Source organism: Triticum aestivum, chromosome 7B, assembly GCF_018294505.1.
Source record: "Triticum aestivum cultivar Chinese Spring chromosome 7B, IWGSC CS RefSeq v2.1, whole genome shotgun sequence".
Lineage (NCBI taxonomy): Eukaryota > Viridiplantae > Streptophyta > Magnoliopsida > Poales > Poaceae > Triticum > Triticum aestivum.
This window is the reverse complement of record NC_057813.1, coordinates 629,916,208-629,988,296: the sequence shown is the minus strand read 5'-3', so window position 1 is coordinate 629,988,296 and position 72,089 is coordinate 629,916,208. Positions and strand designations below refer to the sequence as shown.

General features: G+C 46.1%; 1 protein-coding gene across 2 annotated transcripts; it reads left to right on the top strand.

Annotated features, from left to right (window-relative positions):
• The first annotated feature begins 22,004 nt into the window (after nt 1–22,004).
• On the top strand, nt 22,005–27,881 carry LOC123160932 (protein NRT1/ PTR FAMILY 5.1). 2 transcript variants are annotated; one of them, XM_044578786.1, is made up of 4 exons: nt 22,025–22,240; nt 22,339–22,556; nt 26,234–26,881; nt 26,924–27,881. In XM_044578786.1, exons 1-4 carry the CDS (start codon nt 22,132–22,134, stop codon nt 27,701–27,703), a joined length of 1,755 nt encoding a protein of 584 aa, XP_044434721.1. In that variant the 5' UTR covers nt 22,025–22,131; the 3' UTR covers nt 27,704–27,881. The 2 variants fall into 2 exon arrangements, with proteins under 2 accessions (XP_044434720.1, XP_044434721.1); XM_044578785.1 differs by having other exon boundaries at nt 22,005–22,240; nt 26,234–27,881.
• The last annotated feature ends 44,208 nt before the right edge of the window (nt 27,882–72,089 follow it).

The window sequence follows — 72,089 nt, the reverse complement described above, 5'->3', positions numbered from 1 at the left end:
GATTGCCTGGTTTCTGAAAATACTAAATCGTTTCTTAGTTCAACACAGTATGCGGAAACACTCCGACTTCTTAGTTTGGAGGTGGAAGCCGAAGGTCGGCGATGACGAAATTTTTCATATATTCAGTAGGAGATAAGTTCGGTCATTAAGTACATTGGTACATAGAATCGAACGACTACTCTTTTTCTACGCCATCTAATAAGCTGTCTAGTTTACAGTCTTGTTTGCGGGTATTTCGCCGCTATCATCACTTGGTCATATACCAAGTTGACTGGAATTTCCTTCCCATCAGGTCCTCGAGGTCCGACACGGGCCATATGATTCGGATCAAAGCCGGTGTAGCGTGTTTACACCATGGCCCATGCCTCTCGAGCATCTTCATGTGACAGCCTGGTTTTTGCCTTCTCTCTTTTTCCGGACTTTCAATTGCATTTGCTTTGGATTTGGAGTTTTGAATCAATTCAGTTGGACTTGAACACTTGGGCCTACCCTTGACTTTCACCCAAGTGACCCATCCACCTCTAACTCACCTTTTCTTCTCTGAAAAACTCTAGCAAAAGCCCAAGGAATATTTATCATAAATGAAAAATATTCATTTTCTTCCCTGAAAATCACTTCAGAGAAGTATGCTCCAAAGCAACCCCTAGATTTATTGCTCCAAAAATACTGAATAAATTCACAAATATTCTTTGAACCCTAGGGTACCTTTCTGAGCAAAAATATTGCATAACTTTTTGTAATATTTTCGCTACAGAAAATCATTTCTCTTCTGGACAGAATGATCACTTTGTACAGCAAGTATATTTTTGCTTGATCTTTTGGGGCTGATCTTTTCTGAGCTTGATTACCCTCCTAAGAGATTGCTAAACCCTTAATTCTCATTAGATTTTTCCCAGTGAAGCTCACAAGTTTCTGTCCAGAAACTTTCCAGGAAGATAGCCACTCCCACAGTGCACCTGTGATCCAGCTAACATTGCAAAACGACCAAAACCACTAAGGACTAACTGCCAAACATGGTGTTTGCACTAGCTCAGCCTGATGCCAAAGTTCACGCGGTGACCATGTTCGTTCAAGGGGGTTGGCATGCGTCCAACACGCTCTGCATTGCGCCAACTCCTCTGTTTCGCGCGTGCTCACTGCCCAAGCTGCAAAAGCTTGCCAAATCGTGCCACCATCTTTGTTTGAACCTCCATAACTGCACCCTGGCGCTCGCTGATGCCGGAGCTCGCCGCAGCGAGCATGGGCATGGAGTGGCCAAGGCAACAGTGCGTCTGTGCCCCTGTGCTCGTCGTGTAATACGCTCATGTGCTCATCGCAGCTCGTCTACAGCCTCCGTGTGATCTCCGGCATCTTTCCCCCCTCTCACTAATGCCATTCGTCATCGGGCGATGCTCCAGAGAGCTCCGGTGAGCTCCCGATCCCCGCCTCGGCCTCGCCCTATAAATAGAGCTCCCCGAGCTTGTTTCCCTCCTCACACACACTCAGCACATCTCCACACTCCCGTAGGAAGCCGCAGCCTGGCCGGGCAGGCCTCTGGCTGCCGTCCCCGCCCCGAGCTTGCCGGTGATCCCCGTCCTCTGCCCCTTATTGCTCCAGAGCCGCTCGAGCTCAACTGACCCCTCAGGTGTGTTCGTGGTCATCCACTGGTGCATGTTGGTGTTGTTGGAGCTGCTGGTCTGGCCCTGCATCGCCGGAACCACCATGTCCGTCGAGCTTCGCCGGTTGCCGGCGCTGGAGAGCTCCATTCTGACCCCGTCCGGCCACCCCTAGCCATGCTAAGGATACGGGCAGGTGCGCCTCGATCTCCTCTACAATCCTATCCATCTAGATCTCGTCGCCAAGCACTCCTCGCCGGAGAAAGCACCATCGCCGCACCGCCCGCCTCTGGTTCTCTCTTTCTCCCCCTCCGACCTGACAGTCGGGGCCCGCTGTTAGCCACTCAGGCCGCGCCCGAAGCGGTATGAGTGGTGGCGCCCTGGCGTTTTATGCCTTCGAGTCACCCCCTCTGGTTTTTCTTTTTATTCAAATTTAGTTCAAAATTTGACTAGAACTTTGACCTGCTGTAACTTTTATTCTACAAGTCCAAATGAGTTGATTCTTTTTGCATTCTATTCTTACTGGAAAATCCTAGAAGCACATACAAGATAGGATTTTTCCTTGCTTCCTAGAATTTTTGGTAATTTTCAGAAATGTTCTTGATATTTTCTTTTTGTCATTTGATTTATTTTTAGAAGGTGAAGCTTGTCTTGAAGGCATCCAAGAGGAGTGTGTAGCTCCTCTGCACTAAGACAAGCCACAACAACATTTTAATGGTGTCTTTGCAATATCCATGATTTTCTACTTGGATTTATATGATATTCATTGCATATAGTATTAAAATAAATAATGCTTGTGTTATTTAGTTGGTCATGATCAAAATGCTTAGTTAACAGAAATGAATGCTTGAACTAGTGAGGTATAGCTAGAGTAGTTGATCTAAATAATTTTGTCATGGCTATGTTGATATGATACTGGTAATATTTCTCATATATGCACAATGAGTTTTATTTGGTAAATGCCAACTAAAAGTGATGAGCAAAGGTAACCAGTAAGAAAGGACCAGAAATGTTGAAAGTTGAGTTGTGCAAGTAGAACTTTGAATAAGGTTGATGTGTTATTTTCAAGTGGTATATGATGCATGATATATGGTTGCATGAGCATGGTATATAGTGACTCGAGCATTTTTATTTTCAAGTTAAACCTGATGATAATTGAACTTGAACTTAAAGTTGGTTGGGTCATGGTGCCACTGAATCGGGCTGACAAGTGCAACCACATTTGCCTTAGTATGGGGAGGCCATTAGTCTTTCCGTTGTCATGCCTCTTGTCGATACCTCCAAAGAGGGAAGGTTATGGGCGTGCGGTACCCTGGCCCGGTAAGCAGACATAAGAGGTGGTAGTGTTGCCTTTGGTAGGCTCGATCACCCAGGACCAATCCCAATGGGGAGGTGGTCGGAGTGGCCATAAGAGTGTCATGGCAATGGGAGGGTTCTGTCGGAATGTCGTTGGTCCACCCAAATGGGAGTGCGAGGCCATGGGTTCTGTGGTGTGGGTAAAGTGCGCTACCTCTATAGAGTGCATTAATCTATCGATAACCGCACCCGCAGTTAAGGGCCCAGTTCGTAAGTAAGTCACACCATGGATCAACTTTCATAAATAAATCTTGCAGACTAAGTTATTTGCATTGCACTGGTAGAATCATGATGGAGTCAGTGTGACTGACTATTATGGTATTACTTGTGATCCGGGAGCGATCACCGTTTGGTTACAAGGTAACCTGTTGGACGGTTCTATTTGTGATCCGTCATGATCACTGTTTGGTTACGAGGTAACCTGTTGGACCAAGTGTGATTCTGTTCGTGATCCGTCGTGATCACTGTTCGGTTGCGAGGCAACCTGTTGGTAAGAGAGTCCGAGTGACTCGATGCACAAGTTTGGTTTAACTGCATGAGTAGCATGTCGATATTTGCATTCAACTTGATTAAATGTCATGATATTGTCTGTCATTATGGTTCTGTTTGCTGTGAGCTTGCAAGTACATTCAATGTACTCACCTGTCGTGTTATGCCAGATTTCAGGAAAGACTAACTAGATCGGAGTGCTGTCGTTTCTAGACCGTGTCCACATCAGTGTCCCTGTGCTATGGAGTCCCGCTACGTTGTTGTTCCGCTACCATTTAGATGTCGTGTTTGAGGCTTCTTTATGTTCACTAAATAATGTACATATTGTTCAGCCGCACCGAGTGTGTCGCTTGGCCTCGCTACTTGATGTAATGTAACACTATGCTTCCTCTAGTCTTAGTAAAGCGGTGATTTTTGTACCAAGATGTTGTGTGTTGCCAGAAGACATGGTCTCTGGGTTGGCAATGCAAGGTAAACTGGTCGCTCTGAGATGGGGTGCCACACTTCATGACAGGCAGATGTCTTCCATAGATCGAAGCGACGCCGAGCACCCTTGAATAGATCTGCCAACCCCTCCATAGTTTCTAGGGGGCATTGGATGGCCATAAGGCTTTTGCCATATTCTTCATGGCCTTCTGGGCACACTCGTGCAACTTTGACAGTTCTTTTAGAACGTCTCTTTGCAGCCTGGTCACATCCTCATTGTGGCGGCCGATCAGCATACCTATATGAGCCGAATTGTCAATATTCAGCATTATTTGATTATATCAATATTCAGCTAGTTCAGAAAATGGTCATACCGAAAATGCTTCTCTTCAATTTTTTATTTTCCTTTTGCGCCTCATCGTGTTGAGCCTTCAAGCTCTTTATCTCTTTGGCTTTTTTCTTTATTTCTTCCTCTAAATTTTTATCTTTGCCAAAATACATTGGGGCACCCTTAATCTCTTCAAGCTCGGCAACAGCTGAATTCCGCTATGTCCGGCTTGTCACAAGCTCCTGGGACAATGGGGTGTTCTTCTCTTTAAGAACCTGCAGTAATCAAACGATCCTTAAATCGGTTTTTTCTACTGCTTCAAGTCTCGGGGGCTACTACTATCTATTTACTAAAATTTCTTACCTGTATATCCCTTAAGAACAGGCGGGAACTCCTGTGAGTTCATCACGGGCAGCTTGGATATAGGCACTTACGATGCTAAGGGCGGTGAATTTCGGCTCCATTAGGGGCAGGGGCACGCAAGGCCTCTTTTAAATGACGATGATTCATCACACTCTCTACCTTGGATTTAGTCACATACATCTCATCCGATTCTTCATGAGTGAATGAGTCTGTGCCGTATCAACATGCACTCCTGTCTTGGTTGTTGTCGCCGGCGCCGCATTGGCTGCAGCTTGGCTAGCTGGGATTTTGTCCACGATCCATCGGATACCCCTCCTACAGTGATAGAGGGAGGATAAAAATGATAATTCGGCTTTACGCCTAAAAATTGGGATAAGGTTTATACCTCTTGGATGATGGAGCAGGTACGATGGCACCCCCGATTTCTTTTCGCTTTGCACGACCACCCCTCGAGGGTGCGGTCTTTCTCTTTGTAGCCCGGACTTGAGTGCGGCTTGCTGAGCGTCGATCCTATGGAATGCGGCCCGGTATGGGGGGTAAGATGTGAGCGGAAATATATTTCTCTCTGGAGGAATGTGATTTCTGAATATTCACCTTAACGAAAGGATAGAGGTCGGGGTAATCGGCCATAATAGCCACATCCGAGCCATCAAGGCTCGCCTGGTAATAGACTTCGTCTTCAAACTCCACAAATATGTCCGGGTCCTCATGGAATCCGGGGTCTTCATTACGAACATGATCTTCTGATTGAGGGGCGGGGCAGTTAACGTTCTCGATCATTTGCCTCCATGACTATCTCGAAAACAACCAGAGTCTTTGGTCAATGCAGCTTAAAGATGGAAACGTATCGGATGGCTAAAAAAGAACTTACCCACTCTATGGGGTTGTACATGGAGTAGCCTTCACGACAATTCAGGCAGATGAAGTCTTCTTGTTCCCCCTTATAAAGGTCAATCGGCATGGTAGCCAATGCGGTTTGGTCAGCCGGACCCTTTCGCCTATAGTGAGACGCGTCGTTTTCTCCATTATAGTCCCATAAGGGAGTCACCCTGGACTGAAGTGGCCGGATGCATCATTGTATCGTAATTGCCATGACTTCAATAATGGAGAGCCTGGAATGGGCCAGTACCCTAATCTTGCTCACTAATTGCTTTGCTTCCACACTATCCTCTTGTTTTGGGGACTTGGGGCGCCAGCTGTATAACTTCTTTAAGGGCGCGCTGGAGAATTCAGGCAATCCTTGCCGAACAGGGTCTGGAAGGGGAAAATCTTCAATATAGAACCATTCTGAAGACCATTCAGTGGACTCTTTCTTTAGAGTCCCGAATGGGTATCCGGATCCAGCTATGCGCCATACTTCGGCGCCGCCCACTTCAAATATTGACCCTCCGCCCTGGTGGCGGGGGACGAGGTAGAAGAACTTTTGCCATAGTTCGAAATGAGCCTCGCAGCCAAAAAACAATTCGCAACTGGCAAAAAATCCAGAAATATGTAATGTGGAACCTGGTGTGAGGTTGTGTAGTTGGATCCCATAGTACTCCAATAAGTCCCTGAGGAAGGGGTGGATCGGGAATCCCACGCCCCTCATGAGGAATGAGATAAAACATATCCTCTCCCCTTGACTGGGGTTATGGAAATTCTCCGCCAATGCATCAACGCCCATAGAAGTTAATCCTGCCCGAACGGAGAGATATCTGCGGGGGGGAGATATCCTTGCGTCTGGAGCCGATTGAGCTGGAGGTGGGATCTTGAGCAGCTTTGCCAATCCCCCTCTTGAGGGCCGTGGGGACGCGAGGAAGAGCTGGGAATGCTAGCCATGGTTAGAATTTTCTTTTCCGTGGTCGTTTTTGTTGCTCTCGGGGTGATGTGGTGGCGTTTTGAGGATCTTGCTCCCTTATATAGGCGCTACCTATGCCTACTGATAATATTAAAAGGGTAACGGACTGTTTGCATTTACCCAGACGTGCGGAAATCGAAGCGACGACATGAAGGGATCATCAAGACCGGACATGGGGATCGAGGCCGAACTGTCGTTCAATCCGGCGTTATGAAGAACCCGCCTTGCAAAGCCGAAGACTTATAACCGCACACTACATCATCATTGAAGGCAAGTTCGAGGGCTACTAAGGGAGTCCTGGATTTGGAGGTCCTCAAGTATCTGACCTAAGAGTATGGTCCATGTGAAGATCAAGCTGAAGATTGTCTGCTGTGTCCGGATAGGACTTCACCTTACGTGGCTAGCAAGAATAGAGTCTGAGGGTCTCCTTCCTCGATGAAACCGACCTTGTATCAACCCTCCAGCATGTATATAAGATGGAGGGGTTAGTCCATATGGATAATAATCATCATCACAAGAATACCCATAGGCTAGACATCTAGGGTTTAGCCAATACGATCACGAGGTAGATCATCTCTTGTAACCTCTATACTCGACGAATAATCAAGCAGGACTAGGGTTTTACCTCCCTTAAGAGGGCCCAAACTTGGGTAAACATTATGTCCCTTGTCCTCCTATAACCATCGATCCTAAGACGCACAGCTTGGGCCCCCCTACCCGAGATCTGCCAGTTTTAACACCGACAGCCACCCCGAGGTAGGCCCCGGCAGCCCGTGTCCACCACTGGTGCGCGCTGCTGACAGCGGTGCCGCTCCTCGGGTTGGTCGTTGATACGTCCATTTTGCATCATGCTTTTATATCGATATTTATTGCATTATGGGCTGTTGTTACATATTATAGCACAATACTTATGCCTTTTCTTTCTTATTTTACAAGGTTTACATGAAGAGGGAGAATGCCGACACCTGGAATTCTTGGCTGGAAAAGGAGCAAATATTAGAGACCTATTCAGCACAACTCCAAAAGTCCTAAAACTTCACGGAGAGTCATTTTGGAACTATTAAAAAATATTGGGCAAAGAAAGCACCGGAGGGGGGCCACCAGCCATCCACAAGGGTGGAGGGAACGCCCTACCCCCCTGGGCGCGCCCTCTTGCCTTGTGGGCTCCCTATCAGGCCTCCGGTGCCCATCTTCTGCTATATGGTGTGTTCCGACCTAGAAAAAATTAGAATGAAGTTTTTGGGACGAAGCGCTGCCGTCTCAAGGAGGAACCTGGGCAGAACCAATCCAGGGCTCCGACGGAGCTGTTCTGCCACGGAAACTTCCCTCCGGGAGGGGGAAATCGAAGCCATCGTCATCACCAACGATCCTCTCATCGAGATGGGGTCAATCTACATCAACATCTTCACCAGCACCATCTCCTCCCAAACCCTAGTTCATCTCTTGTATCTGATCTCTATCTCAAAACCTCAGATTGGTACCTGTGGGTTGCTAGTAGTGTTGATTACTCCTTGTAGTTGATGCTAGTTGGTTTATTCGATGGAAGATCATATGTTCAGATCCTTAATGATAGTTAATACTCCTCTGATTATGAACATGAATATTATTTGTGAGTAGTTACATTTGTTCTTGAGGACATGGGAGGAGTCTTGTTATAAGTAATCATGTGGATTTGATATTCGTTCGATATTTTGATGAGATGTATGTTGTCTCTCCTCTAGTGGTGTTATGTGAACATCGACTACATGACACTTCACCATTGTTTGGGCCTAGGGGAAGGCATTAGGAAGTAATAAGTTGATGATGGGTTGATAGAGTGACAAAAGCTTAAACCCTAGTTTATGCGTTGCTTCGTAAGGGGCTGATTTGCATCCATATGTTTCATGCTATGGTTAGATTTATCTTAATTTTTCTTTCATAGTTCTGGATGCTTGCGGGAGGGGTTAATCATAAGTGGGAGGCCTGTCCAAGGAAGGACAACACCCAAGCACTGGTCCACCCACATAGCAAATTATCAAAGTAACGAACGTGAATCATATGAGCATGATGAAAACTAGCTTGACAGTAATTCCCATGTGTCCTCGGGAGCGCTATGCCTTATATAAGAGTTCGTCCAGGCTTGTCCTTTGATACAAAAAGGATTGGGCCACCTTGCTGCACCTTAGTTACTTTCATTACTTGTTACCTGTTATGAATTATCTTATCACACAACTATCTGTTACCGATAATTTCAGTGCTTGCAGAGAATACCTTGCTGAAAACTGCTTGTCATTTCCTTCAACTCCTCATTGGGTTCGACACTCTTACTTATCAAAAGGGCTACAATTGATCCCCTATACTTGTGGGTCATCAAGACTCTTTTCTGGCGCCGTTGCCGGGGATTGAAGCGCCTTTGGTAAGTGGAATTTGGTAAGGAAACGTTTATATAGTGTGCTGAAATTTATTGTCACTTGTTACTATGGAAAATAATCCTTTGAGGGGTTTGTTCGGGGTATCTTCACCCCGACAGGAAGAGCAAAGAGTTGCCCCTCAACCTACTGAACCTACTGAAAATATTTATTATGAAATTCCTTTGGTTATGATAGAGAAACTGCTAGCTAATCCTTATGCAGGAGATGGAACATTACATCCTGATATGCACCTAATCTATGTGGATGAAGTTTGTGGATTATTTAAGCTTGCATGATTTCCCGACAATGAAGTCAAGAAGAAGTTATTCCCTTTATATTTGAAGGGAAAGGCATTGACATGGTATAGGCTATGTGATGATATTGGATCATGGAACCGCAACCGATTGAAATTGGAATTTCATCAGAAGTTTTATCCTATGCATCTCGTTCATCGTGATCGGAATTATATATATAATTTTTTTCCTTGTGAGGGAGAAAGTATCGCTCAAGCTTGGGGGTGGGCTTAAGTCAATGTTTAATTCATGCCCCAATCATGAGCTCTCAAGAGAAATTATTATTCAGAATTTTTATGCTCGACTTTCTCGTAATGATCAATCCATGCTCGATACTTCTTGTATTGGTTCTTTTATCAAGAAGACTATTGAATTCAAACGGGATTTATTGGAAAGAATTAAACACAACTCTTAAGATTGGGAACTCTACAAAGGAAAGGAGTCGGGTATAAACCTTAAGTTTTATTGTGTTAAATCTTTTATGGATACCGATGCCTATCATGATTTTAGCACTAAATATGGACTTGACTCTGAGATAGTAGCTTCTTTTTGTGAATCATTTTCTACTCATGTTGACCTCCTAAGTATAAGTGGTTTAAATATGATACTCCCATTGAAGTGAAAGTAGTAGAACCTATGAAAGTTGAAGAAGAAACTCTTACTTATACTATTGATCCTATTGTTCCTACCGCTTATAATTAGAAACCACCTTTTCCTGTTAGGATAAAGAAAACATGCTAAAGCTTCAACAGTGGTTCGTAAGAGTTATACTATAACACCTACACCCCCTGAACAAATTAAAGTTGAACCTAGTATTGCTATGGTTAAATATCTCTTGGTCGATAACATTGATGGACATGTTATTTATTTCTGTGATGAAGCTGCTAGAATGCTAAACCCGATATTAAAGGTAAACATAGACCTGTTGTTGGCATGTCTGTTGTTTCTGTTAAAATAGGAGATCATTGTTATCATGGCTTATGTGATGTGGGTGCTAGTGTGAGTGCAATTCCTTTTACCTTATATCATGAAATTATGAATGATATTTCACCTACTGATATAGAAGATATTAATGTTACTATTAAGCTTGCCAATAGAGGTACTATATCACCAATTGGGATAGTTAGAGATGTTGAAGTCTTGTGTGGGAAAATAAAATACCCTTCTAATTTTCTTGTTCTTGGTTCCCCACAAGATGATTTTTGTCCCATTATATTTGGTAGACCTTTCTTGAACACTGTTAATGCTAAGATAGACTGTGCAAAAGATATTGTTACTGTCGGTTTAGGGGATATATCTCATGATTTTAATTTTTCTAAATTTTGTAGACAACCCCTTGATAAAGAACTGCCTATAAGGATGAAATTATTGGTCTTGCTTCTATTGTCGTGCCTCCTACTGATACTTTAGAAAAATATTTGCTAGACCATGAAAATGATATGTTTATGAATGAAAGAAAGGAATTAGCTCAAATATTCTTTAATTAAGGGCCTATTTTGAAACATAATTTGCCTGTTGAAATCCTTGGGGATCCTCCTCCACCCAAGGGTGATCCCATCTTTGAGCTTAAACAATTACCTAATACTTTGAAATATGCTTATCTTGATGAAAAGAAGATATATCATGTTATTATTAGTGCTAACCTTTCAGAGCATGAAGAAAAGAAATTATTAAAAACTCTGAAGAAGCATCGTGCCGCTATTGGATATACTCTTAATGATCTTAAGGGAATTAATCCCCCTCTATGTTAGCACAAAATTAATACGGAGCCTGACGCTAAACCAATTGTTGATCATCAATGACGGTTAAATCCTAGGATGAAGAAGTGGTAAGAAATGAAATACTAAAGCTTTCGGAGGCAGGTATAATTTATCCTATTGCTGATAGTAGATGGGTAAATCCCGTTCATTGTGTCCCTAAGAAGGGAGGTATTACTGTTGTTCCTAATGATAAGAATGAATTGATTCCACAAAGAGTTGTTACAGGTTATAGAATGGTAATTGATTTTCGCAAATTAAACGAAGCTACTAGAAAAGATCATTACCCTCTACCTTTTATTGACCAGATGCTAGAAAGAATGCCCAAACATGCACATTTTTTCTTTCTAGATGGTTAGAATGGTTTTTCTCCAATACCTATTTCAAAAGAGGATCAAGAAAAAACCACTTTTACTTGCCCTTTCGGTACTTTTGCTTATAGACGTATGCCTTTTGGATTATGTAATGCACATGCTACCTTTCAAAGGTGTATGACTGCTATATTCTCTGACTTTTGTGAAAATATTGTTAAGGTTTTCATGGATGATTTCTCCATTTACGGAACTTCTTTTGATGATTGCTTGAGCAACCTTGATTGAGTTTTGCAGAGATGTGAAGAAACTATTCTTGTCTTGAATTGGGAGAAGTGCCACTTTATGGTTAATGATGGTATTGTCTTGGGGCATAAAATTTCTGAAAGAGGTATTAAAGTTGATAAAGCTAAAGTAGACGCTATTGAAAATATGCCATGTCCTAAAGATATCAAAGGTATAAGAAGTTTCCTTGGTCATGCTGGTTTCTATAGGAGTTTTATTAAAGACTACTCTTAAATTTCTAGGCCTCTCACTAATCTCTTGCAAAAAGATGTTCCTTTGGTTTTTGATGACGATTGTGTAGAAGCATTTGAAATACTTAAGAAAGCCTTGATTTCTGCACCTATTGTTCAACCACCTGATTGGAATTTACCCTCTGAAATTATGTGTGATGCTAGTGATTAAGATGTTGGTGCTGTTCTAGGACAAAGAGTTGATAAGAAATTGAATGTCATTCATTATGCTAGTAAAACTCTAGATAGTGCCCAGAGAAATTAGGCTACTACTGAAAAGGAATTTTTAGCAGTTGTTTTTGCTTGTTATAAGTTCAGATCATATATTGTTGATTCCAAAGTAACTGTTCACACTGATCATGCTGCTATTAAATATCTTATGGAAAAGAAAGATGCTAAACCAAGACTTATTAGATGGGTTCTCTTGCTCCAAGAATTCGATTTCCATATTATTGTTAGAAAGGGAGCTAAGAACCCCATTGCAGACAACTTGTCTAGGTTAGAAAATGTTCTTGATGACCCACTGCCTATTCATGATAGCTTTCCTGATGAGCAATTAGCTATCATAAATTCTTATCGTAATACTCCATGGTATTCTGATTATGCTAATTACATTGTTGCTAAATTTATACCACTTAGTTTCACATACCAGCAAAAGAAAAAGTTTTTCTATGATTCAAGACATTACATTTGGGATGACCCACACATTTATAAAGAAGGAGTAGATGGTGTTATTAGACGTTGTGTACCTGAGCATGAACAGGAACATAACCTACGCAAGTGCCACTCCGAGGCTTATGGAGGACACCATGCTGGAGATAGAACTGCACACAAGGTATTGCAATCTGGTTTTTATTGGCCTACTCTCTTCAAGGATGCTCGTAAGTTTGTCTTGTCTTGTGATGAATGTCAAAGAATTGGTAATATTAGTCGACGTCAGGAAATGCCTATGAACTATTCACTTGTTATTGAACCATTTGATGTTTGGGGCTTTGATTATATGGGACATTTTCCTTCCTCTAATGGGTATACACATATTTTAGTTGTTGTTGATTACGTTACTAAGTGGGTAGAAGCTATTCCAACTAGTAGTGCTGATCATAATACATCTATTAAAATGCGTAAAGAAGTTATTTTTCCGAGGTTTGGAGTCCCTAGATATTTAATGACCGATGGTGGTTCACATTTTATTCATGGCGCTTTCCGTAAAATTCTTGCTAAATACGATTTAAACCATAAAATCGCATCTCCATATAATCCTTAGTCTGGTGGTCAAGTAGAATTGATCAATAGAGAGATTAAATTGATTTTGTAGAAGATTGTTAATAGATCTAGAAAGAATTTGTCTAAGAAACTTGATGATGCATTATGGGCTTATAGAACTGCTTATAAAAACCCTATGGGCAGGTCTCCATATAAAATGGTTTATGGAAAGGCTTGTCACTTACCTCTTGAACTAGAACATAAAGCTTATTGGGCAATCAAAGAGCTCAACTATGAATTCAAACTTGCCGGTGAGAAGAGGTTATTTGACATAAGCTCGCTTAATGAATGGAGAACCCAAGCCTATGAGAATGCCAAGTTGTTTAAAGAAAAAGTTAAAAGATGGCATGAAAAAAGGATACAAAAGTGTGAGTTTAATGTAGGTGATCATGTTTTGCTATACAACTCTTGTTTAAGATTTTTTGCAGGAAAGCTTCTCTCTAAATGGGAAGGTCCTTACATTATCGAGGAGGTCTATCGTTCCGGTGCCATCAAAATCAACAACGTTGAAGGCACAAACCCGAAGGTGGTAAACGGTCAAATAATCAAACATTATATCTCAGGTACCCAATAAATGTTGATACCAATATAATTAATACCATAACACCAGAGGAGTACATAAGGGATACTTTCTAGAATGTTTCAGACTCCAAAAAGGAATAGGTATGTGGTACGGTAAGTAAACCAACTCCAAAACTATTCTAATGGAAAATTTTCTCCGTTTTGGAATAATTAAAAAATTAGGAAAATTAAAAGTAGTCCGGAAAAGAGACGAGGAGACCACAAGGGTGGAGGGCGCGCCCTACCCCCCTGGGTGCACCCCCTGCCTTTTGGCCACCTCGTGTGCCTTCCAAACTCCCTTTTCTTGCACAATACTTCTTTTGGTCGGTAAAAAATCATTATTTAATCTCCCTAAGGTTTTGACCACCGTACCACGACAAAATCCTCTATTCTTGTTTCAAGTTGTTTTTCTGACAGATCTAGATCGCCATGACGTCTCCAAGTACCTCCAAGGACAAGTTCTTTGACAAGGTCATCAACCCCTACCTCGCGGAGGTGTTGCGACACCCTTAAACCATTGAGATGCGTGAGGGGGTGCTTCACATCCACGATGTTGAGGGGCCGAAGAAGACCGGAAGCATGGAGACAAGACTCGAAGCAATGGAGCAGCAAGTTTTCAAGTGTCAAGGGATGGTGGAACATGGACTCAACGCTAATCACTTGATGATCACGGAGTTCACCAACAATCACAAGCTGGATGCCAAGAACATTGGGGCGGCCATCTTCAAGATTCATGAGAAAATCGAGCATCTCCAAGTCCAGATCTATGACCTGCAAAGCCAAAACTATGAGTATGAATACAAATTTAAGAGGATGAGTTTGGCTGCAGATTTGAGGATCCCGTAGACTCGATCATCTTTCTATGATGGTGAGCCTATGCCTTGGAAGATTGATGACAAGCCTACAACATCAACAACTCTATCATCACTACCTCTGAAGAAAGAGACATAAATACATGGGTATGGGCACTCCCCTTGGCAACTACCAAGCTCGGGGGAGGTGCCCCGGTATCATATCACCATCACACCTTTAATTTTATCGTTTTTCTTAGTTTGTTCCTTTTGGTTATATCTTGATCTAGTAGAATAATGTTTTAGTATGATCTAGCTTTGAGTTTTGTTTTGATCTCTATCTATTTAATCAAGTCCGTGAGTTATATAATAAAGAGTAGTTTTGAGTTGAGGGCTTTGCTTTCTTGCTATGATCTTGAGGGAACAAAAATAAGAGAAAGAATAAAAAGAAATACAAAAGATCATATATTATCTTATGGAGAGTAAGACATCACACATAAAGAGTATGATGAATAAAAAAATTTGAGAGTTGACAAACATAGTTTTGGTCATTGTTGCAATTAATAGGAAGTAATAAAGAAAGAGAGGTTTTACATATAAATATACTATCTTGGACATCTTTTATAATTGTGAGCACTCATCAAAATATGACATGCTAAAAAGTTGATGTTGGACAAGGAAGACAACATAATGGGTTATGTTTTCTTATATCCAAATAGAAATTATTATATTGTCATGGATCCTCCAGCATGTTGAGCTTGCTTTTCCCTCTTATGCTAGCCAAATCTTTTGCACCAAGTAGAGATACTACTTGTGCATCCAAACATCCCTTAACCCAGTTTTGCCATGAGAGTCGGCCATACCTACCTATGGATTGAGTAAGATCCTTCAAGTAAGTTGTCATTGGTGCAAGCAATAAAATTTGCTCTCGAAATATGTATGATTATTAGTGTGAAGAAAATAACCTTTATACAAACTTGTGATATGGAAGAAATAAAAGCGACAGACTGCATAATAAAGTTCTTTATCACAAGCGGCAATATAAAGTGACTCTTTTTTGCATTAAGATTTTGTGCATCCAACTATAAAAGCGCATGCCAACCTCTGCTTCCCTTCTACCCTTATACAAGAGTCATGGTGATCTTCATCTTTCCTTTTTACACTTTTTTCCCTTTTGTCAAGCACTATGTGTTGGAGAAAGATCCAGATATATATATATCCACTCGGATGTAGGTTATCATAAAATATTATTGTTAACATTACCCTTGAGGTAAAAGGTTGGGAGGCAAAACTATAAGACCCTATTTTTCTCTGTGTCCGACTAAAGCTTTGAACCCATAAGTATCGCATGAGTGTCAGCAATTATGAAAGACTAAATGATAGTTGAGTATGTGGACTTGCTGAAAAGCTCTTGAATTGACACTTTTCAATGTTATGATAAATTGCAATTGCTTCAATGACTGAGATCATAGTTTGTTAGTTTTCAATGAAGTTTTTGATTCATACTTTACCTTGTGAACGAATTATTACTTTAGCATAAGAAACTATATTAAATTTTATGTTGTTATTCTAAAGATGATCATGATGCCCTCATGTTCATATTTTATTTTATCGGCGCCTCTATCTCTCAACATGTCGACATATTTTTCGATTTCAACTTTCGCTCGAGGACAAGCGAGGTCCAAGCTTAGGGGAGTTGATACGTCCATTTTGCATCATGCTTTTATATCGATATTTATTGCATTATCAGCTGTTGTTACACATTATAGCACAATACTTATGCATTTGCTCTCTTATTTTACAAGGTTTACATGAAGAGGGAGAATGTCGGCAGTTGGAATTCTAGGCTGGAAAAGGAGCAAATATTAGAGACATATTCTGCACAACTCCAAAAGTCCCGAAACTCCATGGAGAGTCATTTTGGTAATAATAATAAATATTGGGCGAAGAAAGCACCAGAGGGGGCCACCAGCCATCCACAAGGGTGGAGGGCGCGCCCTACCCCCTAGGTGCGCCCTCCTGCCTTGTGGGCCCCCTGTTAGGCCTCCGGTGCCCATCTTCTGCTATACGGTGTGTTTTGACCTGGAAAAAATAAGAAGGAAGCTTTTCGGATGAAGCCCCGCCGGCTCAAGGCAGAACCTGGGCAGAACCAGTCTAGGACTCCGGCGGAGCTGTTCTGCTGGGGAAACTTCACTCTGGGAGGGGGAAATCAAAGCCATCGTCATCACCAACGATCCTCTCATCGAGAGGGGGTCAATCTACATCAACATCTTCGCCAGCACCATCTCCTCTCAAACCCTAGTTCATCTCTTGTATCCGATCTCTGTCCCAAAACCTCAGATTGGTACCCGTGGGTTGCTAGTACTCCTTGTAGTTGATGCTAGTTGGTTTATTCGGTGGAAGATCATATGTTCAGATCATTAATGATAATTAAGACTCCTCTTATTATGAACATGAATATGCTTTGTGAGTAGTTACGTTTGTTCCTAAGGACATGGGAGGAGTCTTGTTATAAGCAATCATGTGAATTTGGTATTCGTTCGATATTTTGATGAGATGTATGTTTTCTCCTCTAGTGGTGTTATGTGAATGTCGACTGCATGACACTTCACCAGTGTTTGGGCCTAAGGGAAGGCATTGAGAAGTAATAAGTAGATGATGGGTTGCTAGAGTGACAGAAGCTTAAACCCTAGTTTATGTGTTGCTTCGTAAGGGGTTGATTTGGATCCATATGTTTCATGCTATGGTTAGATTTATCTTAATTCTTCTTTCGTAGTTGCGGATGCTTGCGAGAGGGGTTAATCATAAGTGGGAGGCTTGTCCAAGGAAGGACAACACCCAAGCATCGGTCCACCCACACATATCAAATTATCAAAGTAACAAACGCGAATCATATGATTATGATGAAAACTGAAGGAAATATGCCCTATAGGCAATAATAAAGTTATTATTTATTTCCTTATTTCATGCTAAATGTTTATTGTTCATGCTAGAATTGTATTAACCGGAAACTTAGTGCATGTGTGAATACATAGACAAAACATATTGTCCCTAGTATGCCTCTACTTGACTAGCTCATTAATCAAAGATGGTTATGTTTCCTAACCATAGACATGTGTTGTCATTTGATGAATGGGATCACATCATTAGGAGAATGATGTGATGGACATGACCCATCCGTTAGCTTAGCATTATGATTGTTACAGTTTCATTGCTACTGCTTTCTTCGTGACTTATACATGTTCCTCAGACTATGAGATTATGCAACTCCCGAATACCGAGGAACACCTTGTGTGCTATCAAACATCACAACATAAATGGGTGATTATAAAGATGGTCTACAGGTGTCTTCGAAGGTGTTTGTTGGGTTGGCATAGATCGAGATTAGGATTTGTCACTCCGTGTTTCGGAGAGGTATCTTTGGGCCCTCTCGGTAATGCTCATCACTATAAGCCTTGCAAGCAATGTGACTAATGAGTTAGTTGCATGGTGAAGTATTATGGAACGAGTAAAGAGACTTGCCGGTAACAATATTGAACTAGGTATGACGATACCGACGACCAAATCTCGGGCAAGTAACATGCCGATGACAAAGGGAACAATGTATGTTGTTATGCGGTTTGACCAATAAAGATCTTCGTAGAATATGTAGGAGCCAATATGAGCATCCAGGTTCCGCTATTGGTTATTGACCGGAGATGTGTCTCGGTCATGTCTACATAGTTCTCGAACCCTTAGGGTCCGCACGCTTAACGGTCGATGACGATATGTATTATGGGTTATGTGTTTTTGATGACCGAAGTTTGTTCGGATTCCCGGATAAGATCATGGACATGACGAGGAGTCTTGAAATGGTCGAGACATAAAGATTGATATATTGGACGGCTATATTCGGACACCAGAAGTGTCCTGGAAAACTTTCGGATAAAACTGGAGCGCCGGAGGGTTACCGGAACCCCCCCCCCCCGGGGGGAACTAATGGGCCACATGGGCCTTGGTGGAGAGGGAGAAGGGCAGGCCGTGCGCCCCTCCCCCTTAGGTCTGAATTGGACTAGGGAAGGGGGGCGGCGCCCCCTTTTCCTTCTCCCTCTCCCTCACCTTCCTTCCCCCTCTCTCCCTCTTGGTGGAACCCTACTAGGACTAGTAGTCCTAGTAGGACTCCCCTTGTGGGGCACGCCCTAGGAGGGTCGGCCGGCCTCCCCCTTGCTCCTTTATATACGGGGGTAGGGGGGCACCCTAGGACACACAAGTTTCTCTCCCAACCGTGTGCGGTGCCCCCCTCCACAGTTACACACCTCGATCATACCATCATAGTGCTTAGGCGAAGCCCTGCGCCGATAACATGATTATGACCGTCGCCACACTGTCGTGCTAACAGAACTCGCCCTCGTCCTCAACTGGATCAAGAGCATGAGGGACGTCATCGAGCTGAACGTGTGCTGAACGCGGAGGTGCCGTACGTTCGGTACTTGATCGGTTGGATCGCGAAGAAGTTCGAGTACATCAACCGGGTTATTGAAACACTTTCGCTTTTGGTCTACGAGGGTACGTGGACACACTCTCCCCTCTCGTTGCTATGCATCACCTAGATAGATCTTGCGTGATTGTAGGAATTTTTTTGAAATTACCGCATTCCCCAACAAAAACTAGCTTGATAGTAATTCCCATGTGTCCTCGGGAGTGCTTTCCTTTATATAAGAGTTCGTCCAGGCTTGTCCTTTGCTACAAAAAGGATGGGCCACCTTGATGCACCTTAGTTACTTTTGTTACTTGTTACTTGTTACGAATTATCTTATCACACAACTATCTGTTACCGATAATTTCAGTGCTTGCAGAGAATACCTTGCTGAAAACCGCTTGTCATTTCCTTCTGCTCCTCGTTGGGTTCGACACTCTTACTTATCGAAAGGACTACGATAGATCCCCTATACCTGTGGGTCATCATCCGTCCTCCACATGCATGGTCCAGGATCCGCGGAAGACTTGAGGTAGGTTGTCGACGTCGTGTCAGAGTCAGAGGATGGCTAGCCGTTCTGAGGGGAGTGCGAAGACCGCGGCGACCTTGGCGACTAGTCCTCCACCCTATCAACATGGATTAGCAGGTCGTAGCGCTCGGCGCCGGGCGGCGGGGCCACCCTGCGATCGGGAGGCAAGTAGCCCTCCATCTCCTCCACACGATCGGTGCCTTGGGGCAACTTCCAGTAGGTGTGCCTGGTGGGGATGAACGCCATGTCCCAAATCCACACCCACCAGGCGAAGGTTTTGGTGTGGTCACGCTCCAGCGTGCGGCTGTCTAGCCTGTCGATGTGCACCTTATTGTCGAAGACCTCCTGGGCACCGTCGATCGACCAGTATTGCTAGGGCAGGTGCTCAATGATGCATCGAACATTGAGGTTGAAGGTGTCGTGGCCCGCGTGGTCATTCCCTCTCCAAGGCGCAATGGCGAAGTTGGCGCCATTAACGCGTAGAGTGCCGCATCGGACCGTGTTGTCGTGGTAGGTGGGTTGCATGAAGATGACGAAGAAGTCCTCCGGGTTGTGCGCTGTCACCCTTAGGTGGTGCAGGGGAATGCACACCTGCCCGTCAAGAGCGCGACCCACAGCCATGGGCGAGGTTGCGCACACGCTGTCAAGGGCGCGCAACATGACAGTGTGGCGGCGGAGGAAGAAGATGCCCTGCTCGATGGCCGGGCTGGATTTCCCCACTTTATGGCTGGAGTGTGGCCGCCGTGCCGGATCAACCAGACTAAGCTCAGCCATGGCAGCGACAGAGGGTGGATCCGAAGGGGGTGGAGGCGGAGTGGGGAAGCGCAGTCAAGCGTGGGCTGGGGTGCGGGAAGGGAGGGGGCCTATCCTACTGGGAGCAGGGCCGGCTTGGCCATTGCGTGGGTTTTGTGGACAATCACGACCAAAATGGCTGAAAAGCTCGTAGATGATGCAATGCAGAGGGTCGCAGCAGTCTTTCCAGCGATGGTGCTTGCTGAGACAGCGGAAGCAGCGGCCGTGAAAACGGTTTAAGAAGGCCTCACGGCCACCCACCGCATTGAAGTGCGACCGCCAGTCCGAACGGGGCACCGCGCGCGCCACATGAGAATCCACCATATTTGGGGGGGGCTTTGCGGTTTTTGCGCGAGCTGACCTCGGTCCAGCCTCCGTCCATCCCCAAAAAGGAAAGGCTGGCCGTAGGGGATGGGAAGATGATGATGGATTGAAGGCGTCAAGCGGGGGGCGTGCTTGGATCCGCCGAATCTTCATGGGCGCCCGCCGTCGAGCATTCACCACACAATAGAAGCCGCGGCGGGGATTCTGGATCTGGGGATGGCGATGCGCCAAGCTCTAGAGAGTCTGGGACCTCGGATACTCCAGGGGAGGCGGCAACTGAACTGCACCGCGGTCCGGAGCCTGCGCCTACACGTGGAGAGGGAGGCATGCCCATGCTGGGCGGTGGGGAGGTGGCCGCCGCGGCATGCGTCGCGGGGAGGAGAGGGCTGACTACCTAGTTCAGCAGAAAAGGCGCTTCACTTTGCTGATGGGCAGAAAAGTCGCCCTTTGCTCTATAACCTTCTTGTCGGAGCCGCCGGCCTCGTCGTCATTGACAGCCGGGCAAAATGTCTACTCCTCGTCCTTGTCCTTCTCGTCCATGAAAAGCTGCTCACGCTCCACGTTCGCCTCGTGGATGAAGTGGCGGTTCGTCGTCACCTTCGCCTCAGACTGGATGAACTCGAGGATGGCCTACAGCTCCATCGCCTCCTTCGCTTGGGCGAGCTCAAACTCCACAACCGCTTCCCACATTGCTGAATTCGGTCTGCTCCAGCATTGAAGTCACCTCCTACTCATCCGACGTAGGCTCCTCCTCCTTCCACACCTCCGCCTCTTCCATCTCATCGTCTGGCGCCTCCTCCTATAGGAAATTTGAGGCAGGCAGGCCACAATGCGCGTGGTGCGGTGTGCCTCAACGACGCACATCTTCGCCTGGATCTCTATCCGACGCTCCGAAGTGAGCAGCTTGTAGTATGTTACCTTGGAGCGGACCGTCGCGGCTGGTGGAGGAAGAGGAAGAGGAAGAGGAGGGAGCAGCAGCGGCATGGACGGAAGCGAGAGGAGGAGAATGACAACGAGGTTAGGGTCGCCTCGCCGTCCGGCTTAAATAGCCGGGTTTCTCGGGCAGCGCACCAGGGCTGCTTCATGAATGCGTCCTCATTGAATTGGAGGAGACGCCCAAGAGACACGTGGCTTTCTGCATGGGTCCCGGTTGTCAATCTTACATGTCGGGCATGTTCGCGCCTCTTAATATCTGTCACATATGTAGATTGGATTTGAGGTGTGCCGGATAACCCGGACATAAAGAGTTGGTTTAAGGGGCTAGTTGGATGGCAATTTGGTGACCGGGTCGCAGATGTATAGATAGGATTTGAGGGATCCACTCGCATTTATGCTGGATTTATTTCAGGATTTCCGGCGATACGCGTTCAGTGTAAGGAGACGTCCCCGTCGACTACGAGGGGACTACGGTGACTTCGTAAAATCTCAAGATGATATGCCGGTTCAGTCTATCGGAGATGCTCATAGGAATAGGGTGTGCGTGTACGCGCGTATAAATGAGCGCTTGTGTCTGCACTGATCTGATGTTCAAAAAATTGTAGAGGTAATCTCGCATAAGTTTAGCATTTTCCTGATAACGACATGTGCCAAAGGCGGAGGTGAAGTTACCCGCGGCGACAGTCTCTGCCTAGCAAGTAGCCATCCGGCACTCCACATACACTCAATCATTTTGCTCCAGCCAAGCCCATTTCGACACACCACGAGACACGCACTAGAGTCTACACTCTACAGCATACATCGTCGGGTCGGCCATCGATGGAGGAACTCAAGCCGGAGTTCACAAAGGACGGCTCCGTCGACCTCCGCGGCCGGCCGGTCGTCGCCGCCCGGACCGGCCGCTGGAAGGCCTGCTCCTTCCTAGTCGGTGAGTGGTCAGTCAGTACCAGGCTCCGTCTCCCATAGATCGATTTGATCCGACTCTCCTTCTGATGAACCCGCGCGCGCGCATATGGACTGGCGCAGGGTACGAGGCGTTCGAGCGGATGGCGTTCTACGGCGTGGCGTCGAACCTGGTGGTGTACCTGACGACGCAGATGCGGCAGGAGACGGTGCCGTCGGTGCGCAGCGTCAACAACTGGACGGGCACAGTGTGGATGACGCCCATCGCCGGAGCCTACGTCGCCGACGCCTTCCTCGGCCGCTTCTGGACCTTCACCGTCTCCTCCCTCATCTACCTCTCGGTCAGTACCAGGCTAGCAAAAATCATCTCCTAGATTGATCTTCAGTTCGATAGATGAGTCCAATTTAATCCGCAATCCAGTATATTTCCCAAAACACAATGCATCCTTCAAATTGGGAGCTCATCCTCATACACGGTTTCACTCACAGCACATTATTATTAGTAGTAACTCGGATGACTCAAACAACGCACTGCAGTAGAAAACGTACAAGAAATTACCACGCTAGCAGCAGCTATTCGAGAACTGCACCATGTCTGAAACCGGACGGAGAGACTAATCAGTCAGTACTCGGTAGTGTTCAGTCAGAGCCCGATGCTGGTAGTAGAAGATTCTTACGGACAATCCTTGTCAGCTCGGGCCAACCCAACTAGGACTAGTGTTTTGTCATGACGGTTAGGATTGCGACCGGAGAAGAAAAACGCATTTGGATCTCGGAATCTTTCGGCTGGGAGGCGTGGGCAAAAGCCACTACTACTCTGCTTTCGTTGTTCTGTTTCTGCGCTACACGTACGGCGGCCCCACCGGCATCCATCACACAAGGCGTATGCCGATGGGTATACCCAAGCATGGCAAAAGGCTATCATGTCCATGCCAATCCAGAACCCAGATTTAGTACAGCTGGAAAACTCTTCACATGTGTCACCGTCCATGACAATAATAGTAGGAACTAGCCTACAAAAATATCTTACATTTTGAGATGGAGTATCTTAGCAGAAACGTCAATAATAACATTTTTGGGACAAGCGGTGAATTGTGTTGGCTCAAATGGAGCATTAAGTGGATACAAATACAATAAACACACGCCCTCACCCTACACAGTTATGATACACACGACTAACACCAACACACACAGACAAAAAACACGCCAGCAAATACCAAAGTCATGTAAGACCAAAGCCATGTGTAAATGAGAAAAAAAAACTCAAAGCGATCAGATTGGCGATTGACAAACTACACCAATGACCGTATCCACATAAACCATCTCATGACACTACATGGATGACGAGATTCTTCAACAACAACGCTTTCAGGATCTAGCCACTCAAGGCCAAAATATAAGGTTCACCCTGCAGGATCAGTCCGAGCATATCCGAACAATGGCATTAACAAGGTAACGACGTAAAAATATCGTCATTGCCAGGTATAACCAACTCGGGCCAGACCTAGGCTTTCACCATGGAGCACGAGACCGGGTGCTCGAGTAGCACCACTATTGACGTCAATCATGGGCCGTCGCCACCACTTTTCTACTATCCCAGCAGCTACGTGCGATGTGCGACCGTCAACACTACACAACCATCCCTTTGTGTCAAGCCATCGTCCATTTTTTTTCATCTCACCGTTGAATTCAACCACCGGGTCCTGAAAAGAGGAACCCTCATGAACACCTTTCGGTGACCACCGCAATTCTTAGCGAGGAAGCCGCCACAGGCTGGAGTAGTCACCACAAGGACCAACACCGAATATCACCTAGACAAAGCCCTGCTAGGCCCGTCAGCCCAGGGACCGGCATGGCCGGAAATGGGGCACAAAAGGCATATTATCATGGCCGACACACGTCGCGTGGAGCACAACTATCACTAGATATGGAGTGCACAACCTCCATATCGATGCCACGCCTCCCAACCGGAGCACCGTGGCCGCCTCGAGCACGCCCATCGTCGAGCCCCCCCCCCCCCCCCCCCGACAGGAACCTGCTCACTGGCCTACCTGCCGCATCTGCAAAGCCTCCTCCACGCATCCTGCCTTTGTGCCACACAGACCCACCAGAACCGCTGTCACCTTCCGATGTGCAACCATGATGGTCGCCACCGAGATTATATGAATATGACGCGTCGCCCCGCAGTCATCCATCACGAGGGCTTTGCCCAGTGGCACACATGCAGTGGTGGAGGGAGGTGCAAGTAGGAGAGGGCATTGGTGGTGTCGGCCTGGAGGCGCCGCCATGTCGCCAAGAGCGATACGGGGGCTGATCCAATTTTTTCGAGAGGATCATATGTGATCTGATGTTAGGCCACACCAAAAAAAAATGATAACATAAACAAAAAAAGTATGAGGGGTACATTTTGCCAACAATCCTCGAGCGTGTGTTTTTGCAGTTTATTTGATGTGGATGATTCATGGACAAAATCCCAAACCAAGTCACCTAACAAATACTTGTTTTTAGCACTCTTAATTTTCAAATGCAGGTATGTATCTGTGTAATCGTTTTTTACATAACTTTCACAAGAAAAATACGAAGCCAAGTCTGTGATATGTGACATTTGACCGCTATAGAGAATATGTGTGATCACTGTATTTTGGGATGAAAGGACAGTTTCTTGACAATTGCTCTAGCGGTCTAGCCTATAGTTGACATATTACATCTAGGTTGCCGCTAATCCACTGATAAAAACCACTCCCTCCGTCTTATAATGTAAAGCCTTTCTTGACATTACACTAGTGCGAAAAAACGTGTTACATTATGAAATGGAGGGAGTAACTTGAAAACGATATTTCCACTAACCACATCAAGGTCTCTGTAAAAAAAGCCTTCCACAAAATGAATCACGCACCTATGAAAAAAATCGTCTCTCAGCTAATTGCATCAACCTTTTTAAAAACATCAATCACAATTTTTATGATAATTGTCTTTCATGTTTCAACTAATTTACGCACACAGCTTTCTTAAACTTGAATCACAACTTTAAATACCCGGCTTTCAACTTTCGACAAAATTCGAGCAAAAATCTTGTAATGAAAGTTAATGTGGGCTTTTTTTGGCGGGAAATTGTCGATCGATTCGTCTTCAATAATGGCAGTACAACGAACACCAGAAATAATAAAACTTACATTTAGATTCATAGACCACCTAGCGACGACTACAAGCACTGAAGCAAGCCGAAGGCGTGCCGCCGTCATCGCCCCTCCCTCGCCGGAGCCGAGCACAACTTGTTGTAGTAGACAGTCGGGAAGTCGTCGTGCTAAGGTCCCATAGGACCAACAGCCCAGAACAACAACCGCCGCCAATAAAAGAATTTTAGATCGGAAGGATCCAACCTGAAGACACATGAACAAAGACGAACAAAGACCGGATCCGAGCGAATCCATCAAAGACAACCACCGACCAAATCTTGCGAGATCTGCCGGAGACACACCTCCACAGGCCCTCCGACGGTGCTAGACACACCATTGAAACGGGAAATAGACGGGGAGAACTTTATTCCATCTTCAAGAAACCGCCGCCGTCTCGTCTTCTTAAGCAGAACACAAATCCTAACAAAACTTGAAGAAGCACCTGAAAACTTTGCCCTCCCGCCGGCAAGGGCCAGGATCCACCACACACCCATTGCACTAAGGCCACAGGAGACGTATTAATGTGGGCTTTCAACTAGTTCCATTTCACTTTCTGAAAGAAAAACACAATGTTGCGAGGTAACTTAATGGACTACACAAAGCTAGTAGTAACGGACACGAGATCACCAGCCATGGCGGCGGTTCTCGTCTGGTTTCATCGTACTTTGTATTATGTTGTAACCGTGATCTATTGTACTCGACTCGCATTCCGCTTGTGATTCAAAATGGAAGATTCAACATGCAGTAAAAACAACCAATATTTCATCATTTTCTTTTGAAGAGTATGGGGAAAAGGGGAAAATATTGTGTTAGTAAATGTCGGATGATTTATATGGTTGCAGGGCATGGTTCTGATAACCCTGGCCGTCTCCCTGAAGCCGCTGCACCCGCAGTGCACGGCGGGCGGCGACTGCGCCCCGGCGACGCGGCAGCAGGTCGCCTTCCTGTACGCGGCGCTCTACACCATGGCCATCGGCGCGGGTGGGACCAAGCCCAACATCTCGACGTTCGGCGCGGATCAGTTCGACTTGGACGCCCGGGAGCGCGAGATCAAGGCCTCCTTCTTCAACTGGTGGCTGTTCAGCTCCTTCGCCGGCGGCCTCGTCGCCGTGCTCGTCCTTGTCTACGTGCAGGAGGAGGTCGGCTGGGGCGTCGGGTACACGATCCCGACGGTCGGCCTCGCCCTGTCTCTCGTGCTCTTCTACGTGGGCACGCCGTTCTACCGGCACAAGCCGGTCACGCGGAGTACGGCGGCCGGCCCGGCGAGGCTGATCGGCAAGGTTCTCAGGGCGGCCTACGCGAACCGGGGATGCCCGCTCACCGGCGGGCTGCACGAGCACGACAAGGCGTGGTACGCCGCGGCCGGGAAGCGGCTTCTGCTCCACACGCCGGCCAACTTCAGGTTCCTGGACAAGGCGGCCATCCGTGAGCGTGGGGCGTGCACGGTGACCGAGGTCGAGGAGGTGAAGCTGATCGCCGGCATGATAGTGGTATGGCTGGTGACCCTGGTGCCCTGCACCATCTGGGCGCAGGTGAACACCCTGTTCGTGAAGCAAGGGACGACGCTGGACCGCTCCGTCGGCGGCGTCCACGTCCCGGCCGCGTCCCTGGGCAGCTTCGTCACCATCTCCATGCTGGTCTCGATCCCGATCTACGACCGCGTGCTGGTGCCGCTGGTCCGGCGGCGCACGGGCAACCCGCGCGGCATCACCCTCCTGCAGCGCCTGGGCATCGGCTGCGCGCTGCAGGTGCTTGTTGTGGCCTGCGCCTGCCTGGTGGAGGTCCGGCGCATGCGGGTGATCCGGGAGCGCGCCGCCCACGGGCCCCACGACACGGTGCCGATGAGCGTCTTCTGGATGCTGCCGCAGTACGTGCTGCTGGGCGTTGGCGACGTGTTCAACTCCGTGGGCATCCTCGAGTTCTTCTACGACCAGTCGCCGGAGGGGATGCGGAGCCTCGGCACCACCTTCTTCACCAGCGGGCTCGGCGTCGGGAACTTCCTCAACAGCCTGCTCGTGACGCTCGTCGACCGGGCCACCGGGGGGAGCGGTGGCCGCCGCAAGAGCTGGATCGGCGACAACCTCAATGACTCGCACCTCGACTACTACTACGTGTTCCTGCTGCTCCTCACCATGGCCAACATGGCGCTCTTCGTGTGGGTGGCCATGAGGTACAAGTACAAGAGAGAGTTCTTGGAGGACAATGGGGCAATGGAGACCGAGACCGAGATGGTGGCCGGCGGCAAGGCAAAGGCGGACCTGCCGTGTCTGCCAGACAACACAACAAGGGACAGAGCATATATACTGGAGTAGCAGTATATTGTACAGAGTACATGCAGAAGAGAGTGAATTTTTCGAGCTCGAACTCCATGGAACTCGTTTTTTTCTGAAAAAAAAATCCGAAAATCATATATTTGAAGTTTCAAAAAAAATCTGAAAAATATACACATGACTCTATAAATTTTCATGACGAAATCTGTTTGAGAAATCATCTAGAAATTTCCGTCCTCACTTTTATCATAATTTTTTACGTCATGGAAGACCAAATAACTTCATGTAGGTGTGCCGCCAGCTGCCAGCCGCCCAGGACAAGAATTTCATTTTCAGTCATAATTTTATGTCACAAAAATAGTTACCTACCACATTCATGATAATGCATGTTTTTATCACTATTGTCGTCATGGAAGTGTCACTTCCATGACAAAATATTTTTGTTTGAAACAAAATATCACTGATGTGTCTTTTTAATATAGTGCTCAAACCCTTCACCTAAGGTACACCCGCAACGACACGAATGAAGCGAAGAAACGAAGCACGTCCAGCCACCAGAAAGCAAGCCAAATGGAATTTCCGAACCAACGAATACAAAATTAGTAGAAGGGAAAGTAAAAAATCACACGCGAACCAAAACAAAGCAGCGCGAAGTACAAAGAACGGAAGCCTCACACATCAACCCAAGCGGAATACAAGAGGACGAAACGGCCACACAGCTACCAAACGAAGGAGGCAAGAACGATAGAACGAGAGAACTCCGAAGCCAACCATGCACTGTCTGGAATCAGCCAGGTAAGAGCATCTACAGCGGGCACGCCAAACCCGTCTCGAACGACTGGATGGTTCTCCCGATCACTGACCGGTCATGAAATTTTAACCCAGCCGAACGCCTTAAACGGGTCTTAGGCGTTCGCCAACCCAAATATGGGACAAATATGAGGGCGCCTTGGCGCGTCCGCCACATCGGACTGTCATCGGGGTCCCACGCGAAATTGGCTGGAAACCTGGCGGTCCGAAGCTCGTCTCCTTCGCCGGATCGATGTCGCCGTGTGACGCCACTCCAGCAGGCTGCATAGTGCCTAGCCCGACTATTTAAGCCGACCGCCGACACCGAAACCCTACCCGTCCACATTTCCCTCCGCCCGTCCGCCGCCGCTATTTTCCACTCCCCGTTCGCTTAGCCATGTGAGGGAGTCCTGGATTAGGGGGTCCTCGGGTGCCCGTCCTATTCGATATGGGCCGTGAAGATAAACATAAGACCATCCCCCTTGTCTGGGTAGGACTCCTATATGCGTGGACGGCAAGATTGGTGTCTGGATATTCTGTTTCCTTTCCATGTAAGCCGACTCTGTACAACCCTAGGCCCCTCCGATGTATATATAAACCGGAGGGTATAGTCCATAGGAGCAATCATAATAATCATAGGCTAGATAGCTAAGGTTTAGCCATTACGATCTCGAGGTAGATCAACTCTTGTAACCCCTATACTCATCGAATACAATCAAGCAGGACGTAGGGTTTTACCTCCTTTAAGAGGGCCCGAACCTGGGTAAACATTGTGTCTCATTGTCCCTTGTTACCATTGATCCTTAGACGCACAGGTTGGGCCCCCCTACCCGAGATCTGCCGGTTTTGACACACCATGCCCCCACGCCACCAGATAAGGGGCCACCCATTTCTATCGCCGGAGCGTTGACTGCGGCTCCTTGAGCAGATCCGGTCAAGGCGCGTAGCCTGGATCGTCGCGAGGCTACCTCCGTATGCAGTGGATCCGGAGGAGGAGGAGCCGAAGAAGGATGTGGGGGACGCCGAGGACGCGGATCTGCAGGCGGAGCAGCATGCCATCCTCGATTCTCTCCGCTCGGAGTCGGATGCAGAGGCAAGACGGCGTCGCAGACAGGAAATGGAGGCGCAACACACCGCGGAGGAGGAGGAGATGTTTGCCTACATGGATGAGGTCGAGCAGGAGGAGGAGGAGCCTGAGCCCTCCTGTGTGCCCGTCCATCCGGCGCCCGGCACCGACGTTGTCGACATCTCCAATGATGAAGATTAGTTAGGGTAGTACGTAATATGTAGTACAAAGGATTTCTTTTGCATACTTTGTATGAATTTAGGGATTGAAATATGAAAGACTCGGATACAGAGTAGCTAATATGAGGCTTGACCGGTTAGTGTCCGCAGACGCGCCCAAATACATCTGCAGCAGTGTTCGAGGGGCTGGAGATGCTCTAAGCCTAGCAACATGCCAATGAATCATGCACCGACCAGCGGTTGCGCGAAAAATAACGGAAAAGGCCCAAACGAGGCATTTACTGACATTCCAAATGTCATGGGCATGAGGGAAGCTAGCTAAGGGCATCTCTAAGGCGGATCCGTAAATCTTTCGCAATTGTTTGAATTGTGTTGTCCGGACTGTGAAAGTCATCCAACGCAGACCTGTACCGGTCTGCGGAGCTGTCCGACGCGATTTCTCCCGCAAACCGGAGACAAACGTGGGGAAGGTTTGCGGGAGTCCGGATCGATCCCAAATCGCTTCTGACTGTCGTGGCCCACCAAAAACCTGTCACCTGCCCCTCGCGCGCTTTCCTTCCGATGCACGCGGCCGCTTACCGCGCTGCATTCATGCCGGCCAAGAGCACGTGGAGGCCGACACTGATGTCATGATGTGACCGAAGGGAGGGAGGGATGGTGGCGCTAACCGACACGACCTCTTGGCAGCCACCGCTTCAATGTGGACGCATGTCCCCGAGGAACTAACTCGGTCCTCTGCGCCGCATTGAAGCTGCTGACTGACCCTTCGCTTGGTCCTTGTCGCGGCTATTTAAGTCGTGTGCCGAAGTTGCACAGAGATGCATAACCTGTAACATCCCAAAAAAATTTAAATTTTGGAATGTTAATAAATAGGTATCTTGAGTGAATTGCTATGACTTTCAGGGAAAACTAAAAGCTTTCGAGTCATTTTTTAAACCTTTTCGAACCATGATATAAATATTTGGATACTTTAATCCAAAGAGGAAATCTTGGTTGAAGGGTTTATTCAAAATCCAAAAATCATTATTTTTTCTTGACCCTTTTTAAATATTTTGAAACAAAAATATGGAGTGAGAATAAAATGACTTTCTCAAATACAGTGGGCAACTGTTTCATAAAGGATCTAACCAAATATTAATAGTTCTTTGGAATTTGGAGGGTCTTTTTGAAGTTGACACATATTTGCTTTTAGAAATTATTTAAACATTTCCAGTAAATATGAGAGGAGATAATATGACTTCTCCAATTTTTTTGGAAATATTTGTTATTTCTTGTTTGGAGTTTTGGGCATTCATAAGATCCTAAGGAATATGTTGGTAAAATTATGAAGCCCATAATGCATTATTAAAACATGTACGTACACAAAATTATTACTTACTTATTTATGAAACCACCTTTTCTAGGCTATAAATAATTAAATAGGAAAAGTGAACATTTTTCCTGAAGTCTAAATAATAATTCTGAGAGATCGCACATTTTTTCTCAATTATTATTCCAGTCTAATATTCTTATTTAGTTTTTTTAGAATCATATTCCCTCTCTATCAGGCTATGGCCTTGATTTCCTAGCCCATCTGCTTTGTTTTTCTTTCTCTCTCTATTTAACCTTCTTTCTACATGGGCCAGCCAACTAGGCCCAAACCAGGCCGAACGAGCCTTGCTCGTCTTCCACCTCCAGCGTACACACAGAAACAGGGAGCTCCTATTCGACGCATTTTGCGTCGAACAGCCAGCCGACGCACGCACAGACCCCGTGACTGGGCCGGCCCAATAGCGGCGCTGTAGCAGAGCAGCTATCTTGGAAAAAAAAAACCAAAGCGTAAATAAACTGTCTCGAGTAGGATTCGAACATACGACCTCCACCTTGTGTACCCGAGCAGCTAACCAGCGGAGCCAACGAAACGTTTGTGTACAAATGGGAGCGTGCATGCATAAGAACTAACTCCAAAGCAGAATTCGGACAGCTGGTTTGAATTTTTTGGAACTTTATCTGGAAATTCTGATTCTTTTTAAAAACAAACAATGTTTGAAAATCTAATAATTTCTTGAACAACTCGGATTTTTATTCAAATTTTGAAAAAATAAAATAGAAATGTGAACATTTTTCAACAGTAAGCATTTTGAAATTCCAGAATATTTGATGAAAACGCAGACATTTATTGAAATTTTAAAAACAAAAATTTAATACTGGGAACAATTTTTAACAGTGCAAACATTTTTCTAAAATTCCAGAATATTTTCAAAAAACTCGAATATTTATTGAGTTTTGAGAACAAAATTTGATAATGGGAACTATTTTGAATTACTGAACATTTCTCGAAATTCTCAAACATATTTTGCAATTCCCGAACATTTTTTGGAAACATGAACATCATTTGAAAACGAGGACAGTTTTTAATATTGTGAGCTTTTTTGTAAACATGAACATTTTTTTAATTTATGAGCGAAATTTTAAAAGAGGAACAATTTTTTAAATCATGAATATATTTGGAATTGTTAGAACAAATTTTGAAATGGAGAACAATTCAAAAATCCCAACAAAATTGAAACGTGAACAAATTTTGAATACGTGATAAAAAATTTGGAAACGGGAACATTTTTTGAATTTGTGATCAAGTTTTGAATATAAGGACATTTTTTGAAATGCCGGTCATTTTTAGAAAAGTTCTGATAAATTTGAACAAACACATTACGAAACAGAAATGCTATTAAATTTTGTATAGCGTGAACTCTAAAGAACAGAAAGTAGCGGCAGATTTGAAACGTTTATGATTTTTCTTATATTTCTTTGAAATAATGAACAGTTTTGAGATTCTCATTCTTTCTGAAAACACAAACAAATTAAAAAAACGTGAACAAATTTCGTAATTCCAAACATATTTCGTAAACAGGAAGAGATGGTGACCAAATTTTGAAATCCGGAACTTTTTTCTAAAATGGAACAATTTTTGAAGAATCTGAACATTTTTCAAAGAACTTGGATTTTTTTTTTGAAACACCAACGTTTTTCCAAAAAAAGTGAACAAAAACGAAAAATAATTGACAAAGTGAACAATTTATGAATGTCGAACATTTTTCAAGCAGGTCAATTTTTGTCAATTTTTTGAATCATTTAGAAAAAATGAACAATTTTTAAAATTATGAACTCATTATCAATAACGTGAACATTTTTTGAATTTTAAAACCAGGAAATGTTTTTGAATTTCAGAACAAATATTTTAATCGTGAACATATTTTTAAAATACGAACAAATTTCCAAAACCCGAACATTTTTAGAAAAAAGATTTTTTTTGTTTATACTATTTTGAAAAGAAAGAAAAAGGAAAAAGAAAAAAATAAAACTAAAATAGGGAAAAGACGAATATTTTCGAAAAAGGTTATATTTTTTAAATCCCATAATATTTTGTTTAAAGCATGAACATTTTTTGAATCTTGAGAACAAATTTTAAAACAGAGAACAAATTTGGAAGCATGAACAATGTATTAAAGCACGGACATTTTTTGAACATAAATATTTAAAAATATAAACATTTTTTGAACTGGTGAACAAATCTTGAAAAAACAGGAACATTTTCTAAATTCCGAACATTTTTTGAAGTTAGAGAACAAAATTTTGAAATTGAGAACAAAATTTAAACATAAATATTTTCTAAAAGTACGAACATTTTTTGAATCTTGAGAACAAATTTTGAAATAAAAAACAAATTTGGACAATTTCTTAAAGCATGAACATTTTTTGAATCTTGAGAATAAATTTTGAAACAGAGAACAAATTTGGAAGCATGAACAATGTATTAAAGCACGGACTTTTTTTGAATATTTAGAACAAATTTTCGAACAGAGAACAAATTTGAAAATACCAAACAAATTTGGAAGCGCAAACATTTTTTGAACAATTTTTGAAAATTCTGAACAATTTTTGAGAAATGCATACAGTTTTTGAATTTATGAATAAAATTTGAAAACACGAATTGTTTTCAAATTCTGAACATTTTTGTAAAAGCGCGAACATTTTCCAAAAATTGTGAACATTTTTTTGAAAAAGAAAACATAAACTTGAAAAGAAACGAAACAGAAATAGGAAAAGAAAAAAACTGGTTCAGGAACCTTCTAGAAGGTTCCCAAAACCGGAAAAAACCAGCTGGAAACCTCTAGAAGGTTCCGAAAACTGGGAGCGCTGGAACGGTTCAACGGGCCGGCCCGTTGCGTCGCTGCTCGGTCGCTCGCCTCTGCGAAGCGCCGGCAGTTTGACGCAACGAGCGGCATATAGGATTTTCCACAGAAACATACAGGCACATAAACAGAACGCCATGGCTGCCGTTTTCTTCTCTTGCCCATGAATTCTGTCACCGTTTCAATTTGTGTTCAATACAAGAGTTATTCTCCATGAAACAACGGATCTATTCAGCCCTTTCATTTCACGTTTATTCAACTTAACGCCCCACAAGAAACGGATGAACTGAGCACTAACCGTTGACATTTATAGCCCGATCTCCATCTCCCGGCCTTTCCCGCCCCTATAAAAGGGTGCCCGAGGAACCCCTCTCCACCCCGCACCTCCCACTCCACGAACTCCTGTCCAAAGCCCAATTTGCTCGCCGGAGCCGAGCGTCGCCGCCTTCTTCTGTTGAAGCTCGCGACCTCTCCAGTAAGCCCCTCGCACTCAAACTTCTTCCTGGGCGAGTCATTTCCGTGCGAATTCCCTCAAACATCCAGCCGGAGCACGGCCTCCGCAAAGATCGCGACCGACCGGAGCTCCAAGCAACTCCGACGGCATCTTCACGACGCTCGAGGACGGGGACGAGCACCTCTCCGTGTCCTTCGTGACTGACTCGCGCCCTCTACGCCGTTCTGCTCTCACCGGATACCAGAACCAGCCCTATCGCCGGATCTTCCCCACGTCTGAGCCACGCCGCCCATCTCCGGCAACCTAGTCGTCCAACTCAGGTGAGCCTCCTCCTCCTCTTTTCTTGACCGCTGGATCTAGATCCAACAGCCCACGGCGTGCTCTGTTTATATTAGATGTGAAGAGATATCAGCCAACAGAAATGCGACACCTAGCAGCTAATGTTAAATCCCGTAATTCATTTTGAGAAAAATAACCAAACTATCATATCTCCTAAACCGTACGTCAGAATTCAGTAACTTTTATGTCCCTGGATTCGCTGGAACATGCTATTTATTATAGAGTTAAAATATTTCAATTTTGGTGATCTAAAATTTGATTCAAATTAATATGTTAATTTGAGTATTTTTGCTATAACTATTAATCTATAATTCATATGAAAAAGTTTCTTATGCCAAAATTGGTCCACAGAACCATACCTTTCAGTTATAATACTTTCCGTAGTTTGCAAATCAAGTTTGGTCCACTTTTTGAATACAAACCTTGAATTTGGCCTTCCTTTTGGTGAAAATTCATTTCCTTTACCAATTTAAATTGAAACTTGGTAAAGATGATCCAATCATCATCATTAGAGCAGAAAATCTTCTCTGAACATATGTCCTTAGGTTGAAAAACTTGGACTTCAATTTTTTGTTAAACTCCTTCAACATAAATACCATCTGACTTCTTAATCAAATTCTATATAGTTCTAAGCCATGAACATTCTTCCATATTCTCATATGTTCAAGCCAGGTGGAGTTTGATTATATTTTCATACCAATTGATCCACTAAACCAACCAACATGACAATTTTGTTATATGCAAAAAAAATATTTAAAATCTCCGGACCATACTCATGATCTTAGTTTGAGTCAACTAGATCAAACTTTAGGGACGACTTATATCTATTTCCATTTGAGACAACCTTGATCATAGTCAAACCTATAGCCATACCAAAATAATTAACTTAATAATAATTTAATATTTCTATTGTAAATTTTGTACCTTTTATTTGGATATTTATTTGGATGCTGTTGTGTGTTAAAATGCTTTCTTATATTGTTAGATATATCGTAACGAGAATGAGGGACGACTACGAGTAGAATATCTCATCTTCCGGAATTCAGGCAAGTTGTAGTTGATCATACCTTGTCCTATATTTTTATAATATGCATGGACATTTTTTTACTATTGTTATGCATGTTTTACTAAAAAGTTTTTGCAAGCAACTATTGCTAGCTAATGCCCTAGGAACTTGTAGCTATGCTTAGACATGCTTACAGAGAAAGGGATTGGGATTCAAACAAGTTTTAAAGCTTTTTGGGGGCAATTTTTTTTGAAGATTGTAGAAAAACTATATACTATTTTACTTCTACTCTTTTGGTGGAATGGTATTGACGGGAGCGTCTACAAGTGATTGCGCTCAATCGGGGTCTTGCAGTGAATGCACCTGACTAAGGTCTTGCACACAGGTTGTTGATGAGGACAATCGTCCAGGAGACCGAGATCTTCCAAGTATATTTTGATGTAGCTTCCAGTATAGCCGCATGTTACTATGGCCTCTAGCCTAGTTTAGTACTAACGAGAAACAGCTCATGACCGCCATCAGAGAGACTAACGAGAAACCCTACCTCAGGACCGCCATCAGAGAGAGGCCTTTGTGCTGAAGTTGTGGGCGGCTTGGTCGGTAAAGGGGGCTGTTACAGAAAGGCTTCATCACAATCTTCTTCTAGTCATGCAAGGCTTCATCACAATCTTCTTCTAGTCATGCATGAGTGTACAATGATAAACTGGGTTGATTGTGTTATGCAGGGAACGTGTACAATCTCTACAGAGGGTTAAATCTAATCGATTAGCAGTGTCCTCGGTTACGGGCATATTTGAGGAATTGAAGACTACTAAAGAAAATATCAGCTCTCTTTCTAGAAATCTATTTTAAGGATTGAGCACAGGGAATGTCTTTCACCCAACCCTATGTATGATTTTACCTAATGTGGACAATGAGCTTTGGTGCGTATATCCAAATATCTCACTCCTATCTTTTATACTATATTTTGACTACAAAGAAAGTTTATAAAAAATTGTATAGGCGAAAATTGGTTTTATGCAAACCAAACCTTCATCTATACTTTCCTTGCATGCATATTTTCTTATACCTTCCTTTGCAACTTGTGAGTACATTTCAAGTACTCATTTGCATCTGTCATGTATAGATCTTGTCAGACTAAGAGATGAGGGTTATGGTCTACAGTCAACGACCCCATTGGCGTTGATGGAGCCCAACTTAGCAACTACGTATTATTTTGTTGATTATGTGCCAACGCTGAGCTATGCCAATTGGTCTACAGTCTCGTCCATGCTGTTTTTCTTTTACCGTCGCCGCAGGTGAGCGCTCTGGTCCGATTGCTTTCCCCAGCAGAACACCTTCAACTCACTCTACCTCCTGGACATCATTTCCTAGCCGTTTGCCATCGTTGATTGTGCACACACCAACGCCATGCAGTTGCCGCCATTCGGGATAGCCACCACCATCACCCGTGGACCGTTCGATGAGTCCATCCATGTCATGGTGCTCTCTTGTCACCAGGAGCATCACACACCACATCTTCATCACCAGAGATCGTCGACAACGACGTGCACTAGCGCTCGCCGGCATCAATGTTTCCATCTTCGACTACCACTCAGTGACCCAAAACCAAGCCTAAACCTATAGGACGATTTTGATGATACTGATAAAGAGTGAGTGATTTTACTTTCATTGAGTAGGTTTTAATTTGTGAGTTTTCTTTATATCAAGTGCATATGATATTTTGTGCAAGTATAATGCAAAATTGTTTGTGTTCTATTTTGCCATGTCCATAGCATGCTTAGGGTATGTTCTAATTATTGTTATGATTTTAGGATTATTTTAGAATTCTGTAGAATTAATTTGCATCCGTTGATATAGTGATGCATGATAATTCAGTGTTTTTTGTATTGTTTATAGACACAATATATGCATGTGTACATATTTTGAACTTGTATTGACATGTGTATAAATTTCTTGTTTAATCAAAGCTTAGTTTATTTCTTAGATGTATATCACAATTGTTGTTTGATTATTTTGATTAAGTCTAGGTTATGTTGTGATGCATAACATATGAATGTTGTTACTCTCTGCCATCTTTTTACATGATTGATCAGGCTATGACTAGATTATTGCTGATCTTTTTGTTACATATGTATTTAGATTATTTTATTTAGATGCCACATGATTTGTGCCTACAATGTTTTGGTATTATTTTAGGATCATGTTTTCATTTGATGTCATGTAATTTATCTAGTTTAGTTATGAAGTTAGATAGCTTGGTTAGCATTTACGATGCTTTTTGTGGAATGCAATATTTGATGTTTTGTTTAGATGCTATTAACCAATATGAATATTTAGGTTTTATCTAAATATTTAATTGTGGTTACATATGCCGTTTCTCATGCCATGTTGAGCCATGTTGTTCAAGGGTTTAGGGCCATTCATTATTTCTTTCCTTTTCTTTATAGTTAGTCCGAGGTATATATATTGGGCACTAGTAAAGTTTAGTTAGACAATACGATTTAGCATGGTAGTTGTGCTGGCCAAGTTTTGCTTAGTGACGATAAACCTAAACCCAACCAAACTGTTCGATCACCTCTTCTCATCTACAACCGTGCTACCTCATTTGAAATCTCCACATCCATCCAGATCTTGCCACCCATCTTTCCTATATTTTTATTCATTTTGGATTTTATTGCTTGTGTATTTGTTATTGCTTCGCCGGTTACAATGAGTAGGAGGTGAAGGTGCGGGAAAGGAGCACTACGAGGAAGACAGAAATGGAGGACTCAATAATGAAGGCATGCCTCTTCTTTGATCATACTTATCTTATGTTTTACAAAATTGAATTGTGTTTTATGCTTACTATATGCATGCTTTTTAATCTTGTAGCTAGTGTGTCGATTGACACATTACCATGATCCTCTTGTCGCCCATTCACTTGACACCTGAGTATAATTATAGTATTCTGGCAGAGTAGAAATGATTAGCCATGCTTATCACCCTATAGGTGTTGAATGACCTTTGAGTCATTCGCAGTTGAAACTTATTGATGAGCTAGGCCAGTTGCCCGTTGTTGACCTTTTCTATCCTCTTCTACTTTGAGTGAAACTTACCGTCTGAATACTGGTGTGGGCGACAGCTGAATCAAGGATTGAAGGAACAATTGGCTGCCCTTCACAAGTTGGAGGGGGCAATCAATCGTCCGTGCCGCATGAGGCCTAATAAGTCTTGGATATGAAGATTGTGATAATTGTACAACCTTCAAATCCAAGACTTATTAGGCCTCATGCAGCATGGACGATTGATTGCCCCCTTCAACTTGTGAAGGGCAGCCAATTGCTCCTCCAATCCTTGATTCGGTTGTCATCCGCGCCAGTATTCAGATGGTACGTTTCACCCAGAGTAGAAGAGGATAGAGGAGGTCAACAACGCCCAACGGGCCTAGCTCAGCAATAAGTTTGAACTGTCAGTGACTCAAAGGTCATTCAATAAAGCACATATAGGGTGATAAGCCTATCTAAGCATTTCTACTCTACCAGAATACTATAATACTATTTAGGTGTTAAGTGAATAGGCGACAAGCGGATTAAGGTAATGTGTCAATTGACACGCTAGCTACGAGATTAAAAAGCATGCATATAGTATCCATAAAACGCAATGCAATTTTGTAAAACATAGGATAAGTATGATCAAAGAAGGAGGCATGCCTTCATTGTCGACTCCCCCGTTTCTGTCTTCCTCGTAGTGCTCCTCTCCCATACCGTCACCTCGTACTCGTTGTAAAGGTGAAGCAATAATAAATACACAAGCAATATAAATCTAAAATGAATAATAATATAGGAAGGATGGGTAGCAAGATCTGGATGGATATGAAGATTTCAAAGGAGGTAGCACAGCTGTAGATGAGTAGAGGTGATTGAACGGTTTGATTGGGTTTAGGTTTATCATGACTAAGCAACACTTTTTCACCACAATTATCATGCTAAATCATATTGTCTAACTAAACTTTACTAGTGCCCAATATATATACCTCGGGCTAACTATAAAGAAAAGAAAAGAAATAGTGAATGACATGACATGACCCAAAAATAACTATCCTATGCGTTTGAACGACATGGCTCAAGATGTCACGCGGAATACAATATGTAACCACAATTAAATATTAGAAAAACCTAAATATTCATAATGGTTAATAGCATCTAAACAAAACACCAAATATTGCATTCCACGACAAGCATCGTAAATGTCAACCAAGCTATCTAACTTCATAACTAAACTAGATAAACTACATGGCATCGAACGACAACATGATCCTAAAATAGTACCAAAACATTATAGGAACAAATCATGTGGCATATAAATAAAATAATATAAATACACATGTAATAAAAGGATCAACAATAATCTAGTCATAACATGATCAATCATGTAAAAAATGGTAGAGATTAACAACATTCATATGTTATGCATCACAACATAACTTATACTCAATCTAAATAATCAAACAACAATTATGATATACATCTAAGAATTAAACTAAGCTTAGATTAAATAAGAAATTTATACACATGGCAATACAAGTTGAAATTATGTGCACATGCATATAGTGAGTTTATGAACAATACAAAAAACACTGAATTATCATGCATAACTATTTCAATAGATGCAAACCAATTCTACACAAATCTAAAATAATCCTACAATCATAACAATAATTAGAACATACCCTAAGCATGCTATGGACATGAAAAAATAGAATGCAAACAATTTTGCATCATACTTGTACAAAACATCATATGCACTTGATATAAAAAACTTACAAATCAAAACCTACTATATGAAAGTAAAAACACACACTCGTTCTTAGTATCATGAAAATCGGCCTATGGATTAGGCTTGGTTTTGGGTTACCGAGTAGTAGTCGGAGATGGAAACATTGACGTCCGCGAGCGCCGGTGCGCGTCGTTGTTGACGATCTCCGATGATGAAGATGTTGGAAATATGCCCTAGAGGCAATAATAAAATGGTTATTATTATATTTCTTTGTTCAAGATAATTGTCTGTTATTCATGCTATAATTGTGTTATCTGGAAATTGTAATACACGTGTGAATACATAGACCACAACATGTCCCTAGTGAGCCTCTAGTTGACTAGCTCATTGATCAACAGATAGTCATGGTTTCCTGACTATGGACATTGGATGTCATTGATAACGGGATCACATCATTAAGAGAATGATGTGATGGACAGGACCCAATCCTAAGCATAGCTCAAAGATCGTGTAGTTCGTTTTGCTAGAGCTTTTCCAAATGTCAAGTATCATTTCCTTAGACCATGAGATTGTGCAACTCCCGGATACCGTAGGAGTGCTTTGGGTGTGCCAAACGTCACAACGTAACTGGGTGACTATAAAGGTGCACTATGGGTATCTCCGAAAGTGTCTGTTGGGTTGGCACGAATCGATACTGGGATTTGTCACTCCGTATGACGGAGAGGTATCTCTGGGCCCACTCAGTAATGCATCATCATAATGAGCTCAATGTGACCAAGTGTCTGGTCACGGGATCATGCATTACGGTATGAGTAAAGTGACTTGCCGGTAACGAGATTAAACGAGGTATTGGGATACCGACGATCGAATCTCGGGCAAGTAACATACCGATTGACAAAGGGAATTGTATACGGGATTGATTGAATCCTCGACATCGTGGTTCATCCGATGAGATCATCGAGGAGCATGTGGGAGCCAACATGGGTATCCAGATCCCTCTGTTGGTTATTGACCGGAGAGTCGTCTCGGTCATGTCTGCATGTCTCCCGAACCCGTAGGGTCTACACACTTATGGTTCGGTGACGCTAGGGTTGTAGAGATATTAGTATGTAGTAACCCGAAAGTTGTTCAGAGTCCCGGATGAGATCCCGGACGTCACGAGGAGTTCCGGAATGGTCTGAAGGTGAAGAATTATATATAGGAAGTCAGGTTTTGGCCATCGGGAAAGTTTCGGGGGTCACCGGTATTGTACCGGGACCACCGGAAGGGTCCCGGGGGTCCACTGGGTGGGGCCACCTATCCCGGAGGGCCCCATGGGCTGAAGTGGGAGGGGAACCAGCCCCTGGTGGGCTGGTGCGCCCCCCTTGGGCCCCCCTGCGCCTAGGGTTGGAAACCCTAGGGGTGGGGGCGCCTCCACCTGGCTTGGGGGCAAGTTTCCCCCCTGGCCGCAGCCCCCTGGAGATTGGATCTCCTAGGGCTGGGGCCTATATAAAGAGGGGGGAGGGAGGGCATCCGCACCCATGCTCTTGGCGCCTCCCTCTCCCTCTGCAACACCTCTCCCTCTCGTAGAGCTTGGCAAAGCCCTGCCGAGATCGCTGCTGCATCCACCACCACGCCGTCGTGCTGCTGGATCTTCATCAACCTCTCCTTCCCCCTTGCTGGATCAAGAAGGAGGAGACGTCTTCCCAACCGTACGTGTGTTGAACGCGGAGGTGTTGTCCGTTCAGCACTAGGATCTTCGGTGATTTGGATCACGACGAGTACGACTCCCTCAACCCTGTTCTCTTGAACGCTTCTGCTCGCGATCTACAAGGGTATGTAGATGCACTCCTCTCTCTCGTTGCTAGATGAACTCCATAGATTGATCTTGGTGAAGCGTAGAATTTTTTTATTTTCTGCAACGTTCCCCAACAATGGCATCATGAGCTAGGTCTATGCGTAGTTTCTATGCACGAGTAGAACACAAACTTGTTGTGGGTGTAGATGTTGTCAATTTTCTTGCCACTACTAGTCTTATCTTGCTTTAGCGGCATCGTGGGATGAAGCAGCCTGGACCGACCTTACACGTACGCTTACGTGAGACAGGTTCCACCGACTGACATGCAGTAGTTGCATAAGGTGGCTAGCGGGTGTCTGTCTCTCCCACTTTAGTTGGAGCGGATTCAATGAAAAGGGTCCTTATGAAGGGTAAATAGAAATTGGCATATCACATTATGGCTTTCACGTAGGTAAGAAAACGTTCTTGCTAGAACCCTATTGCAGCCACGTAAAACATGCAACAATAATTAGAGGACGTCTAACTTGTTTTTGCAGCATATGCCTTGTGATGTGATATGGCCAAAAGTTGTGATGAATGATATATATGTGATGTATGAGATCATGTTCTTGTAATAGGAATCACGACTTGCATGTCGATGAGTATGGCAACCGGCAGGAGCCATAGGAGTTGTCTTAATTATTGTATGACCTGCGTGTCAATGATTAAGCATCATGTAATTACTTTACTTTATTGCTAAACCGTTAGCCATAGTAGTAGAAGTAATAGTTGGCGAGCAACTTCATGGAGACACGATGATGGAGATCATGATGATGGAGATCATGGTGTCATGCCGGTGACGAAGATGATCATGGCGCCCCGTAGATGGAGATCAAAGGAGCTATATGATATTGGCCATATCATGTCACTATTTGATTGCATGTGATGTTTATCATGTTTTACATCTTATTTGATTAGAACGACGATAGCTTAAATAAGATGATCCTTCACGATAATTTCAAGAAAGTGTTCCCCCTAACTGTGCACCGTTGCGAAGGTTCGTTGTTTTGAAGCACCACGTGATGATCGGGTTTGATAGATCCTAACGTTCGAATACAACGGGTGTAATCCAGATTTACACACACAATACACTTAGGTTGACTTGACGAGCCTAGCATGTATAGACATGGCCTTGGAACACGGAAGACCGAAAGGTTGAGCATGAGTCGTATAGAAGATACGATCAACATGAAGATGTTCACCGATGTCGACTAGTCCGTCTCACATGATGATCGGACATGGCCTAGTTGACTCAGATCATGTTTCACTTAGATGACTAGAGGGATGTCTGTCTGAGTGGGAGTTCATTAAATAATTTGATTAGATGAACTTAATTATCATGAACTTAGTCTAAAAACCTTTGCAAAAATGTCTTGTAGATCAAATGGCCAACGCTCATGTCCACCTCAACTTCAACGCGTTCCTAGAGAAAACCAAGCTGAAAGATGATGGAAACAACTATATGGACTGGATCCGGAACCTGAGGATCATCCTCATAGCTGCAAAGAAAGATTATGTCTTAGAAGCACCGCTAGGTGAAGCACCCATCCCAGAGAACCAAGACGTTATGAACGCTTGGCAGTCTCGTGTTGATGATTACTCCCTCGTTCAGTGCGGCATGCTTTACAGCTTAGAACCGGGGCTCCAAAAGTGTTTTGAGCAACACGGAGCATATGAGATGTTCGAAGAGCTGAAAATGGTTTTCCAAGCTCATGCCCGGGTCGAGAGATATGAAGTCTCCGACAAGTTCTTCAGTTGTAAGATGGAGGAAAATAGTTCTGTCAGTGAGCACATACTCAAAATGTCTGGGTTGCACAACCGCTTGACTCAGCTGGGAGTTAATCTCCCGGATGACGCGGTTATTGACAGAATCCTTCAGTCGCTTCCACCGAGCTACAAGAGCTTTGTGATGAACTTCAATATGCAGGGGATGGAAAAGACCATTCCTGAGGTATATTCAATGCTGAAATCAGCGAAGGTACAGATCAAAAAGGAACATCAAGTGTTGATGGTGAATAAAACCACTAAGTTCAAGAAAGGCAAGGGTAAGAAGAACTTCAAGAAGGACGGCAAGGGAGTTGTCGTGCCCGGTAAGCCAGTTGCCGGGAAGAAGCCAAAGAATGGACCCAAGCCTGAGACTGAGTGCTTTTATTGCAAGGGAAGCGGACACTGGAAGCGGAACTGCCCCAAATACTTAGCGGACAAGAAGGCCGGCAACACCAAAGGTATATGTGATATACATGTAATTGATGTGTACCTTACCAGTACTCGTAGTAGCTCCTGGGTATTTGATACCGGTGCGGTTGCTCATATTTGTAACTCAAAGCAGGAGCTGCGGAATAAGCGGAGACTGGCGAAGGACGAGGTGACGATGCGCGTCGGGAATGGTTCCAAGGTCGATGTGATCGCCGTCGGCACGCTACCTCTACATTTACCTACGGGATTAGTTTTAAACCTCAATAATTGTTATTTAGTGCCAGCTTTGAGCATGAACATTGTATCTGGATCTCGTTTAATACGAGATGGCTACTCATTTAAATCCGAGAATAATGGTTGTTCTATTTATATGAGAGATATGTTTTATGGTCATGCCCCGATGGTCAATGGTTTATTCTTAATGAATCTCGAACGTGATGTTACACATATTCATAGTGTAAATACCAAAAGATGTAAAGTTGATAACGATAGTCCCACATACTTGTGGCACTGCCGCCTTGGTCACATTGGTGTCAAGCGCATGAAGAAGCTCCATGCTGATGGACTTTTAGAGTCTCTCGATTATGAATCATTTGACACATGCGAACCATGCCTCATGGGCAAAATGACCAAGACTCCGTTCTCCGGAACAATGGAGCGAGCAACCAACTTATTGGAAATCATACATACTGATGTGTGCGGTCCAATGAGCGTTGAGGCTCGCGGAGGATATCATTATGTTCTCACTCTCACTGACGACTTGAGTAGATATGGGTATGTCTACTTGATGAAACACAAGTCTGAGACCTTTGAAAAGTTCAAGGAATTTCAGAATGAGGTAGAGAATCAACGTGACCGAAAGATAAAGTTCTTACGATCAGATCGTGGAGGAGAATATTTAAGTCACGAATTTGGTACGCACTTAAGGAAATGTGGAATCATTTCACAACTCACGCCGCCTGGAACACCTCAGCGTAACGGTGTGTCCGAACGTCGTAATCGCACTTTATTGGATATGGTGCGATCTATGATGTCTCTTACCGATTTACCGCTATCTTTTTGGGGATACGCTCTAGAGACAGCTACATTCACTTTAAATAGGGCACCGTCTAAATCCGTTGAGACGACACCGTATGAATTATTGTTTGGGAAGAAACCTAAGCTGTCATTTCTAAAAGTTTGGGGATGCGATGCTTATGTCAAGAAACTTCAACCTGAAAAGCTCGAACCCAAGTCGGAAAAATGCGTCTTCATAGGATACCCTAAGGAAACCATTGGGTATACCTTCTACCTCAGATCTGAAGGCAAGATCTTTGTTGCCAAGAACGGGTCCTTTCTGGAGAAAGAGTTTCTCTCGAGAGAAGTAAGTGGGAGGAAAGTGGAACTTGATGAAGTACTACCTCTTGAACCGGTAAGTAGCGCAGCTCAGGAAGATGTTCCTGTGGTGCCAGCACCAACTGAAGAGGAAGTTAATGATGATGATCAAGGTACTTCGGATCAAGTTACTACTGAACTTCGTAGGTCCACAAGGACACGTTCCACACCAGAGTGGTATGGCAACCCTGTCCTGGAAATCATGTTGTTAGACAACGGTGAACCTTCGAACTATGAAGAAGCGATGGCGGGCCCAGATTCCAACAAATGGCTTGAAGCCATGCAATCCGAGATAGGATCCATGTATGAAAACGAAGTATGGACTTTGACAGACTTGCCCGATGATCGGCGAGCGATAGAAAACAAATGGATCTTTAAGAAGAAGACGGACGCGGATGGTAATGTTACCATCTATAAAGCTCGACTTGTCGCTAAGGGTTATCGACAAGTTCAAGGGGTTGACTACGATGAGACATTCTCTCCCGTAGCGAAGCTAAAGTCCGTCCGAATCATGTTAGCAATTGCCGCATACTATGATTATGAGATATGGCAAATGGACGTCAAAACGGCATTCCTTAACGGTCATCTTAAGGAAGAACTGTATATGATGCAGCCGGAAGGTTTTGTCGACCCTGAGAATGCTAACAAGGTATGCAAACTCCAGCGATCCATTTATGGGCTGGTGCAAGCATCTCGGAGTTGGAACATTCGCTTTGATGAGATGATCAAAGTGTTTGGGTTTATGCAGACTTATGGAGAAGCCTGCATTTACAATAAAGTGAGTGGGAGCTCTGTAGCATTTCTCATATTATATGTAGATGACATACTTTTGATGGGAAATGATATAGAACTTTTGGACATCATTAAGGCCTACTTGAATAAGTGTTTTTCAATGAAGGACCTTAGAGAAGCTGCTTACATACTAGGCATCATGATCTATAGGGATAGATCGAGACGCCTCATAGGTCTTTCACAAAGCACATACCTTGATAAGATATTGAAGAAGTTCAATATGGATCAGTCTAAGAAGGGGTTCTTGCCTGTGTTGCAAGGAGTGAAATTGAGCTCAGCTCAATGCCCGACCAAGACACAAGATAGAGAAAAGATGAGTGTCATCCCCTATGCCTCAACTATAGGGTCTATTATGTATGCCATGTTGTGTACCAGACCTGATGTAAACCTTGCCGTAAGTTTGGTAGGAAGGTACCAAAGTAATCCCGGCATGGAACACTGGACAGTGGTCAAGAACATCCTAAAGTACCTGAAAAGGACTAAGGATATGTTTCTCGTTTATGGAGGTGACGAAGAGCTCGTCGTAAAGTGTTACGTCGACGCTAGCTTCGACACAGATCTGGATGACTCTAAGTCACAAACTGGATACGTGTATATTTTGAATGGTGAGGCAGTAAGCTGGTGCAGTTGCAAGCAAAGCGTCGTGGCGGGATCTACATGTGAAGCAGTGTACATGGCAGCCTCGGAGGCAGCGCATGAAGCAATCTGGGCGAAGGAGTTCATCACCGACCTAGGAGTCATACCCAATGCGTTGGGGCCGATCACACTCTTCTGTGACGACACTGGAGCTATTGCACTTGCCAAGGAGCCTAGGTTTCACAAGAAGACCAGGCACATCAAGCGTCGCTTCAACTCCATTCATGAAAATGTTCAAGATGGAAACATAGATATTTGTAAAGTACATACGGACCTGAATGTAGAAGACCTGTTGACTAAACCTCTCCCTAGAGCAAAACATGATCAACACCAGAACTCTATGGGTGTTCGATTCATCACAATGTAACTAGATTATTGACTCTAGTGCAAGTGGGAGACTGTTGGAAATATGCCCTAGAGGCAATAATAAAATGGTTATTATTATATTTCTTTGTTCATGATAATTGTCTGTTATTCATGCTATAATTGTGTTATTCGGAAATAGTAATACACGTGTGAATACATAGAGCACAACATGTCCCTAGTGAGCCTCTAGTTGACTAGCTCGTTGATCAACAGATAGTCATGGTTTCCTGACTATGGACATTGGATGTCATTGATAACGGGATCACATAATTAGGAGAATGATGTGATGGACAAGACCCAATCCTAAGCATAGCTCAAAGATCGTGTAGTTCGTTTTGCTAGAGCTTTTCCAAATGTCAAGTATCATTTACTTAGACCATGAGATTGTGCAACTCCCGGATACCATAGGAGTGCTTTGGGTGTGCCAAATGTCACAATGTAACTGGGTGACTATAAAGGTGCACTACGGGTATCTCCGAAAGTGTCTGTTGGGTTGGCACGAATTGAGCCTGGGATTTGTCACTCCATATGACAGAGAGGTAACTCTGGGCCCACTCGGTAATGCATCATCATAATGATCTCAATGTGACCAAGTGTCTGGTCACGGGATCATGCATTACGGTACGAGTAAAGTGACTTGCCGGTAACGAGATTAAACGAGGTATTGGGATACCGATGATCGAATCTCGGGCAAGTAACGTACCGATTAACAAAGGGAATTGTATACGGGGTTGCTTGAATCCTCGACATCGTGGTTCATCCGATGAGATCATCGAGGAGCATGTGGGAGCCAACATGGGTATCCAGATCCCGTTGTTGGTTATTGACTGGAGAGTCGTCTCGGTCATGTCTGCCTGTCTCCCGAACCCATAGGGTCTACACACTTAAGGTTTGGTGACGCTAGGGTTGTAGAGATATTAGTATGCAGTAACCCGAAAGTTGTTCGGAGTCCCGGATGAGATCCCGGACGTCACGAGGAGTTCCGGAATGGTCCGGAGGTGAAGAATTATATATAGGAAGTCAGGTTTCGGCCATCGGGAAAGTTTCGGGGGTCACCGGTATTGTACCGGGACCACCAGAAGGGTCCCGGGGGTCCATCGGGTGGGGCCACCTATCCCGGAGGTCCCCATGGGTTGAAGTGGGAGGGGAACCAGCCCCTGGTGGGCTGGTGCTCCCCCTTGCCCCCCTGCGCCTAGGGTTGGAAACCGTAGGGGTGGGGGCGCCTCCACCTGGCTTGGGGGGCAAGTTTCCCCCCTGGCCGCCCCCCTGGAGATTGGATCTCCTAGGGTTGGCGCCCCCCTAGGGGGCCTATATAAATAGGGGGTAGGGAGGGCAGCCGCACCCATGCTCTTGGCACCTCCCTCTCCCTCTGCAACACATCTCCCTCTCGTAGAGCTTGGCGAAGCCCTGCCGAGATCGCTGCTGCATCCACCACCATGCCGTCGTGCTGCTGGATCTTCATCAACCTCTCCTTCCCCCTTGCTGGATCAAGAAGGAGGAGACGTCTTCCCAACCGTACGTGTGTTGAACGTGGAGGTGTTGTCCGTTCAGCACTAGGATCTTCGGTGATTTGGATCACGACGAGCACGACTCCCTCAACCCCGTTCTCTTGAACGCTTCCGCTCGCGATCTACAAGGGTATGTAGATGCACTCCTCTCTCTCGTTGCTAGATGAACTCCATAGATTGATCTTGGTGAAGCGTAGAACTTTTTATTTTCTGCAACGTTCCCCAACAGAAGATGTGGTGTGTGATGCTCCTGGTGACGAGAGAGCACCGTGACACGGATGGACTCATTGAACGGTCCATGGGTGATGGCGGCGGCGGTTCCAAATGGCGGCAGCGGCATGGCACCGTTGTGTATGCGACCAACAATGGCAAACGGCTGGGAAATAATGTCTAGGAGGTAGAGTGAGGTGAAGATGTTCTGCTGGTGAAAGCAATCGGACCGGAGCGCTCACCTACGATGACAGTAGAGGAAAAACAGTGTGGACGAGACTGTGTTGCGGGTAGGATTGTGAGGGTTTCGAAAAGAACTGGAAAACGAGATGACAGGGCTTTTATAGAGAAGGTCCTGGCACACAAGGTGACGCAAACGGTCTGGAGAATGATAGCTGGAGGAGGGAGATCAATGGACGAATGCTAATGGCATCCTTAAGTTCATCAGTTACTTGTGTGCGATTAAGACCATCATGAGTGGACTCGTCATTGGAGGGGCTCTAACTTTTGTGGTTGCTTGAGGAACACGACGCTTCACTTGCTCGTTGCTGCCCAAAGCTGGGATGAGCCTTGGGCCAGGTTGTATTGATGGCTAATAGAATAGACAGAGAAAAGGGAAGGAGATGCTCCGGGCATAGTGTGTACGTGAGACATGCCACCATTGGCATGGCTTAACGTGTCCATTGGTCCAAGGACCAAATGAGAATAGGGAAGAAATCAATATTTGGAATTAAATAGCTAGATAGGAAATAATAGGAACATAAAAATTGAATGGAAAACGCTTCGCATCGGCACGCCGGCTGAAAACTGCGCCGGTCGACTCCCTCGCTCGCGCACTGCGTATTGGCCCCACGCACACTGCCTGTTGGCCCCACGCGCCGCACACACCTAGCCTTATCCCTTTCCCCTTTTGCATCTTCTTCCACACACATCTCTCTCTCAGCGCCCAGGGCAGCCCCCAATCCTCTCCCTCGCCCTGCGCTACAACACCTTTGCTCCTCCCTGCCCCCTCCCTCCATGCACCATGCGGCCACCGGCTCGATAGCGGCCATCGCTACGATGAATGGAGTAAAAGAGCTGCAAGCTGGGATGTACCGTCGTCGCTGTTGGCCGGAGCGGAAGCACCGACCGGCAGGATTACCGGTTGTGCGTGCTACAATGGCGGCAGCAACCCGTGCTACAAACGGGCCATGGAAAAGCTGCAACCGGCCGGCGAAAAAGCCACGACCAACGCGCAGAAGCTACAATGGGGTGTGTTGTGTTAGTGTTGGAACCAGCGTCGAGATTTGCTGGAATCGGCTTCTCGATTTGCTGGAATCGATGTCGTGAGCGTATCATTTTGCTGCAACCAGCCGCAGAGATTGCTGGAACCGGCGTCCAGAATTGCTGGAACTGGCTTCTTCATTGACGGCGCCCATGGTGAGTTGGTGACCATGGTGACCATGATGCTCTTTTGCTTCTTCTTTTTTGTTGCAACCAGTATATGTTTTCCAGCAACCGGTGATTTGCTTTGCTACAACCGTTTTAATTTTTTGCTACATTCATCCATGGCCGAGCTGACTCCCGTGACGGCGGCGACTTTCTTGCTGCAACCATTGCAGTTTTTGCTACATCCTTCGAGGATTTTTGCTACATCCTTTTTTCATGGTGGAGCAGCAGGCTCGACGGCGGCGACTATGTTTTTTTGTTGCAACCATCGCTGCTTTTTGCTAAGACTTCGTTTTTTTGCTGAGATCGCGTGCTACATCTGGCGACAATCTCTGGCGAGGGGATTACGACGAGGGTCAACGTGAGCGCGGGAGGCCAACGCAAGCGCGTGTGGTGCTTCAATCTTAGCGAGGGGATTACGACGAGGGTCGCGGGCGCTTGCCGCAGCCTCTCTCTCTCTTTCTCTCAACGACGCGGGGCAAGGGGGGAGGGGGCGCTAAATCGTGAGGCGTGGGATGCACGCATCGTGTGGCTGCCGTGCGACCGGCCCAAATTTGGGCCGGTGCGCCGGCGCCTATTAGTGCCCAAATTGAATGGCTTCCAGAGAATCTGAGAATCCCAAGTAAGCAAATAGACAAGAAGAATTTAAATAAAATACTACGAGCGAATAAATCAACTCAGGATATTTATGGAAATTATTTTCCACCTGACATGTGTTAAATTAATTCCAAACAACTTGGTATTAATTTCAGCAAAGTCCCAAACAAAATACAATAATATAAGATTATGCTGCACCATCCCTTAGCTTTAAAAAATTGAATTCTTGAAAAATCAGGATGTTACAAACCCCCTCCCCGAGCACCGGCCTCTCCCCTCCCTCGCCTCTATGACCGAGCCCCTCCTTCCCCTCTTTGATCCAAGTTGCGCAATGCCGAAGTCATGGTGCTCCGCGCTGGCATGCAGAGTAGGCGGAAGCTCCTCCTCCAGCAGTTGTTGGTGTCGTCACAGACGCTCTTCAGGCCTATCAGCGTCCACGGCAGCCGGCTCCTCCGCCAAGGAGGAGATCATCATCTCCTCCACTGAGGAGGAGTAGGTGTCGCTGCAACAGCCGCCCCGACTACTCAAGGAGGCCGCTCTGACAGACAAATATTTCGTCCATCAGATCGAGTTAATGACACGGCGGTCACTCCGTGACATGGGGCCATTGCCGCCATCACTGGCACGCGTGAAGGAGGAGTCGGCCTCCCCACCGTGCCACCACGTCAAGACCGAGCATGCATCCACACTCTTGTGGGTGGAGGAACTAGCCTCGCCCAGGAACAACCCCTGTGTCCAGACCAGACGTCGCATCAAGGAGGAGCCGGCCTCGCCCCTGCACCCCATGACATCCAGATCATATACCGCATCAAGGAGGAGCCTGCGTCCCCGCCGCGCAGCCGCTACGGCTGCATTGACAAGTTGTTGTCGTCGCCGCACCGCCACCTCCTCGCCGTCAAGGAGGAGCCGCCGCCCGCAATCAATAAGGTACATGGCCACCTCTGATGTCTACTACGCAACCTTCTTCTTGTAGACTCGTGTTGGGCCTCCAAGCGCAGAGTTTTTGTAGGACGGTAGCAAATTTCCCTCAAGTGGATGACTTAGGGTTTATCAATCCGGGGGATAGGATGAAGACGATCTCTCTCAAACAACCCTACAACCAAATAACAAAGAGTCTCTTGTGTCCCCAACACACCCAATACAATGGTAAATTGTATAGGTGCATTAGTTCGGCGAAGAGATGGTGATACAAGCGTAATATGGATAGTAGATACAGGTTTTTGTAATCTGAAATTATAAAAACAGCAAGGTAACTAATAACAAAAATAAGCAAAAACGGTATTGCAATGGTTCGAAACAAGGTCTAGGGTTCATACTTTCACTAGTGCAAGTTCTCTCAACAATGATAACATAATTAGATCATATAACAATCCCTCAGCATGCAACAAAGAATCACTCCAAAGTTCCTATCGCAGAGAACATAAGATGAAATTGCTTGTAGGGTACGAAACAACCTCAAAGTTATTCTTTCCGATCAATCCATTGAGCTATTCCTATAAGTGTCACAAATAGCCCTACAGTTCGTAGTAAAATAACACCATATGACACACATCAATCAACCCTAATGTCACCTAGATACTCCAATGTCACCACAAGTATCCATGGGTCAATTATACGATATGCATCACACAATTTCAGATTCATAATATTCAATCCAACACAAAGAACTTCATGAGCATCCTGAGATTTCTACCGGAGAAAGGAATATGAAACGTGCATCAACCCCTATGCATAGATTACCCCAATGTCACCTCGGGAATCTGCGAGTTGAGTGCCAAAACATATATCAAGTGAATCAACAGAACAACCCATTGTCACCACGGGTATCCCGTGCAAGACATACATCAAGTGTTCTCACATCCAAAGATTCAATCCGACATAACAAAACCTCAAAGGAGAACACTCAATTCATCACAAGGTAGAGAGGGAGAAACATCATAAGATCCAACTATAGTAGCAAAGCTCGCGGTACATCCAGATCATGCCAAATCAAGAACACGAGGCTTGCGGTGGCGGAACTCTCGATCTAGGTTTCATTCTGGAGGTTTTGGGATTTATAGAAGGTGTAGGCGTCGGGGACAAGTCAATGGGGCCCACAAGGCCACGACAAGGTGCGCGGGGGGGGGGGGGGCTCCACCCTTGTGGTTGCCTTGGGACTCCTCTCCGATATAATTTCATTCCAGTATTTTTTATATTTTCCAAAAATATTCTCCATAAATTTTCAGCTCGTTCCGAGAACTTTTATTTCTACACAAAAAACGACACCACGGTAGTTCTGCTGAAAACAGTGCCAGTCCGGGTTAGTTCTAATCAAATCATACCAAAATCATATAAAATTGTTGCAAATGTGTCATGAATACTTCATAAATTATAGGTACGTTGGAGACGTATCAGCGTCCTCCACTACCTCGGCAGTCCCTCAGGCTCAAGGGCCATCATCTCTGGGGCGGAGCATGCGGTTCGGCAGAAGGAGCGGTACGACCGGTGCAATGCCAGTCAGTGCTCCGCGTTTGCCAAGAGTGACATGGCACCGTACTGGGTCTGCAACGATCCAGACCTCACCATTGAGTGCGCGCTCGAGCTCGCCAAGATTGGCGAGGAGTGGCCGCTTCACTACTAGGAAAAGGGCTATAGATGATATGGACACTAATGGCGCACCAGACATGTGGTGCACCATTAGTATATACTAATGGCGCACCATGTGTTGGTGCGCCATTAGTGTCCAAATACCAATGGCGCACCACATCCATGGTGCACCAGGGGATAGTGCGCCATTACTAGTTAAACTAGTAACGGCGCACCACATCCACAGTGCGCCACTAGTAATTTTTTTCAAATTTTTTTCTATTTTTTTTCAAAGTTAGTAATGGCGCACCGTGGGTGTGGTGCGTCATTACTAGTTAAAACTAGTAATGGCGCACCACACTCACGGTGCGCCATTACTAACATTTTTTTTATTTTCTTCATTTTTTCCAAAGTTAGTAATGGCGCACCATGGGTGTGGCGCGCCATTACTGATTTTGACCCAAAATTCCCCCGAATGCACCCCCCCATGGACCGCCTTTTCAGTTTTTAAAAAAATAAAAGAAAATGATGGAAATGTCAAAAAAATAAAAGAAAATAAGTTTCCCATGTGATATGTGGTCTAGTTGTTGGCAAAATTTGCAAATATGAATTTCGACTTTATTTGCAAAATCTCTCGAGAATTTGTAAAATGGGCATAAGTTTTGCATACTAACTCGGATGAAAAAATTATATGAAAAATCATCTACTCGAAAAGTTACATCCAAATTGAACAGGGGGAACCCTGTTAAACATTTTCAAAATCCTCATAAACCTAACAGAAAAAAGTTACGGGGCTTTTAAGATCTGGAGGCAAAAAAATTCAAAAAATTTCAAACTTACTAGTGGCGCACCGTTTGCTAGGTGCGCCACTAGTAACAGAAAAAAAAATTAGTTTCGAATTTTTTTACGGGATTTTTTTTTCAAAATATGATACGTAATATGAACGGGAGTTTGAAATAATTTTTCAAAATTTCATCACACTCATGAACATGAACAAAGTCCTAAACATCAACAAGGTTTAATAGGATTGATATGCTAAATATATCAACAAGTGCCTGTGAAGTGAGCTGGTGCTGGGGTTGGATAGAACTCTGAAGTTAAGCGTGCTTGTGCTGGAGTAGTGTGAGGATGGGTGACCTTTTGAGAAGTTTGACCATAAGTGTGATTTGACCTGAGATTAAGCATATTGACCCGAGATTAAGCCATAGTGACCCGAGATTAAGAAAAAACAAAAATAAATAAAAATAAAAAAATTGAAAAAAAATTGAAAAAAATTGAAAAAAACTGTTACTAATGGCACACTCCTATGTGGTGCGCAATTACTAAGTGAGATAGTAATGGCGCACCTCTAGGCATACTAATGGCGCACTACAGGTGCGCCATTAGTATCTGGTATACAAATGTCGCATGCTGCCCGCGCCCGCCCCCATCGCTGCTGTGGCACGGCCTCATGCTCGTGTGAGCCCTCCCCGGGTTGCCAGTTGGGCCACTTCCCAGTGGGACCGGCGGGCCCAGTTGCTGGGTTGACCCAGTCAACAGTGCTAACTGGGCAGCCCCAGCCACTGACCAGTGGGCCTAGTTGACCGGACAACCGGTCCATTGTAGACCGCTGACTCAGTAGCCGGGCCCCACTGTCAGTCACCCATTTGCATTGCTGGGTACACTCGCTATGTACCTATAGCTATTTAATCATTTATTTTTGAAATTAAATTAAATCCCGTAAATTCCAGAATTTGTTTAAAACTTTGGAAATTCATATGAAATAATCTGTAACTCCGATGAAAATAAATTATATATCAAAGTTGCTCAGAAAAATAAAATGAATCCGATTACGTCATCCACATACTTGTCACATGCCCCATCACAACAAACATGGAACCTTCCCCTCCAGATCGTCTGTCCGATAATTGCCTAGAGCCAGGAAAATATTCTTGGACATTTTCCTGCTCCGTCTGTAACACGTAGCATTGTGTTAGGTCACCCTAGCACAGTGTTTTGCCATGTCATGCTTTGTGATGCATTTGATTGCTCTGTTATTTACTGTGTCCCCCCTCCATTACTTCTTTTCTGGACCATGAGACTGCGGTTGAACCGGTGATCGATTATTTCACCGTCGAGGGTCCATATCTGTCTGCAGAGCTTCTAGGCAAGTAAAACTCCTTGACCATTCCTATATCGCCCATTCATTCTCTCTCGCGCCTGCATCAGATTTTGCTACTGTTTTTTATTGCTCCTAATCTGATGCATAGCCTGTTTTTGAAACCTGTTGTTGACACTTTACCTGTTGTCCTATATGCTTAGCATAGGCTAGTAGTGATCCATCAGTGACCCTCACCTTGTCCTTGTTGCCCCCGCTTTATTACTTGAGGACTCGATCAACGTGATGTGCAGAGACCGACACATCACAACACATCACCCCCTAGTTGTACAACTCTGCAGAGCTACTATCGAGTGCTTAGGGTGATACCTCGTGACGCACTCCTGATGATATCTCTGTAGTGTAGCCAATCGGTCATGGAATACAGGGGGTGATTCCTCCTTCACCACTCCCGGTGTCGACTCTGTCGCAACACCTCCAGTGTGAATGCTGCTTCTTGAGATTGCGTTGGTTTTTCCCTTAAAGAGGAAAGGGTGCTGCAGCAAAGTAGAGTAAGTGTTTCCCTCGGTTTGAGAACCAAGGTATCAATCCAGTAGGAGACAACGCACAAATCACCAAATACCTGCACAAACAATCAAACAAACTTGCACCCAACGCGACAAGTGGGTTGTCAATCCCTTCACAATTACTTGCAAAAGTGAGATCTGAAGATAGATAAACGATAAAGTAAATATTTTTGGTATTTTTGGTTTATAGATCGGAAAGTAAAAGATGCAAGAATAGTAGATCGGAAACTTGTATGGTGGAAAAGAGACCCGAGAGCCATAGGTTTCACTAGAGGCTTCTCTCAAGATAGAAAATAATACGGTGGGTGAACAAATTACTGATGAGCAATTGATAGAAAAGTGCAAAGTTATGACGATATCTAAGGCAATGATCATGAACATAGGTATCACGTCCATGTCAAGTAGACCAAAACAATTCTGCATCTACTACTATTACTCCACACATCGACCACTATCCAGCATGCATCTAGAGTATTAAGTTCATAAAGAACGGAGTAATGCATTAAGTAAGATGGCATGATGTAGAGGAATTAACTCAAGCAATATGATGAAAACCCCATCTTTTTATCCTTGATGGCAACAATACAATACGTGCCATGCTGCCCCTACTGTCACTAGGAAAGGACACCGCAAGATTGAACCCAAAGCTAAGCACTTCTCCCATTGCAAGAAGAACCAATCTAGTTGGCCACAAATCGATAATTCGAAGAGACTTGCACAGATATCAAATCATGCATATAAGAATTCAGAGGAGATTCAAATAATATTCATAGATAAGTGATCATAAATCCAGAATTCATCGGATCTCGGCAAACACACTTCAAAAAAGTATTACATCGAATAGATCTCCAAGAACATCAAGGAGAACATGGTATTGAGAATCAAATAGAGAGAAGAAGCCATCTAGCTACTAGCTATTGACCCGTAGGTCCGAGGTAAACTACTCACGCTTCATCGGAAGTGTAATGGTGTTGATGTAGAAGCCCTCCATGATCGAATCCCCCTCCGACAGGACGCCAGAAAAGTCCCCTAGATGGGATCTCACGGGTACAAAAGGTTGCGGAGATGGAAAAGTATTTTCGTGGATGCCTCTGGTGGTTTTGGGGTATAAGAGTATATATAGGTGAAAGAATTAGGTTAGGAGACCCACGAGGGGCCCACAAGACAAGGGGGCGCGCCCTCCACCCTTGTGGATGCCTCGTTGCTCCTCCGACTTCATCTCCAAGTCTCCTCGTTTGCTTCTGGTCCAAGAAAGATCATCGCAAAAGTTTTATTCCGTTTGGACTCCGTTTGGTATTCCTTTTCTGCAAAACTCTAAAACAAGGAAAAAACAGGAACTGGCACTGGGCTCCAGGTTAATAGGTTAGTCCCAAAAATAATATAAAATAGCATAATAATGCATATAAAACATCCAAAACAGATAATATAATAGCATGGAACAATCAAAAAATTATAGATACGTTGGAGACGTATCAAGCATCCCCAAGCTTAATTCCTGCTCGTCCTCAAGTAGGTAAATGATAAAAATAGAATTTTTGATGTGGAATGCTACCTAACATATGTATCCATGTAATTTTCTTTATTGTGGCATGAATGTTCAGATCCGAAAGATTCAAAACAAAATTTTAATATTGACATAAAAACAATAATACTTCAAGCATACTAATAAAGCAATCCCGTCTTCTCAAAATAACATGGCCAAAGAAAGCTATCCCTACAAAGTCATATAGTCTGGCTATGCTCCATCTTCATCACACAAAATTTTTAAATCATGCACAACCCCGATGACAAGCCAAGTAATTGTTTCATACTTTTGATGTTCTCAAACTTTTTCAACTTTCATGCAATACATGAGCGTGAGCCATGGATATAGCACTATAGGTGGAATAGAATATGGTGGTTATGGGGAAGACAAAAATAGGGAGATAGTCTCACATCAACTAGAGTATCAACGGGTTATGGAGATGCCCATCAATAGATATCAATGTGAGTGTGTAGGGATTGTCATGCAACTCCTTAGTGGGTGTGCATCCAACTCGCTTGCTCACGAAGAGGTAGGGCAATTTGAGGAAGCACATCATTGGAATATACAAGCCAAGTTCTATAATGAAAAATTCCCACTAGTATATGAAAGTGATATCATAGGAGACTCTCTATCATGAAGATCATGGCTCTACTTTGAAGCACAAGTGTGGAAAAGGATAGTAACATTGCCCCTTCTCTCTTTTGCTCTCATTTTTTATTTGGGCCTTTCTCATTTTTTTGGCCTCTTTTTTTCCGTCCGGAGTCTCATCCTGACTTGTGGGGGAATCATCGTCGGTGTACAAAAGTATAGGGCTCTTCTGTACCCCTTACTTGTGCACGGGCAGTCGCAGCCATACCCAAAGAAGATCTTGACGGGGCAGTAGGAGGCAGAAACAAGACCGCCAAGACAACATTCAAGATGATGGGAAAAGAGCAGAAGAGTAGCTGAGCCTCCCCCGGCAACACCCTTGCCAGGGTGGCCTGCGCAGCCCCGGCAAGATCCTTGCCAGGGCAAGCCCGTGAAATACCAGCAAGGCCATCACCCTTGAGGCTGAGGGTTCTGAAATCATCGACTACGTCAAAGCCAAGCCTTGGGAGGTGCGTGCGTAGTGGAATGCAGATCTTTGTGAAGATTAGTGTCCTGCAAGTCCATGTAAAGAACCAGAAGACAACTACAAGGCCCCCGGCAAGGCGCTTGCCGGGAACGACTACGAGGCCGCCGACAAGCCTTGCTAGGGACAATTGCAAGGCCACAACCAGGCCCGCTCCCGATGAGTTTTCGCCACCTCACCAGTGTTCTAGCATGATGACTAGCTTGCCAGTTAGGCAAGCGCGTGCGTGGCGGCATTCAGATCTTCGTGGAGGCTCTACCACCACGCCAACGCAACAACTAGCTAGCCAACATGGCATTGCATGTCGCGTCAGCCTGGATGCATGTTAAGACAAGAAGAGGCAGCGATGGACGGGATGGCTTCTGTTACCATCCCCTATAAAGTAGGAGGGCATGTAGGCAGCGCATTAAATGTGTTTTGTCCTACAATGACAGTGATAAGCTTGATCACTGTAGATATTTTACAGCTCCTATGTGCCAACGTGGCCACTCCTTGGATGTATAAAAGGAGGCCCGTGGCATATTGAGAGAGGATTCGGACTATTTGACTAGGCATGCACCTCAGCTAGTTCAAGAACTCAAGAACAAAAAAATATACACACAGGCAGGACTATAGTTTTACGCATCATCACGGCCCAAACCTAGGTAAAAATCCCTCGCACTAATCACTAGACATGCTCTTCGTGCGGCTTTCTCCCTGCCAACCGTTGAAGGGATCCCCGTGATCCCATAGGTGTCCTTTCCCCCGACATCTTTGGTGCGCCAGGTCGGGGCGGAGAGGTTGTGAGAATTTGGTCTAGCAGTTAGTGCAATGCCATATTCATCACCATGGCTCTGAAGAAGAAGACGGCCACAACAATTGGTTCGTCTGGAGTGGGTCCGCCCATGCCAGCACGGACGGGCGACATGGCAGACGCTGGTGGCAGTGCAGATCAAGACCCTCTATGCTGTTCTGGTACCAGTAGCCAAACAAGCGGTGTCGTCTACAGCCATGACGACGATCCGCCCGTTAACAAAAAGCTAAGTTATACCAAACTTTGAGTGATTTCCTTTCTGTAAAGTTTATTTTGCTTGAATGGTTTCAGTCCTTGTATGGGAAAACTTGCATGCGAAGGAACCCTGCCATCGCTGATGAGTGCCCTTGTTCTATTTTGAGTCCACTCAACAGCTCAAGTGATTGCACTAGGCATGGCAGGGTGGCTTGCCCGGCAGTAACGCCCCCAAGCAGGATGCTAAGGATCTGTTCCTAAAAGCGCCCACGGCAAGAGCTAATGTGCCGGCAAGCCTATGCAACTAAGCGTAGGGGGTAGTACATACAAAGAGAACCCAGACAAGGAAATAACATGCATTCAGTTCAAAGCATAGCAAAGTTATATTACATCAGTGGTTGCTGTGGTTCTAACTTAAGATAAATTTGTCTTGGGTATGAACTCGCAGCGGCAACAAGAAATGGGGCAGCTAATCCTGGCACTGGCCCTCCAGCCTCTTGACTCTGCCGACACAACTGATGATGGGCTCGATGCGCTCCTCGAGCACCTGGAGGACCGCATCCTCCGGCAAGCTCTCAAGCGCATTTGCAAAGTCGATGCTGGGGTTCCAGTGCGCCACCTTGGTGAGCACCTTGGTTAAGGCGCCCCGGCAAAGCTTCTGGGCCTCCTCTGCTAGATAAGTTGCCCTGTAGGAGTGGAGCAGCTTCAAGGCATCGAGGACGCCCTCAAAGAACAGGGTCGGCCTGGCACTGTCGGTCACATTCACTTCATGGGAGAACCTGAAGTTTGACATGCCCATGACGGACAGCTACGTGGTGAGCCTCTTCGCGACATCGACAAGGCGGCTGGTCCAGAGCTTTGTGTTGGCCACAAGCTAATTGTGGGAGACGGCGGTATTCTGCAACAGCTACCTCTCGTCGGCAAGCTTCTTGACCAAAGCCTTCTCACGGTCCCTGGTGTCCGTGAGCATCCTCTCTGTCGGGGAAACCGATCACCTATGGGGTCACAAGGATCCCCTTTTATGTTCGGCGGGGGGTTAGTTGCACGAGAGCAGGTCGAGTCGTTAGCACACAAAGGATTTTTATCCAGGTTCGGGCCGTAGAGATGTGTAATACCCTAGTCCTGCTTTGCTGGTTATATGTGTGTTCTTGATCTTTTGAACTAGCTACAATGCGTGCCTTCTCCAAAAGTCTGAATCCTCTCTCTATATGCCTCGGGCCTCCTTTTATACACAAAGGGGTTGCCACAGTGGCACACAGGAGGTGGCGAGCTATGGGGATCAAGCTTATCACTTAGTCCATGTAAGACAGACGCATTTAATGTGCTGCCTATATGTACTTCCACTTTATCGGGGACGGCAACAGAAGCCATCCCATCCTTCGCCGCTCGTCCTTGCTCCGACACGTGTCCAGGCTGATAAGGCATGCAGTGCCACGCTGGCTAACTGGCTGTTGTGTTGGTGTAATGGTAAGCTTCTGCGAAGTTATGCATGCCACCACGTAGGCACCTGCTTGGTTGGCATGCTTATCGTCGCACTGGAGTGGTGGTGAGGTGGCGAAACCTAGCCGGGTGCGGGCCTGGCCGCGGCCCAGCGATCGTCCCCGGCAAGGTTTGCCGGGGGCCTTGGAGTCGTCCTCGGCAAGGGTCTTGCCGGGGGTCTTTGTCTTCTGGCCCCATGTGGACCCGCGGGCTGCCAATCTTCATGAGGGGTTGCACGCTACTAGGCATATGCCCTCCAAATCTTGGTCTTAACATTGTCGATGGTGTCAGAGCTCTCAACCCCAAGGGTGATGGTCTTGCTGGTCTCTTCGCAAGATGCCCCGGCAAGGAGCTTGACGGGGGGCCTCGCAGGTCGCCCCGGCAAGGCTTGTTGCTGGGTGTGGCTCTGCTAGCCTTCTGTTGCTTGTTGTCTTGAGCGTATGTCTTGGTGGCCTTCGTGTCTTGTCTTGCTTCCTGCCATCCTCCTCTGCCTTGCCAAGCCCTGCCATGGGAGTGGTTGTGACCATCCGTGCACAAGTAAGGGGTACAGAAGTACCCACACTTACACCGACAGGAGCCCCCGGGCCTGGGCCACACATAAGCGCAAGGCGTAGTTGGGCCAGGCCCAAAGCAGTGCGCGGGCGGGCATGGCAGAGGCGAACCGCCACGATCTTCCTGGCAGTTGCGCTTCCCCACGACCCGCGTTGAGCGCCTGACGTGGGGGTCATGCGTGGGATGGGCATGGCGTGCATGCGTCATCCACTGTAAATGGTAAAGATGCAGCCCGCGTCTTCCCCATAAAAGGGAAAAACCCGTGGGGCGCTGCTCATTTACCCTCTCTGCTTCTCCCAATCTCGGAACTGCCATTCCCCTTTCCTCCCCAAATTCAAACCAGAGTTCTTGCTCCCGCTCTCCGCCACCGCGCTTCCGTCACCCTCAGATCCCTTGCTTTTTGTTAGCCGCCATGGCGCCCAAGGCAAGCAAGGGCAAGGGTGCATCCAAGGCTGCGGAGGGGAAAGAGGCATCGAAGAATGAGATGATGAGGTTGTGGAAGAAGCACGCTCTCTTCGTCTTCTCAATCAACGCGCTCACCCTCAAGGACCATTTTCGGTGCCTGTGGGGGAAGGAGACGACGGGGCATCCTGCCACAGTGGTCATCCCCGCTCCCTTCGCCAAGCACGGTCCAAACACCTACCCTTTCTTTGTTGACTATTTCTCATGCGGCCTCTGCCCCCCTTTCTCCGACTTCTTCATCGATATCATGCACACATTTGGCTCCCGTCTCCTGGATTTCACACCAAATGTTGTGGCGTGCATGGCTCTCTTTTCCCATCTTTGCGGAGGTTTTGTCGAGATTCACCCCAACACGGCACTCTTCCGCCAGTACTTCACCCCCCGCATCCAGCCAGGGAAGGTTGTCTCCAGCTGTATTGCTTGGATTCTCATGGCTTCGAGCAAGGGTGTGTACCCGGAGGGAGGCCAGAAGGAGTGGTGGGATGAATGGTGGGGCCGGTGGTGCTGGATCGTAGAGGAGAAGCCGCAGTCATTTTGCAAGGTTCGTCGGACTCCGCCGGTCCATGGTGATGACTGGAGCGATCTTAACCCCAACGACAAGAAGCTCATGGTCACCACCACTCAAATCCACTACCTTGTCGCTGTCGGGCTTACGCTCGAGATGATTGGCTCTGATTTCCTCCGTCGTTGCATTGCTCCTCTGCACAACAAGGGGAGGCCGGCATGGGAGTACCAGAACGCAACCGACATCATGAGGCTCTGCCCTAGCCTAAATCACAACTTCACCGTGATCCATCATGCGCATCTCTGCCAGTGGCTCTTCCAGCTCAAGGTCGACGAGGCCGGCAATGCCGAGAGGACCGGCAAGATTACCAAGGCCGACAAGACCAATAATCCATTCAGGTTGCCGGCGGGCATACACCCGTTGAGCAACAATTCTCATCTGACTGAGATCATTGCGATGATGCCAGTCTTTAATGATCATGGCCTGGACCCGACCTGGGATGAGCCACAAGCGGAGTCGGTGCAGGAGTTCTTCGACACCTTGGTGGAGGGTGCCATCCGTCCTAAGCGAGAGCTTATTCGCCACACTACCGACATAGAGGTGGCGTATATTGCCGCCAGGGCAGAGGAGGCAGTGCTTGCTACAGAGGCCGACAGCCTTGGTGTTGGGGAACGTAGCAAAAATTCAAAAAAATTCCTACGAGTCACCAAGATCTATCTATGGAGAAACTATCAACGAGAGAGAGGGGAGTGCATCTACATACCCTTGTAGATCGCTAAGCGGAAGCGTTCAAGAGAACGGGGTTGAAGGAGTCATACTCGTCGTGATCCAAATCACCGGAGATCCTAGTGCCAAACGGACAGCACCTCCGCGTTCAACACATGTGCAGCCCGATGACGTCTCCCATGCCTTGATCCAACAAGGAGAGAGGGGGAGATTGGGGAAGACTCCGTCCAGCAGTAGCACAACGGCGTGGTGGTGATGGAGGAGCATGGTAATCCAGCAGAGCTTCGCCAAGCACTGCGAGAGACAAGGAGAAAGAGACGTAGGGCTGCGCCAGGGAGAGGTGGAAAACCTTATATCTGGCAGCCCCAAAACCTCAAGTATATATAGGGGAGAGGAAGGGGGCTGCGCCCCCCTTAGGGTTCCCACCCAAGGGGTGCGGCTGCCCCAAAAACCCATCTAGGGTGGCGGCCAAGGGGGGGAAGAGGGGAAACTTGCCCCCCAAGTAAGGTGGGTGCGCCCCCTCCCCAAACCCTAGGCGCCTTGGGCCCTTGTATAAATCAGGACTTCCCATATATAAATCTTTACCAAAACAGGACTTCCCATATATAAATCTTTACCTCCGGACCATTCCGGAACTCCTCGTGACGTCCGGGATCTCATCCAGGACTCTGAATAACATTCAGTAACCACGTATATCTATTCTCTATAACCCTAGCGTCATCGTACCTTAAGTGTGTAGACCCTACAGGTTCGGGAACCATGCAGACATGACCGAGACGTTCTCCGGTCAATAACCAACAGCGGGATCTGGATACCCATGTTGGCTCCCATATGTTCCACGATGATCTCATTGGATGAACCACGTGTGTCCACATTATGGGCAAAAAAAATGATTCACCCCCCTAACTGCTGGGACCCACCAGATACATCTTCGCACGCAAGGAAGTGCCTGACGGTCGGGACCCACCTGGTCGACGCGTACGTAGCATTGTCATTCTGGTCGCGAACATGTACGTACATACTAGTCGATGTAGAGGCGTGCACGTGTCGTAGTAGAGGCGCGCACGTAGCATGTACACGTACTTACAACGGCCAGGGTGCAAGAAAGTAAATACATCCACGTACGTACATACGGGTGGGGTCTCGAATGCCTACTCGTGCATACGTATGGCTAGGGCTCGTGTACATTGTTGGGTCGGAACAGAGAAACTGCTCATCATCGTGTTGATGCGGAGCCAACCGGCTGGGTCGGAACGGAATGTGTCGTCGTGTTCATCGGGAGGGCTTGGACGGAACGCCAATGGAAATGAGGCCTGGCGTACCGCAGAACGGAGAAAACAGCCTTGTGTTCGACCAGCCACGGTCAAAACGAGATCCTGTTCATCAGGAGGGGTATGGCGTACCGCAAAACGGAAGAAACGAACTTCTGTTGGGCCTCCTATATTCGAAACAGGCTCCTGTTGATCGGGATGGGTGTGGCATACCGCAAAACGGAGGAAACGGACTTGTGTTGGAGCGCTACGGTCGAAATGGGGGTCCTGTTCATCGGGAGGGGTGTGGCGTACCACAAAACGGGACTGCACAGGATACTGTTCATCTCCATCATCGACCTCCTCCAGCCTCCATGGGCTACTGTTCATCCACCGTCGACCTCCTCCAGCCTCCACCTGCGACTGTTCATCCACGGGCTCCTGTTCCTCCAGCCTCCACCGCGCGCTCCTCCACCAGCTACTATTCAACCAGCCCTCTCCACTGGGTCATGTTCAACCACCCCTCCACATGCTACTATTCATCCAACCCTCCACCGGTTGCTGTTCAACTAGCCCTCCACCGGCTACTGTTCAACCTTCCCTCCACGGGGTCCTGTTCATCCAGCCCTCCATGGGGTCTTGTTCATCCATGCCCAACCGGCTCGGTCGATTGGGGTCATGTTCATCCAGCGGCAACACCACGGGGTCCTGTTCATCCAACCCCCCACCGAGAACTGTTCATCCAAACCCCCCAACAACGCTCACTTTTCATCCAGAGGCAGCATCGATGGGCTTCAGTTAGCAGCAGTAGTGAAGGAATCGCTCGATCGGTTTCAGTTAACAGCCATCGATCGATCGCTCGGGTCCAGTAACGCATAGCCTACAGTGCAATTGCTCGGGTTTAGTCAGGCGAACGCCTCGCTCGGGTTCAGTTAGAGCCCAACTCCTCGCACCCACGCACGTACGTGTACGAGAGAAACACGCATCGCTCGGCCCCCGACCACCCACCGTAACCGGGAACTCCCTGATATTTTCCTCGCCCTCGCTTCTACCACGGTTTTTTCCATCATGGACGGCCCAAAGAATGTCATGCAGCTGCGTCTCCGGCTCGCCCTGGATGAAAAGCCCATTTTTTGTCATGATTTTTTTCATAGAAGTAGGATCCCACCACATCTATGATGATACCAGGTTTTGTCACAATTATCTTCATAGAAGTGTCATAAGTATGACAGAAAAAATTCGTTCGGCCCAAAATGTCACGGATGTGTCATTTTTTGTAGTGGGAGAGGCGTCTCTGGCCGGCTCCTCCACAACTGCCGCAAGATGGGTGGTCAGTGGGTGATTAATCTCCCTTTGGTCGGGCTTGAGTCCATCCGATCATAGTCTGTTGAGACCCCTAAGGCGGCAATGTGGTCGAGCATCTCATTTAAAGACGAGACATCTGCCGGATCCAATTTCTCGGAGTATTCAGATTCGATGTGAGGATGGATTTTGGTGGCCGTGGGGGGAACTGCAGGCTCGATGGTCACGCGAGCCCCATGATGAAGGCACCGATCTAGAGGGATTGCCCAAAAGCCAGGCGCCCTGCAGCAATGATGTCATTGTTAATGACGAGGCGAGCCATAGATCGCTGCCGTAGACAGCACAACAAAGCTCTCAATGAAAGCACCAATGTCGGTGTCAAAACCGGAAGATCTCGGGTAGGGGGGCCAAGCTGTGCGTCTTAGGATCGATGGTTACAGGAGGACAAGGGACACGATGTTTACCCAAGTTTGGGCCCTCTTAAGGGAGGTAAAACCCTACTCCTGCTTGATTATATTCGTCGAGTATAGAGGTTACAAGAGATGATCTACCTCGAGATCGTATTGGCTAAACCGTAGATGTCTAGCCTATGGGTATTCTGATAATGATGATTATTATCCCTACAGACTAACCCCTCCAGCTTATATACATGCTGGTCGATTTCATCAAGGCAGGAGACCCCCAGACTCTAATATTGCTAGCCACGTAAGGTGAAGTCCTATCGGGACACGGCACACAATCTTCAGCTTGATCTTCACACGGCCCATCCTATTCGGCCCATACTCCTAGGTCGGATACTTGAGTACCCCTGAATACAGGACTCCCTCGGTGGCCCTCGCCGCAACCAAGATGGCAGGGTGGTAGCAGCTGGAGGACCTGGAAGGACGCGCTCCTAGGCCTAGGGTGTGGCTGCAAGCGGGGATGGAGCCACAAGCAGGGAGTGTCAGCACAATTGCTCGCCCCCCGTCCACCGTTCGATCAGCTCTAGGGGCCACGGGTGGCACGGCGGCCGCTCGACTGCGATGGCCCAACCCAGCAAGAAGAAACACGGCAAGCAGAAGCTTGCTACCAAGTCCATGTTCCTACACCAGCTATGGTTGCACGCGTTCCTGCAACAATCTCGGTCACCAACAATAATGCTCATATGCCGCTGTAGAGTTCTTCACCATGGTCGAGAAGGCATTGGCTACTCTGGCCCTGGGTGACGTCATTGTCACACACCTGGACGAAGAGATCATGGCCTTGACCGCGGTACCGCTGAAGTTCCATAGCCATGACAAGACAGTGAAGGGCAAGACCACTGCTGAGGTGCCAGATGTCTTCGGCCCCATGCTGACCGGGCCACGCCCCAGTGCATTTGAGATCCCAAACGCCGATGAGTGCAGCCACGACCTCCGTCCAGCTCGGCGCGATGACCCATCAGGTCTAGCACTTGGAGATTGAGGAGACCGTCGCTGATCCAAGGCGCCTCTTCCATGACAAACCGGCCCCCTGCTCGGACCGGCACCGGCCAAGCGCAACTCTGCTCCACAAAATACGTGTGCCTCCTCTATCCCACCTCCGCGCCAGAGTGCGCGCCAGGCCACTCAGAACTGCAAGGTGCCGGTGGCGCGGCGTGGCACACTTCGCCTGGTGCAGGCTCTCGGCTTGCTGGGAGCCAAGGAGCGGATGACGAAGAGGGCAGTGGAGGCGCTCATCCGCAGGTTTGACGAGCCCCTCACTGATGAAGACATCGCTGTCATCACCAAGCTCATCAAAATGGGCAAGGATGCACTTCGCATTGTTGCCGGTCTCAACGGACCAGAAGGCGTCACCAAGGAGGCCATGGTGTAGTTATGTTAGTGATCTCCTTTCCTGTTAGTAGTATTTTCTGGCGACGGCCAGCATTCGGCTGGCCTAAGTTAGGTCTTGTTCTTTTCTGTACTAGTTGTAGCTTGTGGCTTGGTTGGTGCCGTCGTATGTTGGGGCCTATTGGTGGTCGACGGTGCTCCTCGGTGAACTGGTAGGTGTACCTGTTCCTTCTTAGTTTGTGTAGTCACCGGAGATCTCCCATGTGTCCATATGCATGACAACACCTTCACCCCCCCCCCACAATCATGAGCTGGAAAGTGCGCAAACTCAACTCGCCGACCAAGAGATAAGTTGTACGTGAGGTCGTCGTGGTGCATCGTACTGCCATCCTATGTCTGCAAGAGACCAAGCTAGATGTGTGGAATCAAGACCACATACGCGACATAGGCTATGTCATTTTGCTAGGTTGTGTCGTCCTGCCCGCCATCGGAATGAGGGGCGGCGCGGCCATCCTTTAGAACAAAGATTTAGTTACACTTGACATGCATGCAGTAGGTCAATTCTTGATCACGGTGAGAGTAACTCTAGCTAGAAATCAGACATGCTTCTTACTCACTGTCGGTGTCAAAACCGGCGTGTCTCGGGTAGGGGGTCCCGAACTGTGCGTCTAAGGCCAATGGTAACAGGAGGCAGGGGACACGATGTTTTACCCAGGTTCGGGCCCTCTCGATGGAGGTAATACCCTACTTCCTGCTTGATTGATCTTGATGATATGAGTATTACAAGAGTTGATCTACTACGAGATCGTAGAGGCTAAACCCTAGAAGCTAGCCTATGATTATGATTGTTCCTCTCCTACGGACTAAACCCTCCGGTTTATATAGACAGTGGAGGAGGCTAGGGTTACACAGAGTCGGTTATAGAGAAGGAGATCTAACATCTGAATCGCCAAGCTTGCCTTCCACGCAAAGGAGAGTCCCATCCGGACACGGGACGAAGTCTTCAATCTTGTATCTTCATAGTCCAACAGTCCGGCCAAAGTATATACTCCGGCTGTCCGGATACCCCCTAATCCAGGACTCCCTCAGTAGCCCCCGAACCAGGCTTCAATGAAGATGAGTCCGGCGCGCAGATTGTCTTCGGCATTGCAAGGCGGGTTCTTCTCCGAATCCAGAGTACCTATCGCAATGAACAGTGTTCGGCCTCCCGTCAATGTTGTACTCCTAGGCTTCTGTGCTTCAATAATGATTATCTCCACGTGTCGAGCGAATATTAGGAGTCGGGGCATTTTTACATTTGCCACCTTGACCCTATAAACGAACCTTCTATATGAAGAGATGGGGATCCTCAGATCCAAATCTTACCATCTTCTCCCAAGCAAGCGTTCAACAGAGCGCATCCGGAAAAACCATTCCATCATGGCCGGTCGCCGCAGCTCCTCTTCTCGCTCCCTCAGCTCTAAGCCAGGGGATTGGGAAAAGTGTTCTGTCCCTCACATCCATTTAGTAGAGTTGTAGACCCATGTGTTTCTTCCACCTGCATACATGGTCCCTGTCCGAGCCTGACAAGCCACCTATAATGGTGCGGCGCAAGTGGAGAGATCTCCTAACCCATCTCAGGGGGAGCGGGTATGCCTCGTCCCATATTTGCTAAGAGGCGTCGGGTTTCCAATCGACCCATTCCTCCGAGGGCTCCTGGAGTTCTACGGCCTCCAGCTGCATAAGTTTACCCACGCCTCCGTACTGCACATCACAGGATACGTTGCCCTCTGCGAGCTATTCTGGGCTGCGAGGCTCACTTCGAGTTATGGAAGAGGTTATTCTGCCTCGTCCCCCGTAATCAGGAGGGATCTATATATCAAGTGGGCAGATCCGAAATATGGCGTGTCGCCCAAACCGGATACCTGTCCGGCACTCCAAAGAAGGCATCCGAAGACTGGCCTTCGGAGTGGTTTTAGGTTGATGACGTTCCCCTTCCGGACCCAGTCCGGACAGGCCTTCCTGAGTTTACCAACACTCCACTAAAGAAACGCCAAAGCTGGCGCCCCCGGAGCCCCCAGGATGAAGACAATAGAGAAGTCCTCTACCTGATGAGCAGGATAAAAATACTGGCCCAATCGGGACTGACAATAACCGAAGTTATGTCAATATGCATGATGCGGGGAGTGCAGCCACTCCAATATCGGGGGAAACCCATGTGGCACTTCAATGGAGAAGACGATGCCACCCGTTGTGGTCGTAAAGGTCCGGACTCTGCCACTGCTCTGGCGAGAATATTGTCCGATTTGTATAAAGGAGAAGGAGAGGAGTTCCTCCGCATAAAACCGCGGGACGGATTTTCCATGTACAACCCCCCAAGATGGGTAAGCTATCATTCTTTACTCAACTCGGTTCATCCTTGCCTCCTTTTGTCACAATCATTTACCTGGCTATTTCAAAGCAGGAACTAAAAAAGGTCGTGAAAGAGTTCAACAGCCCATCTCCGCAGCCAGAGGATCCTGGCCGGGCTCTTGACCCTGAACTTGAAGAAGATCCAGACATATCCATGGATCTTGTCGACGGGACATTCTACCAGGCAAGTTGTGATGGCACCTTAGTGGCCATCGTCGCTGATTATCCCGAGTTGCTCCCTGCGTCGCATGTAAGTAAAGCTGGGGTCCTAACTTCCGAAAAGGATTCCTTCGCTATGCCATACCTTATGTGCATATGTTACACTTTTATAGAAATAGCGCTCAGACCGCCGCGCTGAGCCCATAGGGACTCATCAGCAAAGGGCCTCCCGGCCAGGAAGGCTTAAGAGGAAAGCGGTCAGGGCTGAGGCGCCACTGCAGAGGTACAATTTAAACTTGCTCCATGATTATCATTGTTGAAATGTGACAGCGGTCATTATGTCCCGGCAGAAAGAGTAGCCACCGGACTACATCCCGAGACCCCGCCGGCCACGCCTCCACTAGCCGGATTCCAGAACCGGACTCACAGATGGAGGTTGATGTGGGGACAACGCCGAATTGTCCTCCTACAGAGGATGCGGACAGGCTTTCCTCTACAAATTCTGAAGTGGAGAGTGCCATGAATCACCGGCGCAGATGGGTCGTACTCCGCGATGGTATTTTCTCCGAGGAGGCGTTCAATGCCTTCAACTCAGGAGACGCATACATCCGTGCTGCTCAAGATGGACTTGCCAGAGTGACGGACCAGTATGCAAAGTATATACGGGTAAGAAAATTTGATAAGCATGTGTATTAGTAGCCCCTGAGACTTGAAACAGTTGGAACAACTAATTTAAGGATCATTGTATGCATAGGTTATTATAGATAAGAATACCCACTTAACTCAAGAGCTGGAAGAATGCAAGACCCAGCTAAGGGCCGCAGTTGCCAAACGAGAGGAGTCCCAGAAGGCTGCCACTGGTAATACTTGCCTTGAGAAAGAAAATTTTAAGGACATATACCAGTTGTTATTCGTCATGGTTTACAAATCTCAACAAAACTTTATGTAGACAATCCCAGAGAGAATTTGAAGATCGTTGGAGATGATGAGACATATGTCCAACGACAACTAAAGGCTGGCAAACGCGTGCTCACGTAGGTTAGGCAAGAGAAGAACGATCTCCAAGATTCCAATGTCTGACTGAGCGTCGAATTATCAGATGTTCGAGCTCAGGTTGCAGACTCCGTGAAGGAGAACAGGAGGCTTCGACGCGGCATTTATAGTAAGTGCTTAAACAAACTGTAGTACAGTTCAACGAGGAAGCGTGTTGACAGAGTTATGTCTGTAGGTATGCTGATAGGCCGTCCTGAAGAGGAGATGCCCGGATCCGCAG

What these genes read in the sequence shown, in the direction of transcription:
- LOC123160932 (XM_044578785.1), top strand. Translation starts at nt 22,132, where the DNA reads ATGGAGGAACTCAAGCCGGAGTTCACAAAGGACGGCTCCGTCGACCTC. An exon ending in GGCCTGCTCCTTCCTAGTCG is followed by an intron (nt 22,241 to 22,338) that starts GTGAGTGGTCAG and finishes GGACTGGCGCAG; the next exon opens with GGTACGAGGCGTTCGAGCGG. An exon ending in CCTCCCTCATCTACCTCTCG is followed by an intron (nt 22,557 to 26,233) that starts GTCAGTACCAGG and finishes ATATGGTTGCAG; the next exon opens with GGCATGGTTCTGATAACCCT.